Source organism: Tubulanus polymorphus, chromosome 12 (genome assembly GCF_964204645.1).
Source record: "Tubulanus polymorphus chromosome 12, tnTubPoly1.2, whole genome shotgun sequence".
NCBI lineage: Eukaryota > Metazoa > Nemertea > Palaeonemertea > Tubulaniformes > Tubulanidae > Tubulanus > Tubulanus polymorphus.
In genome coordinates, this window is record NC_134036.1 from 11,212,792 (window position 1) to 11,284,880 (window position 72,089).

A 72,089-nucleotide genomic window follows, 5' to 3' on the forward strand; every position below is an offset into this window, starting at 1 on the left:
GACAGTGCACAGAGTGGCAGATTAGAGAGGTTTAGGGACAGCTACAGCGCGATCAACCGTCATCAGAACCAGGATCCAGATCGAAATCTGTTTCGGGCAATTCGCGTGGAAAATTTTTTACAATACACATGAATCTGCTGAATTGGACGAAGGATAAACCCATCAGATAGGGAACCTCGGTACCCAATATCGCGTACAAATCAGCCATTCCTAAATACATCATGTAAAAATGGCCGCAACTCGTCGACGATTTCTTGTAAGTTCCCAAAACGATAATTATCAAACCGATAAAACTCATTACAGGAAACACGTATGCCGACGTCCTGTTCAGGTTGAAAGTTATCGGAACCACCCATCCATAGATCCTAGTCCAACACATATCTTCAAATGATATATTTGTGAAAACCATCTTGTTTTACCAACGTAGAAAATATTTAATGAAAACTTGAATTCATAAAACAATAGGAAGTCCCTAATGATAAACATGTAGATCTTGTTCTATTGTACTAAAGAATAAACGGCTTACAGGTATAGCAGGGCGTGGTGAAGATCATCAAAGAATTGGACATCACTAAAACTTCTTTCTAAACCTTTCATATCCTTTTGATTTCTCTAACATATGTAAAGAAAGATACTAAAATGAATGGTAACCATAAACACGGAACTGGTAATCTGGATATCGATAGATCAATCAGATCCAGAATTTCATCACTATTTCCGCTGACTGTGTTCAGCTCGTGTCCATTTCCTGGCTGATTTTGGAAAAAGGACTTCAACCTAGAAGGTAAAGTATTTCCGAATTAATCACATGTAATTCGAGTTAAGAATTGTTATTTGATGTGCTCAATATTTGCGAGAAAATTAGAAGATCGGTTATTGCTTGTGCCTTGTGCTGGGTCGAATGCGAACCACTGGGTGAACGCCTGCATATTTCTGTTCAGCGCAAATTTTCGAAATGAAGTCAAAACTAGTCGAAAAACTACGAAAATGGGATAAAATAAAAAGCAAGGTGGCAAAAATTATATCTAAATTTTCTGTAGTTGCTTTCTCAAGCGTTCTGTTATCCATTTACATTTAATGGGAATCACTCTGAAATTCGAGCATAATTTTCAAAGCGTGCTATGAATGCTAAGAACCAATAAACGGCTATCTTTTATGATCGCATGTCAAGCCCCCATGGTGATTGGTTAATGTTGTTGATAAAGTACCACACATTCATCGGTCGATGGCTGATCGATACCGTCACTTGAAAAACCTGTTTTCGTTGTTGCCGATGCGTTTGGAAAATACAGTAGAAACTTACGTAGGTAAATATGGCTTGATTTCAGGGGAATTTTGATGGGCATTACTGCGGTGAATTTGTTTATTATACTTTGAAAACATGCTTTCAGAGAATTCAGAATGGCTGCAGGAAATGACTCATCTAAAGGCTGTTGGCTTGATAAGTATGACTGGACAACTCCTATCACAGTGAACTTAAATAAGGTATCTGCCTATGTATTTCCGATTATGAGTTCTGTTGGTTTGGTGATCACCGTTTTGGGAACTTACAGAAAAGCATCTCACAGTTCGTGTCATTTGTACATGCTCGCTTTAGCATTAGCAGACGTGTATGCGATAATAGCGATCGAAGTGCCCTATCTGATGGATACGTTTTATGTTCAGTTTAGCAGGGTTATGTGTATCGTGAAAGCTTTCCATTTCGATGGCCCAAAACAGATTGCTATCTGGATCCTGGTTCTGATGACGGTTGATCGCGCTGTAGCTGTTTCCAAACCTCTCCGAGCTGCCACCATGTGCACTGTAGGTAGATCTAAGAAAGCTGTAGCGATTTTATGCGCCGTATTGTTTCTGAATCAAGCAGTATGGGGTGCATTACACGAAGGTCGTAGCAACCAGAAGTGGACAAATTGTTTGATTGTGAATACATACCTCTATAGCATCCATTATCATCTGAATAATGTTATGGCATTGTATTTACCTATCCTTGTGATTGCTGTGGCGAATACATTAATAATTAGTGGGGTGAGAAGTTCTGCTAATATGGATACTCAGCAAACTATCGACAAGAAAAAGGGTACTGCTAAGAAGATAACAATTTTAGTGATTTCAACATCAATTTCGTTTTTAATCTTGTCATTTTTTATGGCCCTTACCAACATTTTACTGTTAGAATACGGAACTGCGGTAAATACGTTTCAGCATTACTATTTCAATTGCGAGCATGAAGTTTATGGTACATTTCTACTGATTGGTAACTCTATGGGGACCATATTCCTAAATGCTAATCATGTTACCAATGCTTACATATTCATTTGCAGTAAAAATTTCCGGATAGAAGTAAAACTTGGAGCTGCAGCAATGTGTAAACGGTTATTATAAATCACATTGGAAAACAATTTATTTTCATTATATCTGGTGCTTTATTGATATGATACAAACTGTTTCAGACACAACTGTTTCATTCACGTTGGGTACGATGAATCTCGTCTCCGAGTCTTGCGTAGTAAGATACTTTCTTCATTTTATTTAGTTTACCCAACGGCCACAAGTTTGTGGGTTCGGGCATGCTGGTTCCAAGGTTCCCGGAGGGGATCCTCCGTTTCCTCCTCCATTGCCTCCTCCCTTTCCCCCTCCATTGCACCCTCCGTTTCCTCCGCCATTTCCCCCTCCATTGCCTCCTCCATTTCTTCCTCCATTCCCTCCTCCATTTCCCCCTCCTTTGCCTCCTGCATTTCCATTTTTTTGGATGAACTTATTTCAATTTAATGGACATTTTAGAGAATTTTACACGGACATATACGTACAAGACAAGCATAGGTTTTCTACATCTCGGCATTACAGAGAGGGATATTCATATTTTCATATACACCATCATCAGAGAGGGAGTCAAGAGAATGACACTATTATTCAGACACTTACCTTGATAAAGGAGTTTCTTGTTGTTTGTAATGAAATGTTTCAATTCAATACGGTTTCACTGGTGCATATATACACTTAACACTCGTCTGACTTATCAACGATTCGAATTAATGGTTCCATGAATTACTATCATCTTTAAATCTTATGAATATGTTTGCAGCATAATTCTCACTCGTATTTGGCCACATTTTACAGTATTTCGGATGTTCCTGGGTGGGATTCACTTTCTTATTTTAAGTAGCCATAAATAATCAGATAATAATGTTTCACAATGATCTGCACGTGTTTAAACCTGGTGATAGCTCCATCTCATCAGTGGTCAATATTGCAGAATCACGTTCCTTCGATAAACTCTGGTGGTCGGGATTTTTTATCTAGCTTCATGCAATTCGTTCATATATTATGGTTGGTATAAAACGAAATGAAAATATTCGTGTTTTATTATCTACACATCATTTCATTGATTTAATGTTTTTCAAATGAATTTATATCGTAACTTGAGAAGGGCCTATCACATTTTGGGCCAAGTTTGTTGGCCCACATTGCAAGCACTGTTAAAACTCTGCTAGATCCTGAGAAAGAACGAAGCCTCGCTCTTTTGAACAATAAGTATTCAGCAACCATCCACAAAGTAAAAACGTTATTGTAGAATTATTCATTTTTATTCTATCAGGAATATTTTATATTTCACACAACAGCGATTGTTACAGTTCGGAATTCAACTGCGTGTTGAAAACCGATCACGATATTTACGAATAATACGTTTAAAATAAGAGTTTCATAGAACCACGCCCAATATTCGGTTCATTATTTAGCCCGTAAACTTTAGAGCATTTCGAGGTGTTGAGAAATAATCAAAACGAAATCCATGTATGAAATCAATGGGGGAGTGCGTATTCACACAGGGATGAAGTTGGTCGAGTCAATCTTTATGTATTTCATCATGGACTAACCCTTCGCACTTCCCTAATCTTTGTCTCGAGCTCAAATATGAACCGATTGAAGTATGATTTGAAGCGATGGTCCGCCTTTAAACTGCTTCGGCTATTTAGCATACGCGTGATAGGGCAATTAATCCTCGGTCGTGTCGACAGCGATTATGCACACATTGTTATTCCTCAGAACCTATGTATCGGTTTGCTGTCACCGATACAATTCAACGGTCAAGGTCATTAATAGTTAGCAATAGCTCTACAGTCAAAATTAAATTCAAGATATAGTAAGAATGATCGTGGATCTTGAAATGTCGTCATTTGAAATGCGCTTCGGGGCGTCGCTTTCGAATCCGTCTGAAAGCGATGGTTCCGATAACGAAAGAGCTAATTAAAGAATCATCGATTTAATCTTGAAATATACGGTAAAATAACATATTTTTCGCTTGGACACGAAGGTACAGAGCCGCGGTGTTTAGCGACCTTGAACCTGAAATCGCGCACTTGCATCAGCGGCACTCATGCGTATGACGTCATAATACTCTAGAAAACAACAACGTTTGAACTCGCGGCTAGCGCGTGAATTTGTTTAAAAATCTATTTCGCGATGATTTTCAAATGACCGTCATCATTTATTAAAATGGTTTGCAAAATAAGAGATAGTAGTTTAAGTAACAATTGAATTAGATGCTTAACAAAATATATAATTATAAACTTGATTGGTTGCGTCAATCATTCCCTTGTTTTTTATCAAAATGGCTGAATGCGTTGTGCGTGTTCGTCTTCTTTGCGCATAAAATGGAGTAAATCGCGTCATAAATGGCATTTTATATGTCGAAGAGTACAAAACCCATCTTCAGACAGCATATTCTGTTCTAACCTTTGGAAACTAGTACCTAAATGGGTTCGATTTGCAAGCTATTATGCCTAAATCAGCCGACAGTGGAACCAATTCAATTCAAGATTTATTAGTCTGACTTGCCGTCGTCAGTCAGAGAGGAGAAAAATATTAAGGTAAGTCTTAAAAGGTACGCCATATTGTTAAACGAACATCCAATTAATCTATCTTCGCGAAAGCGACGATAGTTGGCAAGTAATAGGCTAAAGAACCCATGATTTGATTTGATTTGGTGATCAGCAGCGAGCGGTAGGCCTACCGACCATCATGATCAGATTGCATGTCCCTACCTAACCACACATCTTGTCTTTTCCTTAGATTAGTAAAGCTGTCAGGGAATGAACCTTGGGCTATTCTAGCAGCGGTGGTCACATGATAAGCTTCATATAGGCCTAGGCCTGTAGGCTGCCGGGACATAAAGCTGATGCATTGGGCACTGAAGCAGTTTCATTGGTTCAACCATCCTTGGAGTGGACTTGAATTTTTCAACAACGCTGAAGGGTCTTCCTGAACAGCTCACTATTTGGCTAATCTATAGACGGGAATCCAATTTATTAGGCCTATCTAGTCTTGACTCAATATGTTCAGAACTTATGTTTCGTATTAGAAATTTTCATGAAGTGTTGAGACATTATAAATCCAAGTCCTATCCTATGCAGTATCACCAGAACAAATACGTAAATCAATGAAGAGAACATTTTATATTCATGGATTTTAAACTTTATTTCATTCGTCTAAGTTTGAAAACTAAATGATCTTGTCTCATTTTCATTTAGGCCTACAGTGAATAAATGATGGACCACAGGAATTTCGATGCACTGTCGACTAGAGGAACCCAGTAAGTAAATTTACATATACAGTCAAACTCGTTTTTAATTCGTCATCACTATAAATGATTCCAATTTCATATCTAATTTAGAAGCAGTTCCTGGAAGTCTGATATCACAATCGGTACCCCGACTCTGGCGATTTAAGCGAGTTTGACTATATAGGCCTAACTGGACTGAATGTAGAGTGAATGTCATTGCCACAGACAGATAGTTTACACATATACAGTAGATTCCTCCTTATTTAATACAGCTAGTATTGGTGAATTTGAAAAATCATTCGGAAAAATCTTCTCTATTTCCCGATCGTAAACTTGGTGAAATATAAAAGGTCAAAATACTACCGAGTTCCCTGATTGTCAACTCGATGAAATTTAAAAAGTCAAAACACTACCGAGTTCCCTGATTGTCAACTCGGTGAAATATTTACAGTAATCGAAATGCTACCGAGTTAACTGATTCTCATCTTAGTGAAATATTCACAACAGTCTCAACGCTACTGAGTTCCCTGACTGTCAACTCGGTGAAATAATTACAGCAATCAAAATGCTAGCGAGTTCCCGGAGACCAGTTACATAGTCATGGCTTAGACTTAAGACCAGTCTAAGACCAACTTAGTTCTATAGCCAATCTAACAACTTAAGACCAGTCTTAAGATTTAAGACCACTTTTTGACTTAAGTCACGACTGTGCAACTGACCCCTGATTGTCAACTCGGTGAAATATTTACAGCAGTCTCAACGCTACCGAGTTCCCTGATTATCAACTCGGTGAAATATTTACAGCACTCTCAACACGTTACCGATTTCCCTGATTCTCAAACTCGGTGAAATATTTACAAGTCTCAACACTACCGACTTCATTGATCCTCAACTCAGTGAAATATTAACAGTTTTCTATTGACATGCTACTGAGTTCCCTGGCTGTCAAATCAGTGAAATATTTACAACAGTCTCAACACTACGAGTATATTGATTCTCAACTCAGTGAAATATTGACAGTTTTCTATTGACATGCTACCGAGTTCCCTGGCTGTCAAATCAGTGAAATATTTACAACAAGTCTCAACCCTCCCGAGTATATTGATTCTCAACTCAGTGAAATATTGACAGTTCAAATGACACCGAGTTCCCTGGCTGTCAAATCAATGAAATATTAGTAATAGGGATAATGGGCTTTCAAGCCAAAGGTCGAACGGTCGAGCTCGTAAAAAATGAAAAACATAAAAATAATAACAATTTCTACTTGAATTACTCGCGAAACTCAAAAATAATAACAATTTCTACTTGAATTAGGAGTGAAACTCATAAAATGAAAAATAAATTCGAGCGTGTGAGAATTTATTTTTCATTTTTATGAGTTTCGCGAGTAATTCAAGTAGAAATTGTTATTATTTTTATGTTTTTCATTTTTACTCACCCGCCCGTTCAACCTTTAGCTTGAAAGCCCATTATCCCTATTACTCTTAAAATATTCATATATATATATGAATAACATTTAAATCATTGAACTTCTAAAATCAATTTTAATAAAAAATATAGTATTAAAATGGAAGCAAATAAGTACTACTGCCCAACATGTAATATCAATATAGATAAATCCCAAAAAGCAAGACACAATAAAACTATAACACATTTAGAGAATAAATTGAAACTAGAATATTTACAGTTATATTCAGAACAGTTAACAAAGGGAAAGAAATTTATTGAATTATGGAATAATGATCCAAATAATGAACAATACGTTGAGGAATTTATTATCAAGGAATCGAAAGAACTTATCAAAAGCAGCGAGGAATGAAAAAGGATGACGTTGGTCGAAGAAATGGAAGAGGATTCTAAAATTATTAACCAATTTAGTAAAAAAATACGTATAATAAATGGAACCAGAACAACCACAAATTATCAATATTACAAATAACACTGGCGTTATAAACATATACTACAAGAAGTGTTCTAAATGTGAATTAGATAAATTAGCTTTAACAGAATTTAGTAAGCGTAAGATTAGCAAAGATGGTTTTCAATATTGCTGTAAAACTTGCATTAAACTATATACTAAACAATATCGAGAAGATAATAGAGAATCTTATAATGATTATATGACAGAATATATGAGAGAAAGATATCAAACAGATCTTAATTTTAGATTGAAACAATGCTTAAGGACTAGATTAACACAATTATTCAACAAAGAAACACATTCAGAAACACTATCTAATTTATTGGGTTGTTCAGATGAATTTCTCAAATCATGGATAATATATCAATTCGACGATAAAATGAATATAGATAATTATGGTGAATACTTTCATATTGATCATGTGTTGCCGATTTCTAAATTTGACATGAATGATGAATACAATAAAAAACTTATTTGGAATTGGAAGAATCTAAGACCTTTAGAAAAGAAGGAAAACATTATTAAATCCAATAAACTAGATTTACAGTTATATTTAGATCAACTGGATAAAGACATTTGTTGAATTATGGAATAGTATTTCACAGAATCAACCGCATTCTGAGGTTTTGATCAGTGGTTAGAAAGCTGGCAATTCTATTTGAGCTTTGTATGTATATAATACATAGCTTTTGCTTACTACTAAAACATATGTTGTCAAATATATCTTGTTTTCAATTCTAAAGAATTAATTAACTTCATCATAAAGAACATCTGTGCAGAAGTAATTAGTTTGGTCGAACGTGCGCCACGTCGGCAGTTAGAAATCAACTTTCACATACATAGTACGTATTGGATATTCTCTCTCAAAACACAGTTTACAGTTCTAAATCTAAATGTAAGTACCGTTTTTTGTAGTTATTATGAAGTAGGGAAACCTTTAAACATATTTAAGTACAGTAATTCATTTTCACGATATCTTTTAGATTAAAATGGAACACAAAGATCAACCAGAAATTCTAAACCAACCAACGGATGAGGAACGATTGATACTGGATAGTGAAACTCAGGAATCAATAGAAATGGAGGATGAAACTCTCGTAATTGACGAACAAACTTCACAAACATTACAAGAACATTTGGACTATCATCAAGAAATGGTGAAAATTCTGAGTGATGTAATACATAATAAACAATTACCGCGCGAACTACAATTACCAAAATTACCAGCAACGCGACTTAAATTGCTGTTGGGACTCAAAGAATCGAAAACTAAGAAAAAGAACATAGATATCAGTGCCGGTTTTGAAAGAAAACTGAGAAGAGTAGGTAGATTAATAAAATATGAAAAATTCAAAATATTAGGATTAGCATTTAGTGAAGTAGTCAGATATTTACCAGAAATTGAAGAAATGATTGGAAACAATCCAGTAATTAAAGAATTCTGGACAAAATTATAAATTATAATACTGAAGGTCTTTGTAATATAGATATCAAAAATGTAATCTCGATTGTATATATCTGTTTTAATATTGTATTGATTACTGTTAACTGTGTATTGCGCAATAACCGGTCCGATTGGACCGCATTTCTATTGTTCTCCATTGTTCTACTATTGATCGTTGTTAATGGCGGCGGTTGTTCTGTATTGATTGTTTACTGTTAACTAAGTGTTGCGCAATAACCGGTCCGATTGGACCGCATTTCTATTGTTCTCCATTGTTCTACTATTGATCGTTGTTGACTGAAACAGCTGCTCAATATTGATTGGTTACAGTTCTATGTTTGAATGTTGTAGTTTACAGAATAAAAATATAACTGTGTATTGCGCAATAACCGGTCCGATTGGACCGCTTTTCTATTGTTCTCCATTGTTCTATTATCGATCGTTAAAATTTACATAATAAATATATGTGTTTATGAAATAAGATTTCCACCAGTCGTTTCTTTGAATTTATTTTCAGTTTTCGGATTTATTATCGAGAATCCGAAATGACTTATCTGGACAGTTATAGTTACTGCTCCTAATAGATAGACAATAGTAGTGAGATAATCTAAATCCTAATTTAAATAAAATATAATAAAAAAACAATAACTTCAACTAGCTAGTCAATTCTATTATATTTTCAATATTTTCTTTTCAAAAAGAGAATACTTTATATTTTGAATAGATCCGAATAGAAATTCTTTAAATTCAAATAGCTAGTATCAGTAGTCAATACTAGAGTTCTTTAACTTTAACTATCTAGTATCATTTGAAGAATACTTATAATACTATTCTTATTAAATTTCTCTAATATAAATGTCAAAGAAATCTAATAAGAATAGTATTGATATTGAAAAAACATTAGATGATTTGGGTATAAGTGATAATAAAGATACAGTTGTTTCTAATTCTATTCAAGTTAATAACAATATAGATTATGAATACTACTTATATTGTAAGCACCATATAGAACTATTGATTGCCGGTGGAAAAACTAATGAGTTTTTAAATAGAATCATTACTTTTCAAGAATTAGATGCTATGAAACCCGATAAAGTAATAAAATATTTTAAGATTTATGAAGAAGCTCGATTAGCTAGAATAAATGATTCTATTTCAGATGGTATTGTCAAATGTTATTCTAAGTTATGTAACCAGTTAATACCAATTGATGATGAAAATAAATTATATAATGATTTGAAAAATGACTATTTAGTTATGACTGAATTACAAAAATGGGTTGGATATGCTTCATTTCAATTAGGATCGGTTATGACATTAATTTCTACTGGTGTCATAACATTTTCGAACATCAAGCCTATGGAATATAAATCAGGTAAGAACGAAACAGATGTACTACAACAAAACATCGAAACAGAAAATGAATCAGAACAAAAATTAACTAAAATAAATGAGTGATGGAGTTAAGAAAAAGGCTAGATCCGAGAAACAAATTAAATGGGCAAGAGAATTAGGTAAAAGATCTTCAGAATTAAAAAAAGCTAAGAAAAAGAAATTAACTGATATAAATGAATCACAGAAATTATCTGATGGTGCCGTACAGCACCCACACGGTGGTATTGATTCAAATAATAATCCATCTAATTCTTCTAATAGTGGAAGAAATAATTACTTATATATTACAATTGGGTTAATCACAATTATTATATTCTCCGGTGTAATATATAAATCAAAATTCAAATCTGACGATAAAGATGATCGGAAACTTAGTTATCCGTGTACAGACAATAAACCACCAGAAAATAAATCAAATGAAACTAAATCTAAAATATTATTAATGGATTAAAATATGATGAAAAAAGAACAATATTTAAGAGATTTATATTATAACCCAGAAAGTGAAGTATCATTTTCTAACGTTTCAGAATTATGGAATAAAATTAAATCTGATAATAGCAATATAAAATATAGTGAATTAAAATCATGGTTACAAAATCAACCAACATATCAAATTCATAAAAAGATGGATAAAAAATATTTAACAAGAAAAGTAATGGTTTCATATATCGATCAACAATGGCAAGCTGATTTAATTGACATGAAAAACTTAGAAGAATATAACAAAGGATATTTTTGGATACTAAATGTTATAGATATATTCAGTAGATACGCATGGAGTATCCCGATTAAAAATAAAACTGGTATAGAAGTTACAAATTCTTTTAAATCTATATTTAAAGAAGCTATTCCATATAAGATACAATTTGATGAAGGTAAGGAATTTTATAACAAACATTTTAAAAAACTATTAACTGATAACGATGTAGAATATTTTTCAACACATTCAGATAAAAAAGCATCTGTTATAGAAAGATTTAATAAAACATTGAAAACTAGAATGTGGAAATATTTTACTGCTAATGAAACATATAAATATATCGATGTGTTAGATGATTTAGTTAAAGGTTATAATAATTCTAAACATAGTTCTATAAATATGAAACCTATACAAGCTAGAAAAGAAGAAAATTCAGAAATAGTTTGGAATAATTTATATGGAGCATTTGTTACACATGATTTTGGAGAACCTAAATTTAAAATAGGACAACATGTTAGAATTTCTAAATATCGAAAAACATTTTATAAAGGTTATACCCCTAATTTTACAGAAGAAATATTTAAAATTAAAAAGATAATATTAACTAAACCATTTGTTTATATATTGTTTGATTTAAAAGATGAAGAAATATTAGGTTATTTTTATGAACAAGAATTATCATTAGTACCAAATCCAGATGAAATAGAATACAAAATAGAAAAAGTATTGAAAACAAAAACTCTTAAAGGAAAAAAGTATTCTTTGGTGAAATATAAAGGATACGATGATAAATTTAATGAATGGATTTTATCTAGTAAAATTAAAAGAATAAATGAATAAAGATTTATTTATATTTGAACCACATAATATGTTAGTTACTGGAGTTACAAATTGTGGTAAAACACATTTCATATTAGACTTGTTAGAAACTATTTATAAAAATCATTTTGATAATATAATATTATTCTGTCCTACATATGAAATGAATAAAACATATAATAGAGATATAGTTAAGATAAAAAAGTTTATTATATTAGACCCTAAAACAGTAAAAGAAAATTTAGATAATTGTATAAAAATTGCATTAGATATTTATAAAGGATCAAATACATTATTTATTATAGATGATTGCGCAAATTTACATGATTCTAAAATTAGAGAAAGTGAGTTATGTTATTTAGCTTTCTCTGGTAGACATTTTGGGATAACAACATGGGTTTTAAATCAGAAATATAATTCAATTGTGAAAGATTTTAGAGAGAATATAAGATTTCTAGTTTTATTCTACAACAAAGATAGAAAATCTATGCAACAATCATTGGAAGAAAATCAAATTATACCTACTGAATTACATGATGAATATATGAATAAATTAAAAAATAATAAAGGTTCCAAATTACTTATGAGATTACAATTTCCATATGAATATAAATTTATAAAATAACTATTTGTATACCTATGTATTAGATACCCTAATACCCCATTAGATACCCTAATACCTGATACCCTATTAGATACCTTAAATACTTAAAACCCCCTTTTTTATTTACTACTATTTTATACAATTTTCAACCTTTATTATTCGAGTAATATATAATTACTTTCTGAATCACTTTCACTATCAGACCTTAACAACATATTTAAATGCTCTACCGAATTTACATCAACATCTTTATAATTTTGTTTCACCTTTTTCGCCTTTTTTACCACACCACCAATAGTTGTTTCGTTATTACGCTTATTCATCCTTTCTATTATATCATCAATAGTTTCTTCTTTATGTTTCATAGAATCTTTAATATCAATATCTGTAACTATATCACCATGTGGGCGTATGGCACCATTTTCATTATCATCTTTATTAGTGTTTGCTCCTAATATTTCATTTACAGTGTTTGATCCTAATATTTCATTAGCATCGGTTAAATCTAATTCATCGTTATTAGGTGTTGCTAATAATAAATCTTTATATAATTCTTTACCATTTACTTTTTTATTTGAAACAAATTTTGTAACATATCTAAATGGGTGTTCTATAAATTCTTTTTTACCAACACGTTCTATAACATTAGTAATATGTGAATTTGTATTCATATGTTTATTCCAATTTGATGGAGCGTTTGAAAATTCACCATTACAATAACCACAATAATTTCTATTTTCACTAACATCTAATATTATTGAATTAATATATGTAGAAGGTATTACGTTATTAGATGTAGTAGGTATTACAGATGTAGTAGTAGGTATTACAGATGTAGTAGTAGGTATTATAGATGTAGTAGGTATTACATTATTATCAATTACACTATTATTAACAACACCACTTTTATTATTATCGATTTCTATCAGTTTAGTTTTATAATTTTAAAAAATAGGATCAAATATCAAAGCTATATTACAAGGTATTACATAATATAAACCATCATTATTTTCATGTGTATCGATGTATGGAATATGTTTATATACTTTACCTCCTTCCATTTATTATATATATTTTTATTAAAGTTAAAATTCTAATACATAACACTATCTAATTGTGAATTTACAATATTTAATTGCGCGTCAGATATAATATAAATGTGCATTTTAAAATTTTTGATTCCTTTTTTCTTTGTCATGAATAATTGTATTCCATCTTTTGTATTTTGTAGTTTTTTTCCAGAACCATGTAATAAGTTATCTTCAGTTGTTCTAAAATCTACCCATAATGCAAATTTATTACCGGTATAATAGTCAATTTGATTTATGTTACAATTTTCAAATGATTTTACTTTTTCATTCATAAAATGTTTTTTAATTTCTGGCCATTGATCAATCATTCTCATTCCTTGACAAAATATTTTATTTGCTATTCCTTCGATAGTTATTTCTACTTTTGTTATTTCAGGATTATAATAATTATCAACATTTATTGCGCCATTAGTATACGTTCCAATAGTAAAAAATATTAATATACCTTTAATAGATCTTCTAGGGAAGTTAATATTCTCATTTATTATTTCATCATTTGCATTAATAGTTACAGTTTTAAATTTATCAATATAATCATATAATAATGAAAATCCTTGATTGTATTGAGTTTGAATTATACTTGAAATATTTTCATCAGTTACTGTATCATATTCTAAACATATATTTGATAATTTATAACTCATATCTTTATTAACGCTAGATATTACAATTTCATTAACAGGAGCAAATGTTATCTCAAATATAATATCTTCTTGAATTGCGTATTTATATAAAGGTGCATTATTATTTATCAATTCAAAGTCTAATGGAATTTTATATTTGCTTCCATATATACTTTTTATCAATTTATCTACATCATTTGTTAATATTGCGCTATTAGCTTCTGATCTTAATTTATTTTGGTTTTCTGATTGGATTCCTTGAAATATCATATTATTTCTATTTTCTTTAGTTAACCATAAATCTTTATAATGCATAAATAAATTATAATCATCTAATGAGAAAACTGTTTCTGGACCAATCTTTATTGTTAATTTTTTAATCAAATATCTTCCAACATTATCAACAACATAATTATTATTATTACCGATTACTTTTATATCAGCTGATAAATAAATACTGTTTGGAACATAAAAAGTATTTTGTGTTAATCTCGGAATTCTAACGTATAAAGTTTCATCGGGATTAATATTTGAAGGGTTATGAGTAATTATATGATGTGATCTTTCTGCTTTAATAGCATTAGATATTCTATGATTCTTAGAAGGATTGATATAACTCCCACTCATTTATTTAACAAAAAAATTAATTATTTATTTTTGATCATGGTTTACTTGATATTTTTTGATATCATATTTACTAAACCAAAAATAATAGCACTTACAACTGTAATTAAAAATAAAATAATATGTTCAGCAGCAAAGTTAATAATGTTTCCTGCAGATTTCAATATAAAACCAACAATTGATGCAATAACTCCTGGCAATGCTGCAGCAGATTTCTTTGATAGTTCCCATAAATATTTTGCTAATTTCTTTAAACCATCTTTAACTTTATCTTGTATAGAATTATTACCTGGGGGTTTATCTGGTTTATTAGGAGTGGGAGTAGGAGTAGATTTTAAAGCATTTGATATTGATAAACCAATTGTTGTAAATACCATAGTTACAGATGTTAGAATTGAAAGAATTGTTATTCCTTCTAATTTAAATAATAATCTTATTCTGTCTTTTAATGATATTTCAGAATTTGGTTTTATTAGATATCTTTTAAAAACATCTTTTAATCTTTTAAAATTATTACCAAATTCTTTTAATAATATATCTCTTTCACCTTTTTGTACTTCTAAATTATCTTTTAAATTATCAATTTCTTTTTCTAAACCTAATTCTTTTTGCCTATATTCTATTTCATCAATTACTTGATGGTCTAAATCAGACTTTAATTATTCTATTTCTTTATTTTTATCAGTTAATTCTTTTTCTAAAATGTTAATTTTAATATCTCTTTTACTTTTTTCATGCGCAATTTTATCAGCTGATTCTTGCATACCTTTAATTTCTCTACGTGTTTGTTCAGGAAATGCTTCTAATTCATCATCAGTTAAATCAAGTAATCCTTTTTCTAGTAAAGATTGTATTCGATTTATTCCAATACTATTCATCTCTTCGTCAAATGAATCTCTTAATCTATCAATTTGTTTTTCTAATACTAATTGTAATTGACTTGAATCATTATCAATTTGTTGAGTGTCTCTTCTCGATGTTTCAGGTGTTGAAGATCTTATTCGATCTCTATGATCTTCCATTTCTGTTTCTAAATTATTATCGATTATTTTAAATAAGTTATCAATTCTTTCACTAAATACTCTTATATTATTATTTCTTTCTTCTTGTGTAACATCAGTTATTTCATTACTATTACTTATTCTCTTAATTCTATCTGGTTCTAACTTAAGCAAAGTTGATTCTGCTAATATTTTACTTAGTTTTGTACTTTGATTAGTGATATTAATATAATAATCATCTTTCAAATGATAATAATATTCACCATCTAAAAACTTTAAATCTTGTACTAAAAGTCTGGCGCCTCTGTAATTTATATTATATCCAGATCTTTCAAATACATCTTGAAACTTATATATAAATCCAATATTTTCTAAATCTTCCTTTTTTAAACCTTGATTTTCATTTTCAGTATTTATTCTCGATCTAGTTCTTCTATCAAATTCATCTGTTGATGGGGCTTTAGAACCACTATCTGCTAAATTAGTATTATATCCTGATTCATCATCATTATCAATATTAGTTTCATTAAAATCGGGTTGTGGTTCATCATCAATATATCCTTCATTATTATTTCCCATTTCTCCCATTTCATAATCTTTTCCACCTTCTACATCCATTTACATAATAAAAAAATTAAAATTTAAAATATAATATTCCTCCGATTACAATTCCTATACAAGTTATAGCTAATTTAGTATTTTCATGGGATTTATTATCATCATTTAGTTTAATTATATCATGTTGAATATTATCAGTTTTTATATCTTCTGATGTATTGTAATCTTTTATTTTAGAATCATTATTTAATTTAATATTATTAGTTTTAGTTTCAGTTGATTGAATATGTTTTTTATTTTTTTCACCTTCCATTAATTTTGGAGCAGTAATAATCTTTTTATTTATATCATTTAACCCAAATGAATTATTTATTGTTGCAGTTTTAATTAAATTATTATAACCAATTATATTTCCCATCTTTAATACTAAATCATTAGAAATAATTAATAGATTAGGGCCTATACAATAATTTAGTCTTACATGAGATTTATCTAAATAATTTTGATATCTTATAATGTTTTCTGGAATCGATCTATTTTTATCATTATGAATTGAATCTTCAAATAAAACTTTAAACTGTTTCTGCGCATCGAATGAAGTGTTATCATTTCCAATTATTGGGGATCTTGTTTCAACTTGAGCGCCTAAAATACATATCAAATAAATTCTAATAGATTGATTTATTCTTTGTATACCTGATTTTGTAAAACCTTCACCATTTTCTAAAATGAAATTAACCCAACCATTATTATTATCAATTTTATAATTATGATAAGCTGAAATTCTATGCATATAATCAATTCTTTTTATTTCATACTCTTCAACACCTTGCAATTTACCATGCGCTCTAAAATCGGAATTAATATTTATATTAAATTCATTACATATTTTATAAAACTTGGATATATTAATATTATTATCCAATTCTTTAAAATATTTAGACCCGGGTAAAGGACATTCTAATTCATTTAATATTATTCTGATTTGAAAATATGTGTGAAATCTAAATATTGTGTGAATTAATTTTAAATCAGAATACTTCAAATTTTTATCTAAGTTATTTAAATGATCATTCCAACTAATTCCACATCCTGTTGTTGCACAATAAACAGCAAAATTTAATTGATTCTGCCAATATTTCATATTAGATTTTACTTTATATATATGATATTCATCTCGAGTAAAAGTAACTTCATATGTATTAGATATATTTTCCATTTTAGAAATAAAAAACTGTGATTCATTAACATAAATTTCTAAATTAGTTAATGAATTTAAAACTATATTTTTTTATGTAATATTTTTCTTAAAATCTATTGCTGGAATATTATATTTAATTGATTTATTATATCGGAAAGCTTTTGGAAAACTATCTACCATTTATATAATTAAAAAATTAATAATTTATTAATTCTTTTAATAATTTATCTTGTTCTTCAACTGTTATATGACCATTTAAACTTATTATATAATCTAAACACTTGAACTTAATCCTAATACGCCAATTGATATAGCTAAAGGTGTTAATGGACTGAATATTGCTAGAAATGTTATTACAGAACTAATTGTAACCGAACCACTTATAATCAAATAATATATAATTTTACTTTTTAAATATTTTTTCTTTTTTATCTTTAAGTCACTTTCAAATTCTAATATTTGTTTTTCTAAATATGTTTTTAATTTAGTTTTATTTATATCATGAGGAATAATATCAATACTATCAACTTTATCTTCCATTTATTTAGAATAAAAATTACTAATTAGTAAATTTATAAGCAACAAATATAACAATAACTGTTCCACCTAAAATCCATTATATTTCATATTTCTGTTGTTCTTTACTTGGGGTATAATAATCTGATAATTTAGGTTTGTATAGATGTAATTTTTCTTTATTGGTTACTGTGTTATATAAACTCATTGCATCATCAACTGATTGAAAATCTCTATGTGAAATCTTCTGATCATATAATTCTTTATTGATGTAATCCATATAGTTTTGTCTCTTTTCTCTATATTCTTCTGCAGCTTTATTGTATTTCTCTAACGCTAAATTATGTCTTCTTTGTTCTCCTAATGAACTATTTTTATCAATATGTTTAAATAAATAACCACCACCAGTAAATGCTAAAGCGTTAACAATTGCCGATCCTATAATAGTTATAATTGCAGAAGCCATTTATTTAGCAAAAAAATTACACACTTCTTATATGGGAGGAATATATTTTTGTTTTTCCAAGTAATCAATAGTTAAATTAGATAAAGTAACTGCTAATGTTAACTTTAAAATATCATTTATATCAAATCTATCAACATTAACACTTCCCATTTTGAATACTTTTTTTAATACCATTGAATAACCAACAGTTCCAACTGATAGTAATGCGCCATTATATAATCCAGTTATTATCCACTTATTATCACTCATTTATTTATCAAAAAAATTACTATCATCAAAATATTTAGTTAACTTAGTGATTATTAATTCAACATTTATTTTATTACTAGTTTCATTTGTATATATTTCAATTAGTATTTTTTTAATATCATCGATGATAAAATCTTCATCTAATTCATAAAATCTTAAAGATTCTCTAATTAAATTAGTAATCTTTTCTACATTTAAAGTTTCTTTATCTATTGTTGTTTCATACTCAAATGTTGTTTCATTAGAAAATGTGATATTTTTAATATGTGTTATTACATCATTCATGTTAAATTTCATTTCTTTCTCACGTTTAAAATCAAATCCAAAACATATACTCGGTCCAACAGTTATATTCATTTATATAGGTGAAAAATTACTCTTTACATCTTATAACTAATTCATAAATTACAGGAAAGTTATTCAAATCAATTAAATATCCATTGTGATTTCTTATTTCTAACTTAAAATTATTAAATTTTGGAATACAAGGTTTGAAATCACATTCTGTTAAATTATAATTTATTTGAGTTCCAAATTGTTTAACATTTTTTAGCGGTAAAATATTTAGTATACTAGAACTACAAATTGTTTCTTTAGTTGCTTCGAAAGTTTTTGTAGGCTCGATTAAATTGCAATAAATATAAATGTGTGTAAAAGGTATTATATTTGAGCTGCCTTCTGCGTTTCCAGTAACTGTAAGAGGTTTAATTTCTAACATTTTAGCCAGTGGTTTGTTTACCATAAATTTATGTTGTTCATTAGAAATCTTTATTCTTATTTTATTAGTACTATCAATTTTATTAAATTTAATTTCAAATACAGAAGTACCCCCGATTTTCAACCGAGCTCTTCTATTAATTTCCTGCGCTAATGATTCTAAATTATATAATCCTGGTTTTAAAAATATATGAAACCATTTATCTTTATTTCTCATATAAATCATAAACCCTCTATGTTCAAAAGTTTTATCCGATATATTATAAAAAGAATTACATAAACTTATATTTACTAATTTTAAATCTACACAATTCTTAAATTCTCTATCTAATTGTACTAATAAATTATGAGATTTATAATTTGTAAGTTTTCTAGAATCTACAAATATTCTGTATTCTTTTAATTCTACCATTTATTTTACATATTTTCTTATTCGAAATCTATTTCATGGTGCCCTTTTTCATTCTTACCTTTGTATACAAAATAGAAATCTCCAGAACATAATTCTTCTAGATCTTCACTTGATAATCTATGAAATCTATCTGGTAAATAAGTTCTGAATTTATATTTATTTCCTTTTAATCCTTCATATTCTAAATGAATTACTAATTTATCTCCATATTTATTAGTAATTGTTTCAATGTTATTAATTAAATATTTCTTGTGAATTGTTAACTCAGTTAGTTTTTTAAATTTATAATCTACAGATTTGACGCTTGAAGTATCTTTAATTCTATCTAAGAATTCACTGTGTACTTGTTTACTCTCCATTTATTATACAAATTTTTATTGAAATTGATTAACACGCTAGAATCCTTTTCATAATCTCATTTTCTTTTGTTTCTTCTCTTTTGAATTTTATATATTCATCTAAATTGCAACCATAGGCGACTGTGTGGATTCCATCACCTAAAATATATCTTTTATCATCAAATGGGTTTAGACTTATCTTCTCTATCTCTTCAATATACATTTCATGATCTTCAGATCTTAAACATTTCATGTTATGTTTTCTAACTTCTTCATTAAATATACAATTGATGTAATCTTTGAAATGAATATTCTTTTCAACAACGCTTTTGGTTATTCCTTTTAACTTTTTAGCTTCATGTTCTTTAGTTTTATATGAATACATTTTAGATCTAATACCTATGAACTCTATCATTTCTTCACCACCTAATTCATCCTTAAACTTCCCAGGAACTTTTTTATTATCATTGGTAAACAATTCATGATTTTTTGGATAATTACTGAAATCAAAATGATGTTTTAATGTTTTTAAATCATCAGTTATGTTATCAGTTTTTATCTTTAATATGTAACTGTCAGTATCAAAATATAATATTTCTATGTGTTTTTCTCCAAAATGGGGTTGTAATATGTTATAGTAAAATTTATACATTAATAACTTTGATAATTCTAAAACTGATGCACCAACATAGATTGGTTTATTGAATTTCATACTTGTTCTTCTCATTTTAACTGCTGCTAAATTTTCATCAAATATTCTGTTACCTATGAATTTCGGATACGATTGTAAATGTCTAATTCTTTTACCATTACTGACTAACTCAATATCACTTCTATTTCTTATGTTTTCACATGTTTTTCCATAAAACGCATTATTCATTAACTTGAAGAAATCTTTTTCGAAATCGGTTTTAGCTTCAGTTCTCTGTGTAGTATTAAAATCTATATATTTTTCTAACCACTTAGATTGATTAAATGAAATATATCTATGTACTTTTTTTAGAATCATTCCTTGATTCAAATAAAACTTCAACATTCTATAATGCACAACGTAATTATATTTATCTTCTTGAGTTACCATTAACTTTTCAGTATGAATATGATTATCAGGTTTAATTCTTTTTTGATAATTTGATAATTCTTCATGTTTAACAGTTTTATGTTCGGGACAATATGCTAGATTTCTAGATTTGAATTTAATATTTTCAGGGTATTCTAAATCTACAACAAAGAAGTAACCAGTATCTGAATCATCTGCAATATCTAGAATTCTTTTCTTCCAATCAAATTTATCAATTTGTAAAACTTCAGTTATTTCAAACATCCCATAAGGTTGTGGTTCCATCATTACCCAACCATAAAGATTATTTGCATCTATGTATAATGATTTATATCCAGGATTATCATTTACATTGAAATATCTATCACCCAATACACCTGAAACACCTCCTCTTATAGATTTTTCAAATAATAGTAATTGATCTATATTTGTTAACAAATCCATTTTTATATCTGTAAATTTTAATCCACAATCCCATGTTAATCCTGGTGATGAATAACAATGACAAGGATCAATATTGAAATATTTTAGGTTTACATCTCTAAACCTTTCGAATATATCGGTTAATAATAATACATCTGATTTTAAATATAAATCTACTAATTGCCCGTGATTTTCTATTTTGAAATGATTCCAAATATTCAATGTTCTATTATAGACTTCATCTTTAACATATTCATTTTTTAATTCATCATAGAATTGTTCTTTCAATAATTCAGTTATTTTAAAATCATTATGATTTTTATAGAAAGAATATGGAATCGCTCCTTTAAATCTCATTAATTGAAAATCATCATTATTTGGGTAGTGTTGTTTTAATATCTTTAATTCATCATCAACTAATGATTTTGATAAGTTATCTAATGAACTATTTAAAAATCTATATGAATCTATAAATCTTAGACACCCAAATTGGAATGATATATAATTCTCAGATGTTTTAGCTAACATTCTAAATTTATAAGTTGGTATTTTATCTTTTGATCTATTTGAATTTAATATTTCTATTTCATTATTGATTTCTTCTATTTTATAACATAGCTGTTTGATAAATAAATGTGCATCATATCCTGATAGATTATGAAATATAACTGGTACAAAGTTAATTTTCTTAGCTTGTAAGTTACAATTCTCATGTGCAGCGCCTCTAAACTTTCTATTCAAATGATCATGGTCTCTTACCTTTTTATCAGATGAATAGAATACTTGATTACAATAATAACATTTATCTGCAAACTCAAATTCTTCTTTATCTTCTTCTGTCATAATTATTTCTTTATTTTCATTTAACTTTTCATTAAATTTTATTTCATATTCAATTAATAAGTCACAAAAATGATTAATAACATTTTCATTTCTATAATTATAATATTCACTTTCAATTAGTTCTGGATAATCAGATTTAATATATAACCCGAAAGCTGCAGCTGATTGATGAATCTTTTTAATAGTATTTGTTTTTGGTGGTTCATCTGAATAATCACTTTCATTAGAATTTAATTTCTTTCTTTTATAATATATATCTTTTCTATCTTTATCTGTTAATTCTTTATTTAATGATTCAAAATCTCCATATATTACAAATGGTACTTTATTTTTGTAATGATATTTTTTGAATTCTAATATTTTATCTTTTTCATTTGGTAAAACTAATTTACAATAATCATGATTATCACATAGTTGTTTATGATTTAATAATGTACTTTCATTACTGAATCTATGTAAACATTTTCTACATAGATATATTTTATGGTGATCATTTTCTGATTTGAAAAATAAATCGATTTGTTTAATCCACATGTAATGATTTTCATAATATAGTATATCTATAACATTATTTGAATCATAATCTTTTGATAGGTATAAAGGTTCTAATGTATAATGTTTTATGTTGTTACCTTTTGTATTTGGTAATTTGATTAAATCAAATACATTTATCTTTAAATTATTATCTCTTTCTATTTTTGGAATATTTTTAATTCTAACAGGATACTTATCTATCTTATAATTATTTTCAAAGTGTTTATAATGAGTTAATCTAAAACTATGTTGTTTATAATCTTCAACTGGGTGTAAACAACTTATTATAGCCCATATAAAACATTTTTTATCAAAATTTTGTATATTTATTACTGCTTTTGTTGTAAATGGTAATTTAATATAACTTGTTCCATTTATACTATCATCTTTATAATATGATAAATTATTTTCATCAATTGGTTTTGATTTAGTTAACTTATTATATTTTGTGTTATAAACATGTAAAGTTATAAATATTATCTCATCAAATATTAAACCAGATCCTTCAAAATATTTCTCTTCTATTTTAGTTTTTACTTCATTATAACATTTATTTAATTTATCATCTATATGTTGTTTAGATATAATATGTTGTGAATGAGAATTTATATTATATATTGGTTTATCTTCAGATTTTATAAACTTTACTTTAACTGATATACTAATTTTAGGATATTCAACATCTGTAATTATTTTTATTATTTCTTTCATATTTTCTAAATGTTTTTTATTTTCTTCTAATGTTTTTCCTTTATGAAATTTAAACTCGATAGCTGCTGGACCAATATCACTTTTAAATGCTTCGGTTATTTCTATATCTTTTTTATTATCTAATGAATTAATATAATTTCTTACATCTTCCATGTATGGTCTTTTATTGTTTAATTTATTTTTTATTCTTTTAATTGTCTTCTGTTTCTTATCGTTATCATTATCAAAATAATCTTCACCTAAAATATCATTATTCTTATTTCTAATATGACTTATAGATTTTAAATGTTCTTTATAATATCTTTTATCACTGAATGATTGATTACATGTATCACATTTGTATGTTTCTTTTTCATTCTTTAATTCTTCTAATTTAGTTTCTAATATATTATCTTTATATTCTAGTTTCAATTTATTCTCTAAATGTGTTATAGTTTTATTGTGTCTTGCTTTTTGGGATTTATCTATATTGATATTACATGTTGGGCAGTAGTACTTATTTGCTTCCATTTTAATACTATATTTTTTATTAAAAGTGATTTTAGAAGTTCAATGATTTAAATGTTATTCATATATATATGAATATTTTAAGAGTAATAGGGATAATGGGCTTTCAAGCTAAAGGTTGAACGGGCGGGTGAGTAAAAAAATGAAAAACATAAAAATAATAACAATTTCTACTTGAATTAGGAGTGAAACTCATAAAATGAAAAATAAATTCGAGCGTGTGAGAATTTATTTTTCATTTTTATGAGTTTCGCGAGTAATTCAAGTAGAAATTGTTATTATTTTTATGTTTTTCATTTTTTACGAGCTCGACCGTTCGACCTTTGGCTTGAAAGCCCATTATCCCTATTACTAATATTTACAAGTCTCAACCCTCCCGAGTATATTGATTCTCAACTCAGTGAAATATTGACAGTTCTAATGACACCGAGTTCCCTGGCTGTCAAATCAGTGAAATATTTACAACAGTCTCAACTCTCCCGAGTATATTGATTCTCAACTGAGTGAAATATTGACAGTTCAAATGCTACCAAGTTCCCTGACTGTCAACTCCGTGAAATATTGACAGTTCTAATGACACCGAGTTCCCTGGCTGTCAAATCAGTGAAATATTTACAACAGTCTCAACTCTCCCGAGTATATTGATTCTCAACTGAGTGAAATATTGACAGTTCAAATGCTACCAAGTTCCCTGACTGTCAACTCCGTGAAATATTTACAGTCCAAATGTGCTCAAGTTCTTTAATTCTCAATGAAATATTTACAGCAGTCCTTATGATACTCAATAAGGCGGAGTTTACGAATATTTTGATGGATATTACTGACAGTAGAGTGAGCGGGATGGATTTTTATCCTGTCATAATTCTACAGTTACCATAGAATTGCCCATTTCCCATCCACTGCTCTACTGACAGACAATACCACTTACAGACAAGACAGACAGTTTACATATATATACACATATTACATGATGGATATAAATGACAGTAGAGTGAGCGGGAGGGATTTTTATCCTGTCATAATTCTACAGTTACCATAGAATTGCCCATTTCCCATCCACTGCTCTACTGACAGACAATACCACTTACAGATAAGACAGACAGTTTACATATATATACACATATTACGTGATGGATATAACTGACTGTAGAGTGAGCGGGAGGGATTTTTATCCTGTCATAATTCTACAGTTACCATAGAATTGCCCATTTCCCATCCACTGCTCTACTGTCAAATTATATGATTGACGCAAGATATTTTTCTTTTTTCAGCGGTCTAAATGGATTCATCTTTAAGACATACTTGACAGCGTCTTGTTTCATTAGAAGGGGATTTACGGAAAAAGCCACCACAACTACACTTTCGCACTGTAACTGGCAAGGACACAATGTTTCTACTGGAATACAGACCTTGATTGACAAACATGAGTTTAGTGCGTAGAACCTGATTGCGCACAGTGCTATAGGTTCGACAATCTTCATTCATGATTGCATGTTCGCTCTCAAGGCCTTGTTCACCAAAGAGCCCGAGTGATTGCCAGGTCTTAACAAACTCCGGAACATGATATACGAGGATATGCATTTTTGGAGTTATTGTTGACTCAGTAAACATTGTCGGAAACCAGAGATAAATCTTGAGATAAAAAGCGGCATGCTGTGTACAGTGCATATATTTCGCTAAATTTTGTGAAAAGCGTAAGTAATTTGGCTTTTTCTTGTGGAAATTGATTCAAAACACTCAATAACTTCGAGGGATTGTTACTGTGGTCATCAATTTTCAATAGCTTGTGAATATGGTTACCGATGAAACTATTAGAATGATATGCCTGTCGATCAATACCAATTTCATGTAACTTGTTGTCGAGTGCTTTTTGTAGAGGATCCATATTTGATTGAATTTCTGAATGAATTGACTTCAAAGATGATCGAGCAGGCAATAAACGAATTTTAATGGCTTCGATATCAAATTTTAAATCATCCTGAACTTTGGTTTGAGATTTCATAACCATAGTCGGTGAAATTCGTTTGCCAGTAGTACATTGATGGCAGTGAAACGCATGACTACTGCCCTGATGAATAAGAATACATTGTTCATGATGTGGCGCATCACACTTCGTGCAGTACACATATTGACTCGCTTTTGGATCATCTATGACTCTGATCAAACATATAGCGGCTGAACAGTTTAAGGGACTAGAACCTTTTTTCATTGCAGTAGATAGCATTTTTGTGAGTTTTACCGAAGAAGTTAATTTCGAATTAAGATCAGCTAGCTGGTCTTCAAGTTGAGACACTTTTTCTGAGATGTTTGCCCATTGTTCATACAAGAGTGGGTCTCTCTCATTTAAGGTTGTTTTGTCTAGTTCTTGGCAACGCTGTTCAACTAATTGAAAAATCTGTAATCCAATTCCTAGGGAAATATGAAGGGGTGGGGGTACTAAATGAGCAATGTCCAATGGTCGGAAAAGCATGGGTCGATTTATGCTGTGACTCCGTGGTCCAGCTGATCCATTGGAATTCATCACGTTTAGGTCATGTAGGTATGTGTTTATGTCACGGAGTGGATAAATGACATTTTTTGGACTATGAGGCAGTCCTTTCTTGTTACGCAGGTCATCGAGTGTTATGTAACACCAGAGACATGGGAATGAGGCTGAACAGCCTTGATGCCCCATCATGCTACATAAGTAGTGGATGTCTCCGATGAAAAAGATGCGTACAGGGTGTTGCTTAAATTCTATGGATACATAGGAGATAGTATCAAATTCATCACGGAATTTTCCGAAGACTATCTCAAGATTTTCAGGGCTGTCTATTGCCTCAAAATAACCTAACAAATCGGTTGAATCTGGGCTATTTGGAGAATGACCATTAATGATGGAAAATAACATCTTTGTACTTTTTCCACCTTTGTCTACGCCGATTTTCACCCAGATTTCATTCTTGAATTTATCATTATCCAGGGATGATAATTTTCCGCCGATCGGCGGATTTCCGCCTTTTCAATCAATTTTTATCATTTCTCAGATCAATGCATATCCGTTGAAAAAATGGGGTGGGGGTTAGGACGATGACTGTGGTTTTCCAGCATTGTAAGGATAGATTGGCATGACCATAAAATCGTTTCCCGATCTATTTTTAAATGCGATCATTTAGCGGCATTTGTATACTAACAAAGTTTTCTCTGTCGGTTGGCGAGCGCGTGTCTGGATATATGTATATACATGTATCTACATTATTGATTTTTCACCGAGCGGTGGTCGTTTTTAATAGTACATGCTTGTGTTTTAAACACGTGTGCGTAGTGTGAAATTGCGATATAGAATCATGTGGAAAATTGTTGAGAGAGATGGGACGATTGACCCCAGGACAATCGACCAAAAAGAATTTAAAAAAACCTATGGAAGTGGGATTGGCTGGAGAAAATGGTTGATGGGATTCCTCTCGCTGACTTCGTGAGGAAGATAGACATACCGGGGAAAGCTTATTGTCTCTGGTGCCAAACAGAAATAAAATACGGAAGTAAGGGTCGAATTGCGCTTGAAAACCACGCTAAAACTCAGAAACACGTTGACATCGTCAAAGAACGGAGATCTAATTACGTACTTCCAGGTAAGTAGGCCTACGTTCACATGCCACACAGGTTAATATTTGTAAATAAAATTAGACGATTTTCAAGTTTTTCTTAAATTGTAAAATCAAACCGAATAAAGAACTAGAATTTGCATTCACTTTCAGGTAGTTCGGGAGCCGATGTTGGTCGATCTTACGGGATCTGCCCAATATTCCAAAATCCAAATAATGAACAACAGGCCGTTACGACGACCGCTAAACCTAAAGTCCCAACATCGGACCGGGTCGTAAGCCAGGAGGCTTTAGTTCTTTCATATATTGCTGAAAACTCATTGCCGTTTTCTCAGTCTCCAAAATTGATTGAGTTGGCAAAAGCACTTGCCATGGATCGGGCAGCATTAAGCAAATTGTCTATGGGTCGTTTAGCGGCTTCATATAAGATGCGACTGGGTCTGGCGCAAACCACCGAAGAACAGTTAGCGGATGAACTCAGAAATACGTTCTATTCACTAAACATCGATGAGGCTACAAGCCAATCCACAAAAAAAGTTCTGTCGATCCTTGTCAGTTACTTTAGTGAGAAGGAGAGACAAGTTGTTGTCAGACATTTGGCCTCATGTAATCTTATTTCTACCACTAGCGCATCTGTTTATAGTGCTTTGGTTGAGGTTTTCCAGCAGCGTGATTTAGATTATAACCGATTAATGTCTGTCCTCCTCGACAGCTGTAACGTCATGAGAGGTAGTAAAACTGGCTTGGAGAAGTTAATAAAGGATAATTTGGCCCAGCATTTGCTTGACATCGACGGTGATTCGATACATCACACTCACAACGCCGCGAAACATTTCACAAAAGAATTTGATGGATTCATAGAGAAATTGATAACCGATATTGCAAGTGATTTGCATTTTTCTAAGGACGTAGAAAACTGGCTCCAAATTATCCTTGATCTCTTAGGCATTGGGTTTTCGATGCCCGAGCGGTACGTCGGAACCCGATGGCTATCGGTCCATGATGCGGCGTCAGACCTTATTCGCAAAATCGATGGATATACTCTGCTGTACTATGGATTTATACAGAAAGACAAAATCGTGTATTTGGCTCTATGTGTTGACATATATCGCAAATTTAACTTGTCTGAACCCACGAAAGATGAGATCAAAAAAATCTATGTTGCTGCTGCCGCCAAATGGAAAAATCTGACAGCGGAAGGAAAAGAAAGAAAGCTACGAATTATCGATAAACTCATCATTCAGCGTAAAAAGCTTAAGCTTTATGTGCATTTTTACACGGCGGTATTGCCAGTTCTAAAAAGATATGTACTCTTATTCCAAACTGTTGAAGAGCCATGTGTCCACAAGCTCAATGATGAGCAATGTCAATTATTCAGGGATTTCATTTCCCTTTGTGTTAAACCATCTGCAATTCCTGAATCGGATCGAAAGTTGTCTTCTCTGATAATCTCAGAAAACCTCCTGCCAACCACTGAGATGTTCATAGGCGAATCTGCATCCCAAATAATTGCGGGGGAAAATAAATCATCCCAGTTTGTCAAAGACTTTCATGATCGTGTCGAGAGGGCCTATCTCAATACCGCCCAGTACCTCGCTAAAAAAATGCCTATCGACAATAAACTTCTCCGGTATATCTCGGCAATAGACCCAAAATGCCAGCGACATGAAACGGCACTGAAATATATGAAAAAACTCCCACAATTAGTCGTCAATGTTCTGGCTAATGAAACGGAGATCAACTGTTATAAATTAGAAGTGCATAAATTCCACTCGGATTCCAGTCTGCCAGCAGCAGTTGATAAAGATGGAAAGCAAGTTAGAATCGATTCCTGGTGGGCTGCTGTACATGATTTGGGCAAATATCCATACCTCTGTCGCATGGTATTTGCTTTACTTAGCTGTTTCAGTTGCCCAGTTGTCGAGAGCTCGTTTAGCATTATGGGCGAAATTCTGAACAGCACAACCAATAGACTTCATGTCAAATCTTTCAGCGCAATCCAGAGTGTGAAATACGGATTAGGCAAAACGTCAGCTGTAGACTTTTTCAAAAGAGAAGATATTCTTCATGACCCTGTGTGTCCAAATCTCGTTAAAAATATGAACACTGCAGCTAAACGATACAAGGATGAATTGCAGGGTGAAAAAGATAAGAAAGCGGCTCGTATGGAGGAACTTCAGGCTAAAGAGGTTAAGAAAGTTTCAAAACGCAAAGCCCGCGAACAGTGCATCTCAGCTGCAAAGAAAGCCCGAGAGGCACATGTATCTGCTATGCGTGCAAAACAACGACAAGCTAAAAGACATAAGCAGATGGAACTTGTAAGACTATTAAAAAAGAAGTAATCTCTGGCTTGTCCACTATTGGAAAAACATTTATGTGTTTTGTTAAATAAAATGATGCCGACTGACTGTACTGACTATGTACATGTAGTATGTTTAGATTGGTAATGATGTGTACATGTGTTTTATAGAATATTTTTCCAAACCTTACTTCGTTAGAAAATTCATAAGATAACCCACTGTTCTATTTAAGTTTTTTTTATGGAAATCTAGCTTGTTGTGATATCAGTTTATTAAAAATTAGTGCTTTAATGATGCATGCTGGAAAATAAAGTCTAATTCAATTATCTATTGCGTGGGCAAGTGATCGTCGCTTTCAAGAAGATTGATCAATGTGGGATTCGAACCTACTAGTTACATTATAGTTGTCTCTGCATCAATTATGTCCCTGCCGTCTTGGAACTAGCAGTGTGTTGTGTAAAACATGGACGATGTTGTTTGATTTTTTGGCTTTGCTGAGTGAAATTTCAATCGGAAAACTGCTGAAAAACGATCTGAGATGATGTGAAAATCAAAAATTTTCTGGGGGAGGGCCCCCAGACCGCCCGTAATTACTTCGCGCCTACGGCGCTCGTTTCCGCCTTTTCAATAATGGTCTGTTATCATCCCTGTTATCATGCAGCCGATTGTTTTCAGACAAGTGAATACAAGCTCTTTCAATTTGCTTCTTTGGTTCATTCAGAACAACAAAGGGTGCTAATTTCTTCTCATGCGTTCGGCTATTTACCTCTAAAATAGTTTCTCCTGCTTCAATATAGGGCACAAGTTCCTTACTGCGGTTATTCAGTTCTTGACGGATATGGGCAACAGGCGCGAGAATAGGGAACCCCATGGAATCAAGAATACTTTTCATCCGTAAAAGTCGTTTTGTTGGAAGACGGAGATGTAGTTTTAAATCGACACATTGACTAGGGGTTTATATCTTAGACATGAAATTCGACTTAAGCAGGGCTGCTTTTGCTAAATCAGGATATTGCAATAAAAACTGACAAACAGATGAGGAACTATCATTTATACAAGGACCTTCTTTTGAAGAAATAAAGTCTACGATATATTTCATTTTAGATGCCCGCTCTTCGAGAGTCCGAAGACTAGCAACCGATGAATTGACAACAGGATATTCTAATCTAGTGTATGTAGTCAACCTTGCAGGCACTGTCGCACATGATACGGCTGTAAAAGTAGATTTCGTTGACCCATCGACTACTCTAAGTAGATTTGAATTTTTACAATATGAAACCTTTTCATTTGCCTTTTCTAGATTTGATGTTAACAACTCATTTTCTGTAACCTTTTGTTCTATGATTTTATCTCTCTCTTTTAACAACTCTTGACATTTAATAAATTCTTGTTCCATATGTGAAAACTTCACTTTTAGTTCTTCAATCAAAATGTCTTTTTCCTGAATAATTTTGTGAAGGATTTCTACTTTAGTATCTGTAGACGTGGGTGACTCCAAGGAAATAGGTGCAAGACTCTCAAGTGATGCAACTGGAATTGTATTAGTAGTATCCTCGTTTAAAATATCAGTTTCAGGTTCGACCGATGTTTTTCCTAACAATGAAAAGTGCTACATATGAAGAAAAGCAATTAGAAATAACATGAATCACATACATTCCTTCTTATCTCATTTAAATCAATGATTGTTATATATCAAAAATACTTGATGTTTACAGATTGGCACTTTAGTTGTGGCAGAATGGACAGAACTTGTGTTGTTTTCAATGAAATTAAAATTAACGTCTGTGTAGTATACAGAACTAACTTACCAATTTAGGCCTGTACCTTCATTTTGCCATATTTGATTAATAATGTACAGTCAAACTCGTTGTCATCGGATATAAGTCGTCACCTTACTAATGTCGTCACTATTTTTTTTGTCAATATTTGTATTTTTAATTCTAGTACGTGCATAGTCATTGACAATTTAGTGATAGTCCCAGCTTAAGCGAATTTGACTGTATAACGACGATGAAGTAAGAATTCGTAAATAAAATAACAACTGACAGCATCATATTCGAAGAGCTGTTCCATCAGAAAATTAACAATTCAAAACAATAACTGTAACAGAACATTATGTTTATTTTCAACAGACTTAACAATATAAATTGATAAGAGACTTACGTGCAGATAACATTTTAGCCACTTTAACTTTGCACTTTGCTGACTTAGATCGAGAACCGAAATACAATTTCCTTTTTCCTGATTTTCCCTTGGAGCCTATAGTTGGTGTGCTAGCCATCTACACAATGAAAACATGACAATGATTAGAAAGCAGTTGCATAAGTGATTCTTGATACATGTATCGCACTAAATAATTGCCGAAGCTACTTACTTTTGGTTGTCTGATAGATATAGATATCTGAAGATCTTAAGGAGACATCTACATGACAAAAACTGGTCCTGAAAAGATATAAAAAACTGGTTTTCGGTGCATTGCAGGCAAATTTTTTAGGGGGGAGGAGCAATGTTTATCTTACCGCGACCACCACAGGTGCCAAATAAACTACGGGATCCACGAGCAGCGACCAAATCAGCTACAACACGACCCTAAAATATGAAGATATTGTCTCATTATACTGGCCGGTCTAATACTTATCAGGCATGGATCCACATATTTAGGGGGGGAGCAATGTGTAACTTACCGCGAGCACCACAGGTGCAAAATAAACTGCGGGATCCACGAGCAGCGACTAATCAGCTACAACACGACCCTAAAATATAAAGATATTGTCTCATTATACTGGCCGGTCTAATACTTTCAGGCATGGATCCACATATTTAGGGGGGGAGCAATGTGTAACTTACCGCGAGCACCACAGGTGCAAATTAAACGGCGGGATCCACGAGCAGCGACTAATCAGCTACAACACGACCCTAAAATATGAAGATATTGTCTCATTATACTGGCCGGTCTAATACTTTCAGGCATGGATCCACATATTTAGGGGGAGCAATGTGTAACTTACCGCGAGCACCACAGGTGCAAATTAAACGGCGGGATCCGCGGAGCTAACAGCAAAGCCTATGAATTGACTCTAAAAAGAAAAGACTGTCATGTTATAAGGGTAAAAATGAGAAATAATCGACTGAATACGAAAAGGATCCAAGAGATCAGCGACTGAACAGGCGAAGTGACCCTAAAAAACAAATAACAGTCTTGTTAGAGGTGTTTTTATTCCTATAATATCAGGCATGTAAGCGCTTAATCCACATATTAAGGGTGGGGGCAATGTGTAAACTTACCGCGAGCACCACAGTGCTACATAAACAGCGGGACCCTCAGGAAAAGCAACTGAACAGACGATTTGACCCTAAAAAAAAGATCTTATTAGAGGTGTTTTTGTTTATAATATACGGAGAGGAGCACTGTAAAACTTACAGCGAGCACCACAGGTGCGAGAAAAATGGCTGGATCCACGGACAGAGACCAATCGACTATGACACGACCCTAAAATATGAAGATATTGTCTCATTATACTGGCCGGTCTAATACTTTCAGGCATGGATCCACATATTTAGGGGGGAGCAATGTGTAACTTACCGCGAGCACCGCAGGTGCAAATTAAACGGCGGGATCCACGAGCAGCGACTAATCAGATACAACACGACCCTAAAATATGAAGATATTGTCTCATTATACTGGCCGGTCTAATACTTTCAGGCAGGGACGGAGCCATTAGATTGGGGGGGGGGGGGGGAGTGGCAATGTGTAACTTAGGCTACGCGAGCACCACAGGTGCAAAACAACAATTTACAGTTGAATTGAATTACCAATTGAACCTGCCCCTTGAAAAAAAGAACTGAGTGCCTTTAAAACTAGGCTCCATGGTCTGGGTCTAGGCCTATACGGCTCAGGCAACCTAGCCTTAGTACTAGGCCTGCGTGCTTGATAACCACATCTAGGCCTAATTCACTTCCCAAAGACAAGTTCAATGAATATAGGCCTATTCGTTGACTTAAAATCAGTATTTTAAGCGTTCATATTTTTTAGGTTAGGCTCAAGTATTTTGTGAGTAGCCACTAACTGTTATATATTAGGCCTTCATCACACCATCGTACGACGGTCAGCGCCACGGATGACACGATTTCAATTGTATACTCTTGAGGTGAATAGATGAATTATACATCAAAATTTAAAGCAGAAAAAATGCTAGTTATGTATGTTTTCATATTTAACATAAAATTTGTCGTATTTGAGTAGCTAGTGTGTGAAATCTAACACAATTCAAACAAAATCCAAATCAGCGATAAATGTCGTGGGTGTTACCAACAACGAAGATCGATGATTACTCATTTCAATCCCGAAGGAATATAGGTATATGACACATCGTTTCAATCGTTATCGAGTGCTTCATCAGCCAACTATGTTTTCATTTAATGATAGCTTGTGATCTACCTTGGATTCCTTCGAAGAATGTTGCAACATAGCTAAACGCTAAAAGAAGTTTATTTTCGTTCTATTTAGGTTTCGGTTCGAATCCCATTTATTCTGTACCTAAAAACGTGACATTAGTCCGGGTTCCGTGCCGTATTCAGTCAGCATGCAGCAAGTCGCGCTGTGCAGGTGCGCGGTTATTTTTAGCGCAACAATTGAATGAACCAATAGGCGCGCACTACGTCATATTGTTCGACTTGGTCGCATTTGCCTTTAGACGTACCTTCGTGACTTTTTAAACATTTTCGAAGTTTTCGTGGGAAATTTTGAAGACGCTTTGATCAATTACCTCGATCTTTCGTTTATATTTGAATCTACCAAAGGCCCATCAGCATAAGAAAATTGGGTCGATCTGACTCAAGATGGCCGTCCTATGACCTTTTTAGTGCCCAAAAATGTCAATTTTGGCCAGAATTCTTGGTCCTGTAGCGTCCTACTTGTTTGCCAATTCACATTGCAATTGCTGATGGGTATTCTTTAGAGAGGGATGTTTTATAGCTGGGACAGGTATTTTGATCAGCCAATTATGACGCAATTGGCGGCCATCTTGGTGTCATCAGTACACATTCGTAGGTGGGAAAAAGTTTTTCCACATTAAATTGATACCTAAGCATATTGTGTTACTATATTCAATTGGAAAGTTGTAGCCCATAACGTGCTCTATGATTTTGGTGAGTTTCAAGGTCATTGGTTTTTGTATGTGGTTATCAGGGGGCGTTGAATAATACAATAACTTAGTATCGCTATATTATATTTGTACCAAGGCATATTTTGTTACCATGATCAATTGCAAACTTGTAGTTCATGACATCTTCTATGATTGTGGTGAGTTTTTAAGGACATTAGTTATTCCATATAGATACCAGGGTGCGTTGAATAGTAGAAAAGCTTAGTTTGTCCTTATTAGATTGGTACCTAGGCATAGTTTGTTACCATTATCCATTGCAAAGTTGTAGTTCATGACATCGTCTATGATTGTGGTGAGCTTTTAAGGACATTAGTTATTCCATATAGTCACCAGGGGGCGCTGAATAGTGGAATGGCTTAGTATTTCCTTATTAGATTGGTACCTAGGCATATTTTGTTACTATGATCAATTGCAAAGTTGTATTTCATGACATGTACTACGATTGTGGTGAGTTTTAAGGTCATTGGGTTTTGCATATGGTCACCAGGGGGCGTTGAATAGTAGAATAACTTAGTATTTCCATATTAAATTGGTAACGAGGCATATTTTGTTATCACAATCAATTACAAAATCAAAGCTGCTCACATGTTCTATGATTGTGGTGGGTTTCAAGGTCATTGGTTTTTGTATATGGTCACTAGAGGGCGTTATGTATTGAAATCGTTAGATTGTTGAGCATTTGAAACCACTTCCCAAGTGAGCATGGTGTCCCTGGACCCCTAGTTTGGTTTTGTCGCCCGCGACAATTCATTATTTTGGTTTTGTCGCACGCAACAATTCAATATTTTGTTTTTTCCGTCCGCGACAATTCATTATTTTGGTTTTATCGCCCACGACAATTCAATATTTTGGTTTTAACGCCCGCGACAATTCATTATTATGGTTTTATCTCCCGCGAAAATTCATTATTTTGGTTTTATCGCCCGCGACAATTCATTATTTTTGTTTTGTCGCCCGTGACAATTCAATATTTTGGTTTTGTCACCCGCGACAATTCATAATTTTGGTTTTGTCGCCCGTGGTTTTGTCGGAACATTAAGTTTTTTGGTCGAACAGTGTGTTAAGGTCCTTTTGGAAATTTACTCGGTCTGGTATATTTTGGATTACTGTGTATGTCATTTGTCAGGACATTAAACAGAACACGACTTAGGATACTACCTTGCGTTACTCCACTAGTTAGACCGTCTCATTCCAAGATGAGGCGTTCCGTTGATTTCGGTTACAAGTTTCCGTTCAGAGATAACTGCTGAGCCATTTGGGCGACCTATCATTGATACTGTTTCCTAATAGCCTGTTTAGTAATGGCTGATGTTGAGCCTTATCAAATGCTTTGTTGAAATCCACCGTTGAACAGGATTCAGAAAACCCGTTATCGCTGCTTTGCAGCTATATTTCTGATTTTGAATTTTCATTCCATTGTAGTCAGTGCTTTTCTTAAATCGATGAAACGGTAGATCCTAATTCCAAGGGCATTAGCCTCATGAAAGTGTTCTAGTTTGCTGTAAGACGATTGGCATCGTATGAAACGACACGCCAATCAAATAAAATATTTGGCCTGTAACCCAAAAAATTGAGCTGCTAATCCAGGTTACTGGATACGGATTCCAACACGTTCGTTATACAGTCAAATTTTCATTAAGTTGATAGAATATCCCTAATCATTCTGACTGAATCAGGTTTACACATGATTTGGCCTAATACTACAGTTAACTTCCGGGAGTTGACTTATCCGGTTTGATCAATCTGTGACAACTTAAATGATTATATACTCCAATTTATTTAAAAAAAAGAAACATCGTTATACCCCAATTTATTTCAAAAAGAATCATCTTCATGCAAATTATGGTCTCGAACAATGAAACGGCATTTCTGTATTGTTTTCGATATTAACAATGAACAGATCGAACAAAAGCTTATCATCAGGAATCACGTGGACCTAAAACCGTTTCATAAACATCTGCAATTGCATGACACACCTCCAAAATGAAATGAAATGAGGTCCTCGACGATGTTGCTGTAGGATTGCCGTAGGCCTAATGGCTGTGACTGAAGATTTGGGCCTTCTAAAGTACGAAACTACGAAATTACGAAATATGAAACGAAATAACGAAATGCTAAAGTACGAAACGAAATACGTCACGAAATGCTAAACTACGAAACGAAATGGCCATTCTTTCACGGGTCCTGCTTAATTATGAAATGAAATACGAAACTAAATTGAATTTTTTTGCTACAGTAGCGCGAAGAGCTGGCTCGTGGAGCTGGCTTAAACATACGCAATGATGTAGTGTGACGGGGTTCCACACCGTGGACCGTTTCAAAAGGCCAATACGCTAAAAACCATCCAGTTGAAGAATGTAAATTCTTGAATAATTTCAAAAGATCATTTACATGTACCGCAAAACTTTGACATCCCGTGGCGTTATGAGCATTTGTCAATAGTATGGTCGTATTTCATGACCATTTCTTTGTATTTCATTTCGTAATTAAGCACTTCTCGCAAAATTTCGTATTTCGTAGTTCGTATTTCGTAGAGAATTAGGGTTAAGGTTATAGAGAGTGATAAATGATAGTGATTACAGATGGTGTTAATAGATCTTCACGTTTTTGGATTCTTTTCAGCAAAAGGAATGAGTTGGCTATCACTATATATGTAACCAGAATTTAGGATTTCCAAAAATATCAAAATGCTTACATATTTATGTCAAATTCTAGGTCAGGATCATGCTTACTTATCTCATGACTCGAATGTGTGTTATTGTTATGCTTGTGGGCAGTGGCGCGTCGTGGTCCTCAGGTGAGTACCGACTGGCGAAATGATTTACAATTCACAATTTCTTAGAATTATATGAATAATATAAAAATGAAAGTCGCCTCCATCAGTAATATGTGTTAGTTGTTTATCGATATAACGAATTAATTTGTTAAATAGCATTTTCAGTGATTTTACTAAAATAGATTTGTTGTTAACGAGGGACATCTATTATCCCAACCAATTATTTCTTTTAATTCAAGTAAAATAGTGTGTCACTTAAAAAAGGCCCCTGCCAATATCATGCTTTTTGGATGTATAGGTTGCACAGTAAAATCCGGGATATGTTTCTGGAGTGCCGAGTGTTGCAGTAACAAATGTAAAAACGGATTTTGTTCCTAATCGGCATAGATAAGGGTTTTAATCGGATTTACTTGTGGTGGTATGGAAACTATCCGATAATGAACCCGAAACACTGTCAGATTATCGACTGACAAAGTTGAAAAAGCCGGAATTTATTTACTCATATTTGTAACTCAATTGTCAAATGTTTTTCTGAAATGATTCAATAAAACTGCGGGTAAATAAAATAGTTTAATGATCCGATTTTGAACTGTTGGGTTAGATCGAGTGGGCTTTTATGGTTGTTGAATGAACCACAGTGTCGTTACTGTGTTTAACCGTCGTATATGAACTTTTCTATAGATTTACAGTTTCCTATTTATCATAATCAAATGACGTGATTGTCAATGAACAAAGAATCAGCAGAGAAACAGTAATATACATATATAGAGTAACAAAAATTGTGTATTTTATTTACAGAAAACATACCGTACAATGCATATATATTTTCAAACATCAAATCAAATACAATATTCAAAACTCGATTTAACAAACTTCCCCAAATTCATCACGTGAGATTCACTACTCACATAATTGAAAATTCTACTTATATTACATGCATCAATATTTACCAATTTTATATTCGTCTTGAGATCGCTGAATTTAGTGCTCGTTAGGATTAAAATGCAGCTCATCTTCCACACAGTTAAACGTATTACAAATCCTGTCATCTCTACTCAATCCCAGATGTTCGTGTTTTTGCTATCATCAAACTGCGTTATTCTGATAGGATAACTATTCATTCTAAATGGGCCTCGATATGGTGTAATACACTCTTAGGTAGGGTTCTACCTGCACTTGCCTCTCCAAGGGAGAACACATAAAGGTTCGTCAAAGAAAGTTTTTTTGTAGGGGTCTTTAAAAACCCCAGGTGAAGGTTCTTTGAAGAACCATTTCGTATAAAGGGTTATTGGAAGAACCCCTTTCAAAATCATTAAATTTTTCTTGACAGGGTTCTTTGGGGAACAGGTATTTATTTTTAGGGTTCCTAATTCAATTTTTTGACTGCTCTAGCCGTTCGTGATTTGTTCATCCACTGTTAATTATTATTAACACGTTAGGTAGTTTCAAAACAAATAAATATTACCGGCATTTCAATAAACTAAGCGCTTCTTGCAAGCTGGCCTCAAATAATCAATAACGAAGAGAGAACTGCATGCTAAAAGTGAACATCGGATGAACTATTTTTAAAAGTATAGTATTGAAATTAGTAACAATTATAGGTTTATTTTAAGAATTTTAGCCAAATATTTTTTTTCGGATAATTCGTGTAGTCATTCATCTAGATAATGAGATGAATAGGTCAAAATTCAATCAATGAAAATATAATTTTATCTATATGTTCCTCCCTTATATAGTTCCTCCCTTATATAGGCTATGTAGACCAGCCTCGAATTTCATTTTGACTTTTATTTCAACAAATAAAAGATTTATCTCATAGATTAAGAGTGTTTATAATTGCGTATCACAGCAAATATACTTTGGAGGATTCTTCAACTCAAATACTTCAATCGTCTACGTATTCACAAAAAAAATGTTGTATACGTAGGATGTAAAGTGGTCAACAGTACCTTTGAACGTCACGTATCACTGCAAATCATCAACAGTTGTGGCTATTTTAAGAGCCACAATTACCATGGGATCTTTTCTGCAGTATGCTACATGTATCACATAATCACAGCATACAAATGGGTGGGCTACTATCGGAAACAGATATTTAAAAAAAAACTGGAATGAAAAGAAAATTTACTTCAGAATGCTTTTAAATGTACTACTGTTACTACAAGTTAGCCAATATCGTTAATTGCTTATTGTTCTTAAGACAGATGTGGCTGTAAAGATTATGGAAAGGCATCGAGGCAACGTAGTTAATTGCGTTGGCCTATTGCAGGTATAAGTAGCAATCAGCTCCCGAGAAATGGCTGATCCGAAAACAGTAATATCAAACTTTACAATTTCTAATTCAGACTGCAAGAAGTTATGTGTACATAAAAGTTAGATGGTTGAGTTATATGCTCGAAACAGGTAAAACTCGTTAATAATCGTAATTGCTAAACACTTAAACATTGATGGACATAGTATTTGTTCTTGGTCACCAATTCTGTTTCAAAATCCAGCTCATCGATTTTCTACAACAACTTGAGTTCAAGGAAAACTAGGTTATGAATATTAATGAGCTTACATTAAATGTTCGGCCAGTTAGAATCTAGAAATGATTAATATATATCATCATACTAGATGGCATTATTTAGAACATCTCGTTTAATAATTCACTGTCGAATGAATATCAGCAGAAGGATATTTACACACCTGTGACTTCGAAGTTTCTGGTTGTCGATATTTCTGCTCGATGATTAATTATCGTGAATTGACGATCAAATACATTTCTACCAGTCACCTGTTGCTCTTAGGGATCTGGTTTCAAAAATGTCTGTTTTATGAACACTCATCTTGAATCGATGATCAAACACAGCATAAGTTGCCCTTAAGCTTCCGAAATATCTGCTCGAAGAACACTCATCGTTGATCGATATGCAAATACATGTACCGGGTATATCAGTTTTATAGGCAGGACTCGTATGTAATGATGTTTCACAGTCAGTACAACTGATGGAACCTTCATGAAATGTTAATAAATCACCTGAAGCAGGTCCTTTATCCTTGAACGACGTTGTTCCAACCCATAACAATTTTACCAAACAGGATTAGTTTTCTATTGAGGTATTTCGCGTGACGTCACTACGTGAATACATATTGAATGATTAGTATCATTCCAAGATTTGACAGACCTGTATTTCTGAGTATAAGTAAAGTCAGTTTAATTAATGACCAGTTGATGTTAGTTATGCGATGCGTTTGACGAATGTGCATGATAGCCACATATCATTCATCTTTAAATCAATTCCAACCATAACACGGGACTGAATTGGTCACATTTAGTTATTCGAAGAAATTTCTCTTCGATTATACTTATTATGGAAAGTCATCTATGTAAAATTGAACTGCTACAGAGTCTGAGTTGTTAGACCGCAAAATCTTCAAATACTAGATTGGTTTTTGGCGTAGGCCTACTATGAAAACAAGAGATATAAAAAGTTAAATTTCTATGTGCATATGAAATCGGTATTACTGTTTTTAAACCACAAAACCAACTGTATATAATTCGATTCATAATACTATTGATTAAAACTGGACTCGTCTCTCCCTATAAAGTATTTGCTCGAATCAAGTGCCGAAAAGTGACCATATGCTGAATTAACTGCACAGTTCGGAACATGGAAATTCTACCGAAGCAACAGTGGTTTCCAATTATCGTCAAAAATACGTTCTAGATTCTACATAGAATTAAGATGGTGGGTGTCTTGTTGAATTGTTCAGATAATTTAAAGAAAAAATTAAAGTAAATGCTTTAGTATCGCTATGTCTTTGATCTATCGTCCGTACCTGTCAAGGATCTCATTTTGACGGAATGAAATTTCTTAAATTTGAAAGACCAGTATTTCAGGGTAAAATCATATTAACTGCCATCGACAACCAGATTACGGTCAATTTTACCCGAAACGTGAGGCGAATGTGCAGGATATCTAAACACACTGAATGACTGCGGTCTGCGATATCTATTCGGCAGTCTAGATTGCATCTTTTGGCCGGAAGAATTACGCGCAGCTCAATTCGACAATTCGAAAAAAATGATCCTGTCGTCGCTTTACAATCATAGACGTAAGGCAGGTGCGTTACTAGTCAGAATGGTGTGTTCTATACACGCGCAGTACATCAGCGAAAATGATAAAATAGTATATGAAAACTAATATCAGTGACAGCTCAATAAATATAATGATTTCCTATGAAACCAATGAAAAACAATGTACTTATGATCGACTCTCTACGAGTACATGGTGATGCGCGTGCATCGATTATGTGTACTGGGTGCGTATTGAGACAGCTTAACAAAACATCGATATGAGTTCCAATCAATATCGCTGGAGTGACGGGTGGGTGCGTATTGATTCAGCTGAAAATAGAACTGCAGTGGCAAAACTGTAAATTTGCGATTCATTTCTACTCATAATTGTAGATAAAATTTCCAATTCTTCATAATTATCTCATATTCAACAATTTTAATACTGTAAATTGTATAATCTATTGAAGATGAAAGCCATCTTGGATAAAATCAATAGCGAGCCATGTAAACATTGGAGACGTTGTCTGCCGCTCAGAGACGGGAATCATCTAAATCACGATTGAAACCCCGATTATACTCCCGTCAGTGTGGTATCTACGTTTATATAACAACCAACTGTGTGAAACAAAGCCAAACAATTGTGGGTGCAGCATTATGCTGCATATTAGAAGTGGTGGACATCAACTGATGAAAAACAAAGAATAACAGCAGGAGCATGTAGTGCAGAATCCCGAAGGAACGTCTCCTGCGACGACAACATAGTTGCGTACAAAACCCATTTTTGAAAAGAATTTGAAATCTGCCCGCTTTCACGATAACACATGTACATAAAAAAGTTAACTGCAGGTTCCCTTTGACAAAATATCAAGTTTCAATCAATATCAAGCTGTGCAATTATTAGTATACTTTCAATTTGTATTTGAAACACATAAAATATTGCGCGCAGTATATTTTATTCATTCGTCGACTCCCCGAGAGAACGGTTTCATTTGGAAAAGAAAATACATTGGAAGAAGTTACTGAGGTAAGCCATGTTATGAAGAATTTACCTCTCATGATTCATTATCAAAAGTAAATTACGTAACTTTTGTTTTAAAACGCTAACGATGTTGTCACCCGCACTTTGAGAAATAATCTATCGCTGAAAGTCAGATGACTACGAAACGATAAGTGTATGCGAATTCATGGATTTTAAGTCAAATATTATTATTCCTGCTCTAGTTACTCTATCATTTATAAAAACGGATGTTCATTTTTTTACCGGAACTGTGCGCAAGGCAGGAAACCAGTAATCCCTTCGTTGCACTATGTCTATTATCAGTTTTTGTTCTCTCAAGCAGCAAAATTTTAAACCCGGTAGAGTTCCTGACAAAAGAATTATTTTCCGAGAGCCTATTCAAAACTGTAATAATCCTTTGAAATTGAAACCCTAAAATTCCAAATTGCTAATTCATTTTGATCCAAATTCTAGGCGCCGAAGATGTTTGCTGATTTGAGATATCGCGTATATGCTATTGCTGCCATTGTGGTCAGTGTCGCAACATTTGCACAATCATATGGTGAGTAACGACTGGGAAATAACACACAATTTCAAAGGATTTCATAGAATTACATCTATTTAATCAGTAATCATTTAATAGTTATTCATCGATCGAATGAATCTATTTGATGGAATGTATTTCAGAGATAATTTGCGTACAATTTCTAAGTAAAATAAGTGTTTCACTTACGTTCCGATTTTAATTTCATGCTGTTAGGATATAACGAGTGCACAGAAAAGTTCACATTGTGTAACGGTGATAGTGATTGTTGCGACAACAACTGTAACGGTGGGATATGTTCCTAATCGTTGGTGAATAGAGATAAGGGCTGATAATGGGATATACCTGCGGTGGTTTGGGAAATATCCGATTATGAAACTGACCCACAGTCAGGTTACTGCCTCACTAGGTCGAGCCCGTAAAGAAACAACTCGAATTTAACAATCGAATTTACAACTGTAACTCGTTAAATCGCGTGTTATAATTAGATTCAATAAAACTGCGAGTAAAAAAATCAATTATCGGTTTGTTCATGGTTCGTCGGCAGTACAAAAACTCCAAATGAATTTTTCCAATTCAATGTTAAACGCATTTCAAATGTTTTAATACGTTTTCTGTTAGTATCAAAACGGTCCCCAGTCCCGAAGAAATGAATGATTAACAGCATATAACCGTACAAACGCGCCAAATAAACGACTTAACGCTTTATTTGCGGATAGGCGTGAGCTGGTACTGTGGATTTTGTGGAATACTTCCGGCTTCGAGCAGCATTCTGGGAATCCTGAAAGGTCCGATTGTTTCACAAGGGAAAATAAAATCGTATGTTTTTTGAATGTTAGTTGCAAGTTGTAACCTTTCACAATGACGAGTCCCGGTCACTAAATGTATTAACTATACATCTCAGCCTTATGGAAGCAAAGCCAGTCACAAGGGCGGAAGAGCAGAAAACTTTTTAATAAGCAATTACACGTCGTAGTAAAAAAATTATGCCAGTTCACTGTACATATGGAAATACCCGGTACTAAATTAACAGCAGAGCGACTTGAGCAGCCAAGTTATATCCGGGATAATTAAAGAAAACTAATACTGGTGACAAAGGAGACATTTGGGAAAAAGAGGAAAGGATCCAATACTTATACCCGATGATCAGGCAACAGTAATGTATCAAAGAACACTAGAAAGCTTTACGTCGGATTGAAACGTAAGCAAGGAATCACATTCCAAATTGTTACAGCTGGCAGCGGTGGTGGGACTTCCAATCTGGAATTTCCCAAGGATTTCACTTTAGATCAATTGAAGCGAGCTATCGAGACGCATTATTTTCCAGATGGAAAATCAGAAGCAATGTCACTAGATTTATGCGATGTTTTAAGCTTTTTGGGCAACTTTACTGGACAAAAGATGAAGGATTTTTTGCCGTCTGGAAAACCATTTAATTAGATGAATACATAAAGGAGCAAATAGTTCACCCTGTTCGTATTTATTGAACACAAAGAATATAGAAGAAGATGAACATTTGTCGGATACAGATCTGGATACAATGTGTCCTTAGGACAGTACCAGTGGTGAAAGAGATGGAGACCTCTGCCGTGGTTCCGAGTCATTTGTGTCAACATTTGCGATAGAAACGAATACATTTGAAAATTCTGCGACAGTTTTTTACGACTATTACTCCTACACGAAATAGACCGCTATTCCTGCTGCCGACAGTAATAACGAATGAACTAGAAAATTCCGCGACACCGATTCTTACTACAACTTCCGATTCCTACACAATATGCACCGCCATTTTCAGCCTTCCTGCCAACAAAAAATCAACTTGAAAATCTCACAATGCCAATGAGTGATGAAGATACTGTAGCAGATGAGAGTACAATTACAAATACTGGTACCAGTTTAAAAAGGTAAAATTAAAAAAGTTTTCAGATTCCATAAAGAATAATTTAACAATGATAAAAAAAAATAGTTTTTTAGCTAGTATCCGTACAAAGGCTGGCCTGGGGCAACCGCCTCTACTGTATTATACAAATTCAACCGAAAGTACAAATTCACGGATGAGAAATTGGATGCAAAATCGTGAGTATGGACTCTGTGCATTCATCCAGTCAATGAAAAAATGATAGTCAGCGAAAGAGAAGAGCTTTATCGGGCATATGCTGATACTTCTGAGAGATTTTCTGTGAGAGTTTTGAATTCCATATTTTGTGTAAAGACCTATTTAAATTGACTCATCCTAAACGCATTGAGCATTTATCTATGATTCGAACTCAGACAATGCATGCTCTATTTAACCTTAATGATACACCCCTCATAAATGTTCCCACTCCTAATTTGAGTATTTCGGCTAATGATGCAAAACAAAAGTTTGGAATTCATATTTCTGAGAGCCTGTTATCGTCCTTGTGGCACAAAGCCGATAATTTAATGACTTCAAATGATTCAATTGCCATTGCTCCATCAAATTCCCATATTGTTTTGAAATATAGTATAATTAGCGAGAGTTCTGTTTTCAATAACTATGTTAACCTATGCACATTAAGCGGGAAATGTTTGTGTACTTGTAGATCTTATTCCTACCATTCTATATGTTCACATACCATTGCAGCTGCCGAAAAGGCTAAACGATTAGAAAATTACTTAAGATGGCATAAATCTTTAAAAAAAATAACAATTTTAGAATAGCTACAACCGATATAAATATTCAGTCATGTGGCACGAAAGGAAATATTCCGAGAAGATTCAGTGAAAACTAAGTACAGCCTCCATCAGCATCCCTTAAATCAAATGTAAATGAATTTGCGTTGACATTTTGCAAGGTCTAATCCGTAAATGCTATGGATGTGGAATAGGATTTCCACATAAAAGTGATGATTTAATTGTTAGAAAGTGGGACTTCCGAACTTTTACGCACCCCAATACCGGTGTCCTCACTACAAGCTCAAAACCACAGAAAACCTTTTATCACTTAGATACAGCTTGTATTAGAAGAAAATATCGACCTTTTTCTCCTACTTCTCTTACAGTTAGCATGGACGTGCAACACAATATGACTTCAAATCATGAAGACAAGTTAAACACATTTTTGGATTCATAGATTGGCACGCACTTAGGCTACTCAAAAGTTTCTAACAATTAAATCATCACTTTCATGTGATCGCACTCGCTTATAAAAGTGCAGTTCGCGCATTATGTTCGTTTGTGCATTTATGATAAAATGAATTTGTTGAACAATATTAATAAAAAAATGAGTTGTTTTTGAGAAGTTACGATAAAATAAACAAATTTTCATACAAAAAAATTGAGTTGGTTACGTTTGATGGTGATTCTTATTTGGTGGTGGTTCTTGTTGAGTGATGAAAACGTTTCCCTGTGTAGACTAAAACGGCACTTTAAAATAATTAAACTTGTCCTAGGAAAAACATTTGGTCCACAGTTCTGAGTTAAGATTTGACCCTGGGTTAAAACATTGACAATGAACTAACTTAAACTCAGAGTTAACTCTAACTCATGACTGTGGAACTGGGTCTTGATGTCTAGGTACTCCTAGGAAAAAAAATGCCAATGTACGGCCGTATCTGCACGTTGTTGAGAAACAGTGTCCGGTGTTTTAAGTTTCCAGTGTTTGAGTTTCCGCTATATTCGAATTACCCTGAAATTGCCCCCTAGAAGACTGGTTGCCTCCCCCCTATACAGAAAATAATAACTTTCATTTATAAGGCTGTTTGTTAATATATTTCGTTTAGTAGTAAAGATGGAGTGCTTCATCATGATGAGTAACAATAATCAGTTTTTGGCGGGGGGTAATTTTACCAGGAGATAATTTGACTAGGGGATAATTGTTTAAGGGAAAATTTGACAAGGCGGCAATTGTCGGGAGACAGTAAACCGGGGGCAATTTGTACGGGGGTGAATTGTCCTAGAGCACTATACTTGATTTCATCCATGACAACTGTCAAATTTGACGTTGACTTTTGCTGGAGGCAGTCACAGAATCATCATTAACGCTAATCCGTGTACACTGACGAATTCCCACAATTCGAATTTTTAATTCGATAAAATTTATTATTATGAAACCACTGCTGCTACACTAACAGATGGGTTTTTTGTAAAACTAGGTTTACAAAATCAAAGGCTTTTGTACCGTTGAAGATATCAATGATATACATCATTCCACGTTTATACATTTCGTCTCTAAAACGCTTGAATTCATCCATTGTGTAAAACTAAACTTGAGTCGTCTGCACGTGTTACAGTTACACCAGGGGCGTACTCTTGCATCAGATCGGAGAATCCGTTTGCATCAAATCGTACTCTATTATTGGTCACGTGACTTTTTGGAGAGTCCAAACCTCCTTTCTGTCGAGGTGGTGTGATTCGGATTTTGTGTGAAGCCAACTGGAGACTTTTGAGGCCTTAATAGAGTACGCCCCAGTTCGATGATTTTACGCGCGTTGCGATGAAGAAAATACTCGCGGTGTTGTCATATCGCGGAAAGACGGAATCGCGAAATTTTCCAAAAACGCGGAATTTCTTCATTCTACTTTAAATAGTAAACGGGTTTTCCCACGGGGATACCCACTGTCGGACAAGGCACCGGACCGATCGATGCAACGAGTTAAGTTCGAACCCCATTATTTGCAGGCAATTTTATATGGAATTATTATATTACGATACCGTTGACTGAGCCAAATTCGGTTTTCGTATCTAGTCGACTAGTAGTCGGAACTAATAACCGAATGCGCTTGATTTTCGAACTATTTCCGGAATATAGTTCCGACTATCGGACATTCGGTTTCGTTTAGTTCGACTATACTCGACTAACTCAGATAACCGAAGGTGGCCCTAGAAGAAGTCAGAATCAAGTGGGGTGAAAGAGACCAGGCACCTAATGTCTATTTCTACTAGGCAAACTTCGGTTATCGAAGTTCATCGACTTTTTGAGAACTTCAGAAACGAATATTATCAGATAAATATTGAGCACGTTCGCGGTGTCGGACCGTAGTTGTAGATGGTTGCAAACATGAAATCCTACGACCAAACAAGTACCGGTTCAAATTCCTTTGAAATTATTATAATTTTACGGCCGTCCTGTACCGGTACTAATAAGATTCATTTGATCCAAATAATCGGCATAGGGACATATATGTTATAGCAGTCACAAAGTAAACATTAAAAAAAAACGAAACCATTTTATAATCTTTCATATCATTTAATTCAAAAAGATAAACCACATTCGCTTATAACAACAATGTAGACACACAACACGCATGAACAATCCTAAGCCAGAATGAAATATACATATTGTCTATTTATTTTCGTCTGACATCGATCCAGTTCCACAGTTGTGAGTTAACTCTCAGTTACTTAGAATCAATTCATTTCCAATGTTTTAAATCCAGAGACCAGAGTCAAATCTTATGCAATCACGTATTGCCTAGGTTCTCCATTATTTGGAACAGTATCGTTAAGTTGTTGACTGGCGATATAATAAATTATCAAATACTAATTCCCGGTGTTGAAAACCTGGGTCCGGTGCCCTGTCCGACAGTGGGTATCCCCGTGGGAAAAACCCCGTTTACTATCTATAGTAAAAATGAAGAAATTCCGCGTTTTTGGAAAATTCCGCGATTCCGCCTTTCCGCGAGATGACAACACCGAAATACTCGGCACCACCGAATCGATAACAAATAGCGAATAACGTTTAGCGATTGACGAACAGCGTGGCGGTCCAGGAATTCCGTACGGTTGAGGTTTGCAAAAAGAGAGATCCTGAAAATATATACATACAAGCATTCATAGAATATGCATTTTACGTGACGCATTGGTAGGTGTTCCATTTCATAGATTACAGGTTTCTCTCTCACGATGAATTTCAGTTCGCAGACGACTTCACTACTCTTTACAACTACTAGAAATCCCTGCCCACTTTACTTATTCAAAAACGTCTATCAGCGTAAGACTAGCTGGAGGTTTCCCTATCAGTATCGTCGGAAAAAATTTGAATAGTTTCAGCATGTGATTTTACGTCGCCAAACTTCAAATCACATAGCGCTCTATCTTCTGCGATTTCTGGCAGTGGCTGACATAATCTTTCTTACATTTCACATAATTCAAGAGCCTTTTCGTTTCATTGTCTCCGATTTGACACAGGGGTTCGTGATTCCTACGAGTATGAGTTGGGGTATTCGGCCATGGAACTATCGGGTTGCTTGGTTACCGAGAACCTCAGTGCAAGTGACAAGGTACTGGATAACTGTACTTAGAAAGGTCTTTTTCTATCGCTATTTATGCGGATTGATGACTTTCCTAGTCCTTTGTACAAAGAAATCCTGCCTGCCTTATTGCTAATAATTTTCAACAGCCATCTGATATGGACTCTGAGAAAGATAAGTTCTTGGAGAAAAGAAATTACACACGAAGGCGATATGTTCTATATGTTCGCAATAAAATACTGATGTTCACTGGTACGACAATGAGATTATGTAGAATTCAGAGGAGACCTCAAAATAACAAGAAGCGAGTGATTCGAATCATCAATTAAAAAACCGCGTCTTCCAAAAATATACCCGAGAAATATCGACATCAAAACAAACAGCGCGCGCACAAAATCAGCTCAAATATCAATAAAATAATTCAACCATATAAAACCAGAAATCTAGGTTACACAGGAATAGGGCCCGACCACGGCTGTACGGCGTTTCGCTTTGATTGTCAATAGCGATTATTGATCCACGGCGCGGTCACCTGACCCTCGCGCCTATACTCCAAATGCTTAAGTACGCGATCTAACGGTTTTTCCTAGCTCCCTTAGTGTACTAACACGAACGAAGTTGACTTGATGCAATCCCCTGTAGCAGGTTCTTGAGTATATAGACTAGTTCATAAGGGTATTAAACGCCATTTATCTTCGACTCTTTGGCCGCCGGACCACTTCAAAGTAGACAGAAAATTTAACGAGTCGGGCGATACAAGTTTTTAGTAAGATTCTTTATAAGCGCACAGCGACCGCCGAAGGCGCGAGCTGGAAGCTCCTTAAGCTAATCGCGCGTATGAGGCAAATTCAAATTTTCTATATTTCTCCATACCGTCCTTCTCAAAAAGAGTTGTTTACATCCGGGACACATGGGCATTGGCTAAATCGCGGCAACGAAAATGACGGTCACGGACGAACTTTCGTCGAAACTTGCGGACCGCGTCGCGCGGGTAGTTTAAATACGTGAATGAAGGATAACAAAATGATTTTGTGTAATTTTCAGAATATTTACCAAGAATATCCTCAAAATATTGTCAAAAAATGTTATTTTTAGTTCGTATAAAAAATGTTATTTTTAGTTCGTATTTCTCCGTAGAAACCGATTGGAAGACTGGATTCGAATCCCACAAAAAGCACAGTCCCTTAGCAACGGGTCGAATTTTTTAGAATAACAAGCGCGCCGGTTTCACTAAAGGCGAATTTATCGAAACGTACTTAGTTCTGAGTACCCCAACTGCGTATTTATCGACGAATGTACTCGTTTTCGAGTATGGTACTCGGCACATTTATCCAAGGTGTACTTAAATTTAAGTACTATACTTGCCTTACCATGCTCAAGAGCATGGTAACCCTGAGTATACCGGAAGAAAAAAATGGCGGCTAACAACGCAGACCATGTGAATTCGTATGAGTAAGTTCTAAAATTTCAGTGGTTTTCTGCGTGAAAAAAAATTATTAAGGCAACAGAAGAAAGTATTATCTTGTATAAACGTTGATAGATAGCAAAGTACCTGTCTTCATCATTCAGGAGCTAGGCACAATGACTTTGAGAAACTGTAATAATGAATTAGTCTGGGTTAATTCGCTTGTGCTGTTGGGAGGCAAAACTGATTATGAACAGTGAGTTTGGCAATATTGGACCGTGAGAAGTCAAATCATATTGCCGCCACTGCTCAAAATCATTCCATTGATGCCTGATTCCCTACATATTTTTGCACTTTTGCAGATTAAAATTGAATATAGATGGCGATATGGCTACATTTAGTTTGGACCACGAAACATACATGAAGGCTATTGCCAGTGGTAGGTATCAACATATTAAATACTTTTGGTTTGTAATGCCAAATTTAAATGAATCTAAGAAAAAACGTATTCTACATACTATTCATCAGTAAGCATTGTCAGTATTGGCATGATTGGTCAGAGAAGTGTTTAGTTACTTTGTTTTGAAAATTGTATTTTGGAGGAAAAGTTGTAGGCCCTATTCATTTTTTAGGTATCATGTACTTGGCTTCACTTCTTGTTAATGATCTTTTTCTAGATGTGAACGTGTTGTAGTCTTTACTGACAAGTTATAGAGAGCAATTGCCGACAGCTTCATGACGCCCTGCAGCCACAACCTCCGTGCAGCAGTCCTCGACCTCCGTGCAGCAGTCCTCGACCTCCCTACAGCAGTCCTCGCAGTCTGGTAAGTTGTAGCCTGAATTTAATGGTGTTATGTTAAACACCCAACCTTTTTCAGAAAATTCCTTAATTATAATATTACTGCTTTTTAATATTCCAGGCGATGATAGCTTCATGCCGCGGGCTGCAGTTCTAAAACTCATCGATTTACATAAGGACTATGCTGAAAAATTCTCGGATCCGAAAATAAAAAAGCCACTATATGGAAACAAATAGCTCATGATATGTTAGATGCAGGATTTGATTTTGCGGCTGATCAGATAAAGAATAAATGGAATAACCTCATGAAGAAGTACCGAAAAACTGTCGACCATAACAACAAGACAGGTGTAGAACCAAAAACATGTGTATTCTATGATGAGTTCGATGCGTATCTCGGTTGTAAACCCAATGTCCGTCCAAACCTTGTTATCGCAAGCACCAATTTGGAGTCATCTAGTACCTCCACGGATTCCGCCAGCAATGCCGAGATGGATGTTGACCCATTTGAACCAATTTCTTTTCCACCTGCTAAGACACTACGTAAGTCCCGTGGTTCCGCTAGTGCAAAATCTGATAAATTTATGGAGTTGATGGAAAAGCAAGAAGAGTCTCGTAAAGAGGACTCAGTAAAATTAATGGAAACTATTCAGGCCAATCATAAAGAGGTTATGACTTTGGAGAACGAGAAGTTAGAGGTGGAAAGGAAGAAGATATCTGTTTTTGAGAAACTACTTGAAAAAATTTGATTTATATAACTAAGGCAGAGTTTTTAAAGCCACACGATTGATTTCAGGGTCCAAAGCTCTTCATCAGATGACAAACATAAAGGCGACATGTAGTAAGTTTGTCACTTGGACCGGTCCTGGTATTTCAGAATTGAATTTGACCCCCAATTACACCATTTTCTCGTTGAAAATGAATTATCTTTGACTTAGAATTAACTCTCAACTGTGGATCTGGATCCAATTCGGAGCCTGAAATCAATCGAGTTTTAAGATCTGTACATCTATTGTGGCTTAATCTGATGAATTCGTGATTTTTTTATTCATTTTGCCAAGTTGGTCGTGTCAATGTCTTTATTTTAGTGTAACATCGAGTTTTTCGGATATATCCAGGAAAATCAACCCAAAACAAAAAGAGACTTGAGTTACATAGTCATTGTGTGCTAGACTGCTGTAATTCTTAATTAGGCGAAGAAAAATTTGAGATCAGTCGATTTCGGAAGTTAGCTTGGTTTACTGTGATAGATGGCGTATATCTATGGAACTGTGAGTGCTTTATTTTAAGCAAAGGGTAATCTGTCTCAATACATGTAGTATTTTTTATGCATAGTATTACTGAATATTTGAAAAGCCGTACATAATTGTACTGTAGTCACGTTTTTAAGTTTTAAATTTTTGTTTGACTATTCTATGGATCCGTTCAAATTGTACTGATCTGAATAAATTTTAATTCTTCAAGTATCTAAAACGTTATGTTTACATTTTTATGCATTATATACGGTTACATAATTTGATGACAGGCCCTTGTCAAAAAGTGTATTTTCCCTACTACAGTCAACCTCCGATTTACTGCCCTCCCATGTACCTCCACCCTCACCTACCGCCAGGTTTTCTCAATGTACATTTCATTACAAATACATAGTAACACCCCCAATATACCGCCATACTCTCTATACCGCCAAAATCGTTCTGCACTGACATGGGCGGTATATTGGGGGTTGACAGTACATGAATTTACAGAAAATGCCTATCCATGCATGATAAAATGCTGAGAATAATCTGAAATTCTTACGTTAGTAGATTTTAGATCTCCATATCCTTGGTATAAGTACCGTCGCCTCAGATTAAGTCTATGCCATTACCCGTCAAGAAAGTACTGGAAGAGGATATTGAAACATTCCGAGGACATTGAAACAATTCTGGACAAGTCTGGGACGAACAGCAATTAAAATGACAGGAAATGATAATACTGATATGTGACACTTTATTTTAAGTCGGTATATATTTACAATGACAACATCGTTGCTATCGCATAACGCTTCTGTACGATAAAAGATAAAACAAACAAGGCTTTCAATTTGTAATTAACACTCCCAAAGCATGTTTTTTTTTCGCAAAAATGAATTCCTTTTCTATACATGTATTTGATCACGGCGAATCTTCTGTCGAATAGATCTTCGATATTTTGGGTGATTTTCTTTGGCCACGGACCACGCCGATCACAGGTGCCCCGCAAAACCTATGTTTTTTTACAATGTAGATTTCTATATGAGTTGGGAAGGGCACTCGCCTCTATTTATTCTTTAAAACTTAAGACTGGCTGTGCGCTTTCCATAGTTTCGACTCATATGACATTGAAAATATAGTACGATGGATCGTTTATAAATTTTGTCTATGAACTATATGAGCTTTTTAGCTTTAGTTTGATGTATAAAACGTCGGTCTTCCCTATCGATGATGGGAGAACAAGTGGAGCTCAAAACCCGATTCGGCCGTAGCGTAAGCCCAGGCTAGGCCACACGAAATGCGAACGCATCGCATTAGGCTATTTACCTGTTCTACAAGCCAGCACACTTCTTCACTTGACGGATCGACCATAATACCAAAAGGCCTATTCAAAATATTACTAAGATCTGTGGTCACTCAAGTGATTCTTCACGTACCATTTATCAAAATTCCCCTCAGGGGTTTTATCAACATCGTAAACTACCTATGGGATTGAAAAATTGTGCCGCTACTTTCGAGAGACTTATGGAAAGAGTTCTCGAGGGCCTTTTGAATGACATTGTTTTAGTTTATTTAGATGACATCATTGTTTATGGGCGTGATTTTGAGTCCATGTTGACTAACCTTGAGAAAGTTTTTATTCGCCTTCGTTCTGCTAACTTGAAACTCAAGCCCAAAAAGTGTAATTTCTTCCGTCGTAGAGTTCAATTCCTTGGTCATGTTGTTTCTGACAAAGGTGTTTCCTGTTCGGAAGAGAAAATCAAAGCTATTAAAGATTGGGTTAGACCCTCTACTCAAACCGAGACTATACAATTCCTCGGTTTGGCTAGCTATTATAGGGCATTTTGTCCTAATTTTGCTTCCATAGCTAAGGCACTTCATTCCATGACTGAGAAGTACAAAGTGTTCCCCAAACTCAAAGATCTCAGGGTCAATGCAATTTATCCTGATATACTTCCTGAGGCTGAGTCCCATGTGGCTAAATTTCTTCCCTCTGATGAGTGGGAGCCACAAAATTTTGCTCAAGCACAGCGTGCCGACCCTGAGTTTGGATGGATCTTTGATTACATTTATAGTGACTCTCGTCCGGCCTGGTCCGAGATTTCTGCTCTTAGTCCGGCAGCCAAGTTCTATTGGGCTCGGTGGAATTCCATCACTGTAATTGATGGTGTTTTGCATATAACTAAGAAGAGAGAGGGATTCCCTGACTCTGTGCTTACTCTTTTACCTCTCCAATATAGAAAAAGTGTGTTCGAAAATATTCATTCCTCTGTAACATCCGCATATAGGTATTCGAAAGACTACATTCAGCATGCACAGACGTTTCTTCTGGCATTCTATTTTGTCAGACATTAAATCTTTCTGTCGTTGCTGTGAAGATTGTCAGGCTAGAAAGTCGTTATCTGAAAAGAGGGCCAAAGCAAAACTGATGTTATACAATGTAGGTGCTCCTCGTGAGAGAGTAGGAATCGATATCTTAGGTCCGTTACCTGAGTCCAGATCTGGTAATAGCTATATCATGGTGGTTTGTGACTATTTCAGTGGGCGGAAACCTACCCTATTCCAAATCAAGAAGCCGAAACTGTGGCTGAGCAGCTTGCTACGAATTTCATTAGTCGATTTGGTGTCCCTAGATCCTTGCATTCGGATCGCGGACAAAACTTTCTTTCCAAGTTGATGACAGAGTTATGTGCCATTTTACACACTCGCAAGACAAACACTACTCCTTATAGACCCTATTCTAATGGTCTCGTCTAGAGATTTAACAAGACGCTAGCTCACAGTTTGAGAACTCGTGTGAATGAGAAACAGGATGACTGGGATGAGCACTTACATTTCATTACTATGGCTTTTCGAGCTACAGTTCATGATGTGACTGGATTCCCACCCAATTTTCATTTGAGATTGTCCGAATTAATATAGGAAAGAGAGGAAAAAGAAATAAACGGAACTACGACTTACCTAGATCTGGGGGGAAATACAGTGTCAGGGATCAGGTATGGCTATTCCGTCCCGGTTCCTGAACTTCGCTGAAAAAGCTGAAACACTGAAAAGCTGAAATAAAAACGCTGAAATTTCAGGGAATTTCCGAAAAACGCCGAAATTTCAGGGAATTCCCGAAAAACGCTGAAATCGTGCTAGGTACCGACAATACACGTTTTGAAATTTTTTCCGGGCCGGTGTCCGCTGATGAGTCCTGAACCGTGTTTTATGCTCTACCTTCGGTTACAGAGACATGCCTTAAGGTCGTCGTCATGATCGACTTGATCGATTGCGGATTGCGTGGATTGTTAGATGTGTTTTTTTGCCATAGTTTTATGTGCATATACCGGTACGATCTAACAATGAAGTTATCACTTCATTTGAATAAATTCTTAATCACAGTAATATTAATTCACAATATTTTTTCTTATGTTTGGTGATTTCTTGCAACTTATCATTACCAAGTCTCATACAAGTAGTAGCTGAATGAAAGTACAGTTAGGCTGAACCTGATAACCCAAATTAAGTGCTAGCATGGAACTAATGATTATTTTGATTCTATTTTCGGTGTCATTGAAATTCGTTAAGAAAGGTTCAACCGTCATAGTATACTGTACTTAGCATTGCTACAATTGGGTGCCATATTTCTACAATTTCTACAAGGAGGAAGGAATCTTTAAGTGTCTTTGTTCCCGGGTAGGGTACGGGGTAAAACCTGGTTCACTTTCTCTTTCGACTTGCCGGAGACTACTATCTGCAATGTATTGCATGCTTTGATGTGTCTGGCCTATAGGAGTCGAACGATATTTTTTTCCCATACACAGGCTTGGCTTTAGTGTAGATGAAGGCTATGCACTGCACATTGTGGATTGACTGGAACTCTTAACTCACAAAATTAAACGAGTCAACAAGAAAGATCCAATAATTGGACATTTGTCTAACTATATTATTTAACAGCTTGAAATAAAACATAACACATTCTGCAAGAGTATACAAAGGAAATCAGTTCTTACATTATATCAGAATCAATAGTTCGCTTAACTCTGGCTAGAATTCTGGTTCCATTGCTTCATATTCTAATGAAATCCACTAGTATACCTTAGAATATCGCTTAGCTTAAGACTAAAAATTTGGTACCAGGAAACAGGGAAGAAAAGTGGGTGTACTGTACATCCGCAATTGACTTATTTCTCTCAGGTTGAATCAAGTTATTATTGAAATAGCATTCGAATAGCCATTTTATTTTTAAAAATTGTGTCGTTCAGCTATCCTGCTGCAAATTTCGCAGTTGAAGTTTACTGGTGCCATCTGATTTCTCAGTATCTCAAAAAATTTGCACATTCTAAGCCTGAATCTAAAAATAGAAAAAGGTGCATTTTAGTCGGATATAAAAGAATAGTGGCTAATGCACCCTGGACTATATAGCCTATGGGGTGGGCCTAGTTTGAAAGCACTGAGGTCCGAGAGAACAGCACTTAGTAAATAAATACTGAAATTAAACTTACAAAACACCCAGTACTTGAGATGATGTACTTGACAAGAAGTGTCACCAGCTAAGCAAATCAACTTTGTCTATGACTCCTCCTTTTATAGATTCAGTAGTAGTCTAAAAATAAGAATCGGTACATTTTTCTAACAGTTGGTATGTCATTTCTTCAAAAAAACTAATTATTATCACGCCACAGCAAATAAATTATTCACAGTTGTTGAATGGTTAGCCCGATTTAGATTAATTGGTTGACGCTAATCAGTATGACCCATACGTAAGGGCCTACTGCATGCCATTGGCGTCAATCCATTCCATTCCATTCCACAGTGAATTAAAAAGAAATTTAGTTAGATCCCTTTTGTCCAAAAGCTGCATCATTTATATAACTAGCTGTCAAATTTAATTTACCTCCTTCAGAGAATACCATAGTGACATAGTCCGTCGCCCATCAACGTGTTGACAAAAGAAAAGTTGCTGCATGTTTTATACATGAACGTTCAAATAAGATATTTTGCGTCTTGCAGGGAATATTGAGCATAGTGTTTAAGTTGGCTTGCACGGTTTGTGAATGGGTTTTCCTCATTATGCTGCCTGTATGCATTAAAAATCCGGATTTCAAGCGAATTAATTTGTCCAACAAGTGGCCCTCTAGAAGTATACTCCACACATACTGTCCATGCATGTCTCTGTAACCGAAGGTAGAGACTAAAACACGGTTCAGGACTCGGCAGCGGACACCGGCCCGGAAAATATTTCAAAACGTGTATTGTTGGTACCTAGCACGATTTCAGCGTTTTTCGGGAATTCCCTGAAATTTCGGCGTTTTTCGGAAATTCCCTGAAATTTCAGCGTTTTTATTTCAGCGTTTCAGCGTTTCAGTGATTCAGCTTTTTCAGCGAAGTTCAGGAACCGATTCCGTCCTGCTGTAGCGGTCGGCTGTAGTAGAAAGCTTTCGTCTTTCTGGAAGGGTCCATTCCCCGTCATCGAAGTAATTAATGACGTGGTATACAGGCTGTCGGTTCAGGGAAAGTCCGTTACAGCTCATTTTGATTGTCTCAAGCCGTATCATGCTGGTAACGTTTGTCCTTCTGAAATTAGAGACGAGAATATGAGTGAAAGTAATTTTAGAAATTCCGACTTAACCCAGTCGGTGTATGATTCGTCAGATTCAGTTGTAACACGTTCGGGACGTCACATTAAGCGACCCTCTCGATACAATTGAGATCTCTTTGTTGTTGTCTGTAGGGTTAACCTTAGCGTTCCTAAGGGCCTGTTGGGTGCATTGATAATTTGTCATATGAATATGTATACATAGTAGTAATTAATCTTAAAAATTTTTCTGCTGTGGGTTTCCAATCTTTCTTGCGGTAATCTCGTGAGATGTAACTCGTTTATAGAGATGTATTCCTTCCTCCTTCTCTTGGAGGGGGTTCAAAACTATTCTCCACCCTTTTTCTGGCTAGAATGCCACCTTATATTCTCACTGACAAGTGGGTTCAATTCGGGTGAAGTTACTTAAGCTATATATATATATATAAACTTTGTTTTCTCTTTTTCTATACATTTTCAGTGAATATGGACGCCCAGGACAAGGGGACGTGCCACGACTGCGGTCTTAGCCTTAGTAATACGTACAGGAAGTCGCGTCACCAGGTGTCTCGCACCTGGAAGCTTTTTGTTCGCAAGACCTATCCGACTGGCACGGTGTTTTCGTGCCTTATGTGTGGGTTTAGTAATCCGAAAGTGGCGAGGGTAATCGCACACATATCAAAATCGCATCGCTATCGCGTTAGGAGGAACAGTAACACTTATGACGGCTTGATTCGTTCGTGTGTGCCGGAGGGAGGGCCTCGGACGGTTTTCCCGAGCCTCCCTACCGCTAGTTTCGTGTCCGACGTCGGACTGGATGAGACTAGAGAATCGTCAGCGCCCGAAGAAGTTCCCATTTTTTTCGCTGCCGCCGCCGCCTCCTACGCCGCCGTATTCACCGCCACCCCCGCCTAGTTCGTCGCCTTCACCCATCGAAACACCTACGTTGTTCGATTGTTTGAACATTCCGCTACCGGAACCAGCTGCGCTGTGCAGCTTTGATGTGTCGACTGAAATCATTATCGACGGCATCGAAGAACCTGCAAACTCATCCTTACTCGTGCGAACATCTACACCCGTACCAGCCGAAGACGCGGTTCCCGTGGAGATCAACCCCGCAGTACTTTCAGTATCTTCTTGCGCGGTCGGTAATTCGAAGGAACCTGAGCAACCGGTCTCCGAGCAATGTGGCGTTGTTCGGCATGTTCACGATTTTCGCGGGCACCACCTCGAGATATCGGTCCCGGTTGGAGTCCCGATTAACTGCCCGTTGTGTCTTCACCTGGTCAAATCTTTTGAATAACCTTATATATATACTCTACCTTTGTCGCCTTTTCTGAGCAGGTCGCTCAGGGCTGGTGGGGGGCTTTGTTGATGATTTGCGAGGACATTCAGTCACCCGTGTTACCATTATGATTCATCACTGAGAATTAGGACTCCTTAAATTATTCTTACTCACCAGAGGAAGACCTGACATATTTTCGCGCGTAAAATCTCATGGAGGAAAACAAGAGAATTTTCCCCTTCTAGCTTCTCTACCTCCCAGATGCTAGTGACGTGAGCGAACCCTAGAAGCGACGCATATATGCAACTTTTTCCTTAAATGTATAGGATTATGGAAAGAGAGAGAGAGAGCTACCTGTATTCCCTCTTGGTCGAGGAAATTCCGAGAGTTGAGACCTTAGACTTGGCATTATGAATTTTAACGGAAACGGAAGTAGATTTTTGTAGTCACTTGCCAGAGCACGCTACCCCGAATCCCGGTATTCCGCTTCAGGACATTGGGGCCTAGGCCTTCTTTTTTCAGCTCTAATCGCTAGCTAGTCGTAAGAAGACTGTGCCCTCTTCTGACGAACAGTTGCACTTCAGTGTTGGTTCACTATTTTAGGCCTACACTACTACTACTAAAATACCTTTTATGAGTAGCGTTATAACTATTTTCCGCGTGGATTTTAGGCCTAAACAAAACAGCTGAGAGTTACTTCCGGGTAGCAACGCAACTAAAAGATGGAGATTAAGTTTATTTTCGCTTTTCGATGGAGATTAAAACGGATAAATTCTTTGAGTAAATTAATTATAAATACTACTCAAACATATTGCAACTATATTGTGTTTTTACTTACTATACATTTTCGAAATATAATCGACTGTTAAAGGATCGGTATTGAACGCTCACGCCGGCTTTCCGACTACTTGAAGTGGCGGCCATTACTACACGGAATATTCCCAGCGGCCTTTGCGAATTTCTTTAAAAAAACAACCTTGCCGCAGGTGGTTGTGGCAGGTGCGAGTTGACACTTTGTACAGCCGTGTGTCAATGTGAACATTTATAGCAGAAGAGATTAAAAAGTTGTGCTGGCCATATCAGATAAGCAAAACATTAAAGCCAGCCTCACCCTAGCGTCAATGCTGCCGCAACAACTACACTGCAGCAATGTATAAGCGACACTGATGCCCAAAAACCTTTCCCGCACACTAGCAACAACGCTGCTTCACGTACTGCACCAGGCACTATTGTAGGTCAATCAATCGATCAATATGGTTTGAGGCGTATTTGACGCTCCGTATCAAAAATAATATCATAGATATAGGCGTCAAAGTCACACGCAGCAAAAACGCCAAAAGTTTTACACGCACACTAGGTGATTTTGACGCAGGCGTACTTCTTACGGCGGCTTTGGCACTAGTAAATGACACTTGCTGTAATAGAAAGTCTGAAATTCTATCAAAATTCATTTTTTTTGTCTGCAGATTATTTATACATATTGGCCTGTATCAGGAGTAAGTCGGAATGTATCCAGGAAAGTAGATGTTGATTAAGAAAATTGGCCTAAATACGAAGTCCGAATCATGGGATATGCCAGTAAGTTCATAGATCAGATAATTCATAGATCATATTGAATTTGACTTTGATCTGATTGAACTTACAATACGTGATTGGATCTGTGCCCCTAAAAAGATTAAAATTATCTGTTCAGTCAGTAAGAGAGCAAAAAGAGACTACAAATGTAGTCCTCTACTTCCTCCCCAAAATACAGTAAAGTATGCATGAGTCGAAAGTATATGATCCAATTTCATTCAGTAATGCAATGCATTCATATCAGGACTGATAACGAGAGAAATCCCACAATAAATTGAGCAAAAAATGAAAATTTCATAGTACTTTAATAGAACTTTTTAATTAATTTATTGTGGAATTTCTCTCGTTATTCATCTTACACGGATATTGTGTATCTTCTCGACTCATCAGGACTGATATTTTTTTCTGAGCCTGACTTCGTATTTCGTATTTTTCCTATTAAATTTCTTGACTAATTCATGTCCGACTGATGCGTACTTTATTGTTTACATTTGCAGAACACTTTTTGCTAGGCTTACTATTCGTAGGGGCAAAACCATGGACAATGTGGCCTCTATTTACTAAATGCATCTCATTAAATCACAGTCTTATATTATTACAACGATAATTATTGTAGGTGATTACCCTGCTGCAGTTCAGAAATGCAAACAGTGTGAATATACGAGTAACTTAGATAGTAATGATGAAGAACTGATTGGGAAGTAGAACAGAAAGAGACGTGCGCCTGATTGCTATTCAGATGATGATTGTGACGGAGACAGTGATGAAACTGGTTTCCTCGGTTTTAGTTTTTTAGCCCCCTTGGGACTTTAGTCCCAGCGGGCTATTGCGCTCACTTATCTTCCGTTCATCCGTAGACGGAATTCAGTTATTTTGGGAAGTTTTGAAGACGCTTCAATGGATTGTCTTGATCTTTGGTTTATACACGTATCTACCCTAGATACATGTTCTGCCCAGAAACTGGCCCAATCAGAATCGAGATGGCCGACTGGCAGCCATTGTTAATTGCCAAAATCTTGCCAAAACACTTTTTACACATCTTTCACAAATGTTTGTATTCCCCTATGGCGCACCAGCTTCAGAAAAATTGGGTCGATTGGACCCAAGATGGCCGTCCAGTGACCTTTTTTGTGCCCAAAAAGGTCCTTTTTGCCCCGAATTGCGAGACCTGTAGCTTCCGAATCAGTCAAGTGTGACGCAATCGGCAGCCATTTTTGTGTCATCAGTCCTCATTTGTAGATGAAAAAAAGGTTTTTTGAGGAATATATCGAGGAATATATAGAGGTTTTGACTTTCAGCCTTTGATAAATAGTATCACTGTCGTTCATCTCCTTACGTGGAATTGGGGTTACCCGGGTTTTTGTTCTCACCACCAGGGGAGACGAATATTGAATTATATACAATTTACCTATTTATATTGGTACCTATGGATATTCTGTAACCACAATCAATTGCAAAGTTGTAGCTTGTGACATGTTCTATGATTGTGGTGAGAAAGCTTTAAGGTCATTGTTTTCTTAAAATCTTCACCAGGGGATATTGAATATTGAAATTTTCTGTTTGTTGAGCATTTTAAACCACTTTAGTGGGGGTGGTGTCCCTGGACCCCTAGTTTTTGGTCTATTTGATACAGTACACGGTGGATCTCTATCAATTCAAAAACTGCTTCGGATTGCTAACTGTAACTACCAAAATAATATGCATTCAGCACAGTCAATTGGGTTTGTTTTATACAGCTGATGACAATTCTTCTCCTACAGAAAGTTTAACAAATAATTGTCTACTTTTGGGTTTATTGGAAGCTTTTACTGTCCAGGGCCGTACTTAGCATTAGACGTTGGGGGCGGGGGCAGAGAAACCTGCAAAAGAGGGCACTTTTCCATGATTTCTGGGGGGGCAATGCTGTCAACCCTCCCGGTCCCCACTACATAATGCCCTGCTAGAATTATTTTTAGTGTTACTGGCTGTTTTCACATTTACTCAATACTTTCTTTTTACAGTCAATCTTCGGGAATCAAGTACACAACCGAAGAAGGCAGCTAAATTTTCTGTTAACTTACCAAAACCACCATCACTTAAACGAATGGATGCGATGACAAGTAGAAATAAATCACCATTTGCGATAACTGAACGAACAACAAGCCCTGAATCACCACCACTTAGGCAGCCTCTTGTACCGAGGACTACTCTGTTACCAAATGAAGATATGTCATCTCCTGGTTTACTAAGATTTAAAAGACCAGACACCACTAGTAGGAGACATTCCCAACCAGATATGATGTCACCTAAGCCATCAAGTAGTCGTAGTTTAATGAATCCTCATCCAATAATGTCAACCCCACCTGCTCCAGCTCCGCCTGCTACATCTTCAGATACACGTATGTACTAAACCATCATTTTATAATATGTTTGTGAATACTGATTAATCATACAGTATGTCAATCAACCACAGTTATACAAGCCTTGTTGAGTGAGATAATACGTTAAAACAAACTGCCATACGATAGGTATGTAATTAACATTGCATCTACACTAATTTTATTGGAGAATGCAATTTTCGTAAGTAAAACGAACACATCCATACCGAGTGCTTTTTTTTTTCGTGCTTTATTTTTCGGCTACACATAGTTGAACATTTCTATTTACTGATATTGCATTAAATATATATTCATCGATAAGATTTATAATGAAAATTATCATCTACACACCACGCTAATACAACATTATTGGAAGTTTATCTAAACAGAGGTGTGTATCTAATGTATCGTTAATGCCGCATTTAGGGCTACTATAGACGCTGAGATATGGCATTTGTCTGTATTGTAAACAGGCATATTTGAATTGTAAATTGTTGCAATTTTCTGATGTAACAAAGCTTCTTTGGTTGATAAATGTCTTTTGATTTCCCTAAATATATATGTAGCGTCACCCTGTGTTACAGGCCTGATTATTTTTAATTTTAAGTTTTAATTTTTTCTTGTAGTTCAGAGCATTTACCGGTCACTGCAGATCATCATTGAACTGCTTAAGGAAAACATAAATCTTTCAAGAACTATGTTTAGTGAACTGGCACAAGAGGAGGACATGGTGGATGTTAAACAAATGGACACATTAGAATAACTTCAATTGTTAGACCAGACACTCAAGACTCCAAAGCTGCCGTTGGTAGGTATCATGATGAATAGATAATTCACTCAGCCAAATTCACTCTGAACAAAATGTGTGGGTCGTATATCCAAATCCACTGAATACAATTTTTGTGTGGGTCGTATATGATGTATTGGAACTTTTCTAAACTTGCAATTTAAAAATTTTTTCAAGTTAGATTTTTACTTTTGTCACAAAAAACATCAACATTCCAAATAGATGCGACATTAAATTTCAAAGAATAAAATGAAGCTCAAGATGGTCTCTTGAGTGTGTTTAAATTTGATTATTTTACTCCTATTTAGAATAAATATCTTATGCGTATTGGTGTTAATAGTGCCAGTGATATGGTTAGAAGAGTTATGAGAAAAATTGGAAAATTCAGTTTAAAAGGGAAAAAAGGCAAACCTTCAATGCAATTCAAATACTAGAAAATATAATTTTAAGAAAGTATCACAGCAATAGAATAAAGAAATCAATAGCTGCAGCATTGAATCCAGATTGATAGCTGGCTGGCAGCCATTGTAATTTGGTGAAAATTGGGCCTATCTGCGATTTGTCATTGAATTTTTAAGTAGAAGTTGATCCAACGTTTTTTTATTTACAATTGCTACATCAGTCATTGATAGGATCACCCTTGGCTTTTCATCATATGTAGCAAAATTATTTCAAAATGTTTGTTTCTGTAAGAATAAAAATCATTCATTCAAGCATCTTATTCTATCCTCATTTAAAGAAGAAAAAAACAACGGTCATTATTGGAGGTTCTGAAAAATCAATTTGATCACTAATTATACGTTATCGTTAATAAGTTTTATTAAATGTCTATCAGATCCAACTTTTTTTCTTTTAGTGCAACTTTAAGTTATATTTCAACAACGATTGCAAAAATACATGAATGCAACATGATAGAAATAATAAATTTTTGACAGCCATAAAGGCTGTACGTACACTCATCAGCACAATCATTAGGCCCTTTAAAAATGTTTATGATAAGTTATTACAATAGTTTCTAAATTAAAGCACATGGAGGTTTGTTACTCAATATATCTTCTATTTACTGCATATTTTGTAACCGCAATGAATTGCAAAAATTGTAGCCTTGACATGTTCTATCATTGTGGTGTGTTTCAAGTTCATTAGTTTCTGTATATGTTCACCAGGAGGCGTTAGATATTGAAATTCCAGATTATCAAGCACTTATGGTGCCACTTCCCAAGTGGGCCTGGTGTCCTTGTACCCCTAGTTTGGTAGCTAGTTACTCGAAAATACCTAAATCTGGATGATGATGTTGAAAGATTTGTGATCGATAGAATTTATTTTGAAATAATTAAATTCTCTTTTTTAGATGCTGGCAAAAACTGTTTCGAAAGGTTAATGTGAGTGAAGATGTGATATCTGATACATTGAAATATGCACCACATTTGAAAACAAAAAGAGTGTAAGTGTTGGATAAAGCCATTTTCTACATCTAGTGTTCACTTAGGCAGGTTGGCTTGCAGTTTTTGTGTTTTAGCTTTGTTAACGTAGTCACTAAGTCACTAGTAGCATTAGCTACTAATATGATTCGAAAATCTGTCGCCCTAAAATCAATAAAAAAGAAGTGCGATCCTAAACTTATGTACGTATAATTAAAAAACCTTAAGGCTAAAAGAACATGATACCTTGTATCTCCAGAGCAGTCAGGTCATTTATAAATTCCAATGAAAAACTTGATCAGTTCATTTCTATAGCTGCCGCGTCTTTGGAGAAACAAAGTATTATTTTTAGTATTTAAGTATCATTTTCAGCCCACTTGGGACTTTTGTCCTGTTTTGAATAGAGTCAATATCAGCCAATCCAAAGAGCACGCTTGAATACATCTTTTTTGATTTATAACCAGTACCAAAGCTTCAAGGCATGAACCTCCTGTTTAGAATTAGGATAATAATGCTATTTTGCTGAGAATTGAAATTAATAATGGCATCTACTAATTCCTTGAGTGTGGGATTTCTTCATTTAATTTTTTTTTCTTACACAATTATTTTTGTAGTTGAATTATTGAAAATTGTTAAGATTTTAAGATTATTCGCTGAGTGTATATCTTACACTTGCAGCACTGAACTAAAGCCATCCTCGCTTGCCAGTGTTTGATTGCTGACCGTTTGATCACGCCAACACAAAAGCTGGCCACTAAAAACCCTTCATTGGTCTAATACATCGCCCAAGATTTCTTGGGCGGACAGATTCCCGCTCTGCGGCTGCCAGTCTGTGTATCTAGCTTACCAGATGCATTGGTCTATAAATACCACACATCTGATTGGCTAGATATATAGACTGGTGGGTGCTGAGGGGGAACCTGTCCGCCTAAGAAGTAGTGGGCAATGCAATAGACCAATGAAGGGTTTGCGGCCAGGGTTTGTGTTGGAGTGAGCTTCAGCAGGCGGCAATCAAACCCTGGCAAGCGAGGATGGAATAGTTGGCTGGCTAGTTGTCATGTCCGTAGAATATTTCAAGGTACTTACCTAAAATAATTCTTGAACTATTTTATTTACTCAAGTTATATTTTGTTAGTGTTTTTTGTGATAGAAAATATTTGGATTCAATTTGAATTATAATAAAAATCTATAAATTAAAATCTATCAAAATATTTTTTTCCTATGTTTTTGGAGTGATTGTTTTGTTATGTATCGAGGTGAAGGAGCCCCTAAATGTGGTGAAAATAACTTATTCCAACGTTGTTGTAACGTTTTCTAGTGACATTTGACATTGTATTCTAAACGTTGTATAAACATCACCGCAACCTAACATGGCAAAGCTGTGGCAGATGATTATAACGTTTTTTTATAAACGTGGTGATGTTGCGCATCCAACCTTTTTGGAACATTGTGAAAACGTTATTTTGTTACTTGGGTAGGTACATAATACATGTGTTGAATACCATATCGGAGATTTAGTCTGGGTCTAAACGCCCGCCATTTCGGCCAGGCAGACTAAGAAATTGTCCTGTCTTTGGACTGGTCCGTTTACGGTCACGCGCGTAGTCAACGACGTGGTCATTCGTGTTGAAAATCTCGAAAACCACAATGTCAAATACATACATTTCAATCGATTGAAGTCCTATGTGGCCGCTGATTCGCCCCTAGGTGCGATGTCCTCCGAGGCCCTTTCCAGTAGAACAAGATCTGGCTGAAGAACCCGCTTGCCCGGCTTTCTAATCGTTGTCCAAAAATCTATTCATCAATTTGTCACTCTTTTATTACAGGTCGAGCATCAAGAAGAAATGTCGTTTCTGCTCCAAGCATTTTCGATCGGAAACTATCGAATCACATTCCAACGGGTGCGAGGGGCGGCCTGTCCCTGGCCGCTGCTACAAATGCCGTGACTGCGGCCGAGTATCACACACTAAACTTTCTGCGCGTCAGCACGGGAAGTATTATGTGAAAATAGCGAATCGCGACCCAGGGTACGAGGTCATTTCTAAGAGTGACGAAAAGTCACCGCAGCGCAAGATCGTACGCACCGAGGAGTGGGACAGAGATCCTGCTCTTACGATTTCAGAATCTCCTGGCCGCACCGATGACCGTCGGGCGCGTCGTGAGGCCGACCGGGCCCGTCGGGCACGCGTGAAAGCAAGCATGGTCGAAAGTGACCGCATCGCAGAGGAGGCCCGTCAGCTGGACGCGACCTTTCTTGCGCGACAGACCGACGGAGGTTTGGAAATTTCGTCGCGACACCAAGGCCAGGAAGGCAATGGCTCGGCTGAAGCCCAGTAATCCTGCATCAATCGCGACGCCTCAGATCGCGACGCCTCAGATCGCGACGGCTCAGATTGCGCCGCCACCGATCGCCACGCCTCCAATCGTGCCGCCACTGATCGCGATGTTTTACTTTCCTGGGGAAGCCAAGAGTCTCCTTGCCGTATTCACTACCCAGGCGGACCCGTGTAGCGAGCGCAGCAGAATGACTACGACTACGCTACCTATGGAAAACAGCAGTCAATTATTTTCATATATTTACACCATAACCGCTACAGGTCCATTCTCCATCATTGAAGTAGTTAGTGATGCTTTATAAACTATCCGTTCAGGGAAAGTCTGTGACAGCTCATTTCGATCGTCTCAAGCCGTATCATGCTAGTTACGTTTGTCCTCCCGAAATCAGAGACGAGAATATGACTGAGAGTAATTCTAGAAATTCCGACCTAACCCAGTCGGTGTATGATTCGTCGGGTCCCGTAGTAACACGTTCGGGACGTCATGGAGGAGGTTTAAAACTATCCTTCACCCTTTTTCTGGCTAAGATGCCATCTTATATTCTCACTGACCTGTGGGTTCAATGGCTGGTGAAGTTGATTGGTATATATGAACTTTGTTTTCTATTTTTCTATGCATTTTCAGTAAATATGGACCCCGGGAACAAATGGACATGCCACGACTGTGGTCTGTGCCTGAGCAGCACTTAAAGGAAGTCGCGTCATCAGGTGTCGTGTACGTGGAAGCTGTTTGGCCGAAAGACCTATCTGGCCGGCACGATGTTATCGTGCCTGATGTGTGGTTTCAGTAACCCGAAAGTGGTGCGGGTGATCACCCATATTTCGATGTCACATCGCGATCGTGTAAAGAAGAATAATAATACCTACATTGGATTGATTCGTACATGCGTGCCGGAGGGAGTGCCTCGGACGGTTTTTCCGAGCCTCCCTACCGCGAGTTTCGTCAGTGACGTCGGTCTGGACGAGACCATGGAATCGTTAGCGTCGCAATCCCTGGAGGATTTTCCATTTCTTCCGCCGCCGCCTTCGCCGCCGTATTCGCCTCCTCCGCCTATCGTAATTCCGACATTTTACGACTGTTTAGACATTCCTTTGCCGGAATCAGCTGCAGCTTCGACGTTTCTCCAGAAATCGTCTGAGAAGGTATCGAAGAACCTTTGAATTTATCATTACTTGCTCGAACCTCAACGCCCGTACCGGACACGCAGTTCCCGCGGAAACCACCACCGCTGTACTTGCGGAACCTTGAAAAGAGTGCAATAGGACAGCAAATAGGCGGCGATCTCAGAGAGTTAGGTCTGCGCCTCAAGTACGCAACAAGTGGTGGAGCCAGTGCGAAGAAGGCTATCAAGAGACTAGCGATGCAATTGAATGATTGGCCGACACCGTGCACTTATGACAGAGCCAATTCCGCACAGGTATGAAGGCCAACTATTCCGATGATATATTTCCTGGCGATGCCGATAAACAACAAGCAAGGAAGATGTTGGCGCTTGTCGTTATAAGTCTATGTCACTGCGTATACAATGAGTTGCTCTGCCAATATGCTGGTAACATTGAAATCATGAGGAAAAACTACCACGTGTCATTGACGTTTTCATTCGGTGTAATTGCGGAGACTGTCGGAATTGTAGGAAGAAGAGGTTTGATGTGGACGTAAGACGTGTTGGTGGCACCGATCGCATTAACACTAACACAAATAACAGCGAGTTGGCGAATAGATCGATCAGTGTTTCACTGCCGAATAATGTGATCTACGCAAAGACTTCAGCTGGCCTTCTGGCGTGAACAATACACATATTGAACAACGCTGACGCGAATTCAGTAGCCAAGAAGCAAGTGTTCCACGGAGCGTCCGTTTTCCCGTCGAGATGGGCTAGAAAAACCTTGAACGCAAAGGTTTATATCACAGAAGCAGACAAACTAACCATGACAGGACGGCGATTCGATCAAAACTACGATCTCTTGAAGAAATGATTTTCAGTACGAGCTCAACCGTTCTGTCGACGAATATCGGAAAGAGATCCTGGACCCACAACCAAACTAACAATACGAGCGAGACATGACAAAAATAACTGCACGTTTAACTTTCCGTGTCTCGGGGCCAAATGCGACGAGGCCATATTTAGGGGACAGGTTACGACAAATATAGCAAAATTTCTGCCTGAAGAAAGGCCCTCTACTGTGTTAACGTAGTAATATTTAAAATCACATGCAAAGCAAAAATAGTGAAACGATTCCCTTATATCATGCATGAGAGAAAAATTCACAAAAGCAAATGGAATGGCCTGCATGATGTTGTTTTTCACGCAAAAGATGAACAAAAGAGGGGACCAACATATCATTCAGTACAAAGACAAAAGATAGTCGGCTAACTAAATTATGAATAATAATTCGTGTTTCAAAAACTTCTATCCAAGCTAATTTCAATTATTTCATTTTATTATGTTCTATTTTATTCTGTCAAAAAGTGCGTGTAATTGGGGCGGTAGCGGCACGCCTGCATGCGCAATTGCATTGACCCCTACCCTCCTCCCTCATGTGTACGTAATAAATGAATGACCTCCATGTACTAGGAAGACAAAACTAAAGAATCCTTGAGAACCAATGAACTTTTTTCTTAAAAAAAAACTCCAGAAAATGACCATATTTTGCCCTTGACATGGCTTAAGGTAAGGGAGAATTGATGATAAACAAGGTATAATTTCGGATCAATGTAGAGCTGCCATATAACTATTGTAAAACATTTGTAAAAACATTTTGCATTCGTCTGGTTACTTGTATCATTTATGTTCCAATTTTTTTATGTTCTCATTTCATACTAGGGCTATTGCTAGTATGATATCAGCCGTCAATCAATAGAACATCAGTTAAATCGTTAGTACAACATCTTTTTTTCGTGAAAGAACCTCCACTAGGATTTCAATTTAATCTAAGAGGTCCAGAGACACCACGCCGATGGTTTGAAATGCCCAACAGAAAATTCCGATATTCAACACACCTTGGTGAACATTTGAAATCATATAGAAAGCGATGACCTTAAAACTCACCACAATCATACAACATGTCAATAGCTACAATTTTGTTAAAGCATACTTTTCCGAAATGTTTACGTTTCTTTCATGCATTTCATCCCTGCTAAGTATAGGCCTATGGTATTCGGCCAGTTTAAAGCTGGAATCAATTTTCAACAGGTTAATCGACAGTGAATAGGGAGAAAGGAAATACGAGCTTTTTACACTCGGCGTGCAAGAATTGTGGACGACACGAGCAAAATGGACGACTAATCATTCTCGATACGTTCAATGAAATGGAAAGCGTTTACTATTTCCACAGCGAAATCTTCGGTCTATGGCGGCATTCGGTTTATAGCG

General features: G+C 35.2%; 2 protein-coding genes and 2 long non-coding RNA genes across 4 annotated transcripts; 2 read left to right on the forward strand and 2 right to left on the reverse strand.

Annotated features, from left to right (window-relative positions):
• Nucleotides 1–1,401: 1,401 nt before the first annotated feature.
• LOC141913865 (uncharacterized) lies at nucleotides 1,402–2,382 on the forward strand. Its single transcript, XM_074805030.1, has one exon. It carries the CDS (start codon nucleotides 1,402–1,404, stop codon nucleotides 2,380–2,382), a length of 981 nt encoding a protein of 326 aa, XP_074661131.1.
• A 2,423-nt stretch (nucleotides 2,383–4,805) lies between these two features.
• Nucleotides 4,806–25,698, forward strand: LOC141913830 (uncharacterized). Its single transcript, XR_012620656.1, has 3 exons — nucleotides 4,806–4,868; nucleotides 5,529–5,590; nucleotides 25,592–25,698. It is a non-coding gene; the product is annotated as an uncharacterized LOC141913830 (long non-coding RNA).
• A 222-nt stretch (nucleotides 25,699–25,920) lies between these two features.
• Nucleotides 25,921–27,210, reverse strand: LOC141913866 (uncharacterized). The gene has a single exon (XM_074805031.1). The coding sequence runs from the start codon at nucleotides 27,208–27,210 to the stop codon at nucleotides 25,921–25,923; it is 1,290 nt and encodes a 429-aa protein (XP_074661132.1).
• Nucleotides 27,211–32,444: 5,234 nt separating this feature from the next.
• Nucleotides 32,445–32,777, reverse strand: LOC141913829 (uncharacterized). The gene is made up of 3 exons (XR_012620655.1): nucleotides 32,724–32,777; nucleotides 32,579–32,646; nucleotides 32,445–32,485 (listed from the first exon to the last, which is right to left on the reverse strand). It is a non-coding gene; the product is annotated as an uncharacterized LOC141913829 (long non-coding RNA).
• Nucleotides 32,778–72,089: the final 39,312 nt, after the last annotated feature.

What these genes read in the sequence shown, in the direction of transcription:
- LOC141913865 (XM_074805030.1), top strand. Translation starts at nt 1,402, where the DNA reads ATGGCTGCAGGAAATGACTCATCTAAAGGCTGTTGGCTTGATAAGTAT.
- LOC141913866 (XM_074805031.1), bottom strand. Translation starts at nt 27,210, where the DNA reads ATGTTATTTTCCATCATTAATGGTCATTCTCCAAATAGCCCAGATTCA.